This window comes from Octopus bimaculoides, chromosome 5 (genome assembly GCF_046866305.1).
Source record: "Octopus bimaculoides isolate indiv1 chromosome 5, ASM4686630v1, whole genome shotgun sequence".
Classification (NCBI taxonomy): Eukaryota; Metazoa; Mollusca; class Cephalopoda; order Octopoda; family Octopodidae; genus Octopus; species Octopus bimaculoides.
This window is the reverse complement of record NC_142932.1, coordinates 107,292,549-107,364,637: the sequence shown is the minus strand read 5'-3', so window position 1 is coordinate 107,364,637 and position 72,089 is coordinate 107,292,549. Positions and strand designations below refer to the sequence as shown.

The 72,089-nt window shown below is 35.8% G+C and overlaps 3 protein-coding genes across 3 annotated transcripts in view; 1 reads left to right on the top strand and 2 right to left on the bottom strand.

Moving 5' to 3' along the window:
• Positions 1 to 23,392, bottom strand: part of LOC106882902 (poly(ADP-ribose) glycohydrolase) — a 48,621-nt gene extending 25,229 nt beyond the window's left edge. Inside the window, exons 1-11 of the mRNA XM_089353116.1 lie at positions 23,285 to 23,392; positions 20,787 to 20,881; positions 19,222 to 19,333; positions 17,313 to 17,335; positions 16,302 to 16,383; positions 15,661 to 15,790; positions 13,426 to 13,524; positions 10,363 to 10,491; positions 8,989 to 9,057; positions 1,899 to 1,973; positions 1,682 to 1,771 (exon numbers count right to left, since the gene is read on the bottom strand). Of these exons, the coding sequence (XP_089209242.1) occupies positions 1,682 to 1,771; positions 1,899 to 1,973; positions 8,989 to 9,057; positions 10,363 to 10,491; positions 13,426 to 13,524; positions 15,661 to 15,790; positions 16,302 to 16,383; positions 17,313 to 17,335; positions 19,222 to 19,333; positions 20,787 to 20,881; positions 23,285 to 23,310 (930 nt within the window). The 5' untranslated portion in view covers positions 23,311 to 23,392. The remainder of the gene's footprint in view (positions 1 to 1,681; positions 1,772 to 1,898; positions 1,974 to 8,988; positions 9,058 to 10,362; positions 10,492 to 13,425; positions 13,525 to 15,660; positions 15,791 to 16,301; positions 16,384 to 17,312; positions 17,336 to 19,221; positions 19,334 to 20,786; positions 20,882 to 23,284) is intronic.
• Positions 23,393 to 40,710: 17,318 nt separating this feature from the next.
• LOC106882903 (uncharacterized) lies at positions 40,711 to 44,233 on the bottom strand. The gene has a single exon (XM_014933731.3). The coding sequence runs from the start codon at positions 42,936 to 42,938 to the stop codon at positions 41,079 to 41,081; it is 1,860 nt and encodes a 619-aa protein (XP_014789217.2). The 5' UTR covers positions 42,939 to 44,233; the 3' UTR covers positions 40,711 to 41,078.
• A 4,141-nt stretch (positions 44,234 to 48,374) lies between these two features.
• On the top strand, positions 48,375 to 63,151 carry LOC106882904 (G2/mitotic-specific cyclin-B3). Its single transcript, XM_014933732.3, has 10 exons — positions 48,375 to 48,584; positions 49,224 to 49,334; positions 49,432 to 49,634; positions 54,077 to 54,122; positions 56,086 to 56,181; positions 57,731 to 57,964; positions 58,654 to 58,809; positions 58,900 to 59,046; positions 59,134 to 59,264; positions 62,475 to 63,151. The coding sequence occupies exons 1-10, from the start codon at positions 48,501 to 48,503 to the stop codon at positions 62,527 to 62,529; spliced, it is 1,263 nt and encodes a 420-aa protein (XP_014789218.1). The 5' UTR covers positions 48,375 to 48,500; the 3' UTR covers positions 62,530 to 63,151.
• The last annotated feature ends 8,938 nt before the right edge of the window (positions 63,152 to 72,089 follow it).

The window sequence follows — 72,089 nt, the reverse complement described above, 5'->3', positions numbered from 1 at the left end:
ATTCTCCCTACCATCTTAAAAACATATTAGAATAGTTACACTTAGAATACTTTTCATCATAGAACTTCTCCATAAAAGATGACGGAATGGTTACTAAGCAGCAGCAACAAGACAACAGGCAATATGAAGCAGTTGTGGTTTTTAAAATAGTAACATCTGACTAGACATATTGTCATATTATTACTGCTAATACCAAATGCACTTAGGCAAAAAAACAAATAAATGATAAAAAAAAACTTCATAGTGGAAGGTATTAGCAGTAATAATTTGACAATATGTCTAGTCACGTGTTACTATTTTAAAAACCACAACCTCTTCATATTGCCTGTTGTCTTGTTGGTGAAGCATGATCTTCAAACATTGGGCCTCATGAATCAATGACTAGTGACCAAGACCTTTGGTGATATGCCGCGTTTGAGAAGACATGTCAAGCCAAGTGAAATCATAATCGTGACTGCTGCTGATGTCACATAATTGGCACCTGTGCCGGTGGCGCATACAAAGGGTCATTTGAGTGCTGGGCCTCATAGAGGCAATGACAAATGACCAAGACCCTTGGCAAAATTCTGTGCTTGAGAAGAAGACCCATCAACCCAAATGAAATCGTAGTCATGGCAGATACTGGTACCAGTGCTGGTGGCATGTAAAAGCACCCATTACACTCTTGAAGTGGTTGGCGTTAGGAAGGGCATCCAGCCACAGAAACCATGCCAAATCAGACTGGAGTCTGGTGCAACCCCTCACTTAACCAGCCCTGGTCAAACCATCCAACCCATGCAAGCATGGACAACGGATGTTAAATGAAGATGATGGTTTTTATTTGAATGGATTGAAAAATTAAAATTATATTGATTACATGTAATTTAACAATTCGCAGAATTTGACATTTTATAGTTTTGGGAACATTACAAGTTACTTGGTAATTATTCATTTCTAAAAGTCATAAGGCAAGAAATTTTGTGGGTGATAAGTGTTACTTAAATCAACTTAAATATTTGAACGGTTCTTATTTTATCAACCATGGAGGCGCAATGGCCCAGTGGTTAGGGCAGCGGACTCACGGTCATAGGATTGCAGTTTCGATTTCCAGACCGGGCGTTGTGAGTGTTTATTGAGCGAAGACACCTAAAGCTCCACGAGGCTCTGGCAGAGGATGGTGGTGAACCCTGCTGTACTCTTCCATCACAACTTTCTCTCACTCTTACTTCCTGTTTCTGTTGTGCCTGTAATTCAAAGAGTCAGCCTTGTCATACTCTGTGTCACGCTGAATATCCCCGAGAACTACGTTAAAGGTACACATGTCTGTGGAGTGCTCAGCCACTTGCACGTTAATTTCACGAGCAGGCTGTTCCGTTCATCGGATCAACTGGAACCCTCGACGTCGTAAGCGACGGAGTGCCAACATATATTTTATCAACCAGGAAGAATGAAAACTAATTAATGTTCTTCTCTGAACATAAAAGTATGCAACTAAATACTGCAAAGTCAACTAATCTACCAATGCTGTCAATCCACTGTTGTTGTTCAAGTTGTAGACATCAAAACATCTGTACATAGTGCAGCCATATGCTATGGGTTGGATTTCAGTTGCTTGAGATATCTATAAGAACCAAGTATGCTCTACTTGAAGACAATAATAGAAATTTCTTAAAGGACTTGGATATGTCAAAGTATTGCTTACCTGGTTACATAAATAAGGGAGTCGAAGTGCTAGCAATGCTATTTTTGGAAGGAGACTTGTAAAGAAACTTTGGTATTCAACTTCCATCATCTGGAATCAAAACAAACAATAGATGAACTAAAAATGTGAAATATTATAGGTGAGGGTCACCAAAAATATGAGGTGTTCTTAAGAAAAAGTCTATAAATATCTACAAAGTTTGAAGCAACATACTTACATTATCAAAAAATTTTCGCAAACCATCAAAGCGCCACACATTTCTGTAGCGGTAATTGTACCTAAGAATTGCTACCTGTGAGAAAAATAAACAAAGAAAAATAGAATAAATCTTCCATATTTTAAGTATTTTCTTAAATATTCAGTAAACTCTTCAAAATCTGAATATGCAGAAAAAGAGAACAGCAAAGAGGGAGTATTTGAGTCTGGATGTTTGGAAATTTGCAGAAATATATATCTGTAATTTTGCATGTATGAACACATACACACACACATCATACATACAGACGTGTGTGTGTGTGTGATTGTAAGATCCAAGAATCTAGAGGTTAGTAAGGTCAGAGCAGTCCATGGAAGGTATAAAAAACAACTGTCAGGAACAATAATGATTTACTGATGTTGAAAATTGTAGCCTTTTCCCATTTAACAACTAGGGTTGCTATGAGTGTGAATAAGAATCCAAATTGAAGGAGTGGAGCAGGTAAAATCCAGGCTACATGTTTTCTAGCTAGAAGATCCTTGGAAGTAGTAATTACTCAGTAAATCCTCGGAAGCAATACTTACTAGCTACTCATCAGGCCAAAGATACCATAATATATGAAGGTTGTTGTCTTAAATTCATGCTTATTCATTTTCTAAGCTTCCTAAATTCATGCTACGTTATATTCTAATCACCCAGAATTCATTGCTCTTTTAAAAATTACGATTTATGCATTGTTGTCTCTCAAATATTTAAAATCTACAATTAAGAGCCCTATCTACTTAGTTTTGCCCCCTATTATTTATCTTGTTTCTCTCCATGAAATTCAATTGAATTCAGTTGTTGTCTTAAATTCATGCTTATTCATTTTCTAAGCTTCCTAAATTCATGCTACGTTATATTCTAATCACCCAGAATTCATTGCTCTTTTAAAAATTACGATTTATGCATTGTTGTCTCTCAAATATTTAAAATCTACAATTAAGAGCCCTATCTACTTAGTTTTGCCCCCTATTATTTATCTTGTTTCTCTCCATGAAATTCAATTGAATTCAGTTGTTGTCTTAAATTCATGCTTATTCATTTTCTAAGCTTCCTAAATTCATGCTACGTTATATTCTAATCACCCAGAATTCATTGCTCTTTTAAAAATTACGATTTATGCATTGTTGTCTCTCAAATATTTAAAATCTACAATTAAGAGCCCTATCTACTTAGTTTTGCCCCCTATTATTTATCTTGTTTCTCTCCATGAAATTCAATTGAATTCAGTTGTTGTCTTAAATTCATGCTTATTCATTTTCTAAGCTTCCTAAATTCATGCTACGTTATATTCTAATCACCCAGAATTCATTGCTCTTTTAAAAATTACGATTTATGCATTGTTGTCTCTCAAATATTTAAAATCTACAATTAAGAGCCCTATCTACTCGCTGGCGGTACCTACCCACCACTACCCATTTTCCTTTATTCAAAAATTCTTATCGCTCCTTAAAATTATGGCTTTTAAGTGTTGATTTCTCAGCCCAAGAATTACAGCGTGATGTGCTGCTTGACTGGTCCCCCCTCTCTCTCTCTCTCTCTCTCTCTTTATATATATATATGATGATGATGATGATGATCTTTTCTCCCGCCATGCCTCTGTCTACCCCTCCATCCTCTCTCTTCTCCTTCGTAGTTTTTCCTTAAGGTCTTCAGGTTCTGGCTATATATAAATGAGAAACCCATTCTAAATTATCTCGCTGACATACTACGACGAAATACCCAAGATGCAGATAAGATAGAGATTTTTTATTTATTTACGGCCTCAAACATCTCATAATACCTTCGCGCTTTAGTTTTGCCCCCTATTATTTATCTTGTTTCTCTCCATGAAATTCAATTGAATTCAGTTGTTGTCTTAAATTCATGCTTATTCATTTTCTAAGCTTCCTAAATTCATGCTACGTTATATTCTAATCACCCAGAATTCATTGCTCTTTTAAAAATTACGATTTATGCATTGTTGTCTCTCAAATATTTAAAATCTACAATTAAGAGCCCTATCTACTCGCTGGCGGTAACCCGCCCTCCCACCCCCTCCACCGGAAGTTCATTCCTCTGTCATCCCACCCCCTCCACCGGAAGTTCATTCCTCTGTCATCCCACCCCCTCCACCGGAAGTTCATTCCTCTGTCATCCCACCCCCTCCACCGGAAGTTCATTCCTCTGTCATCCCACCCCCTCCACCGGAAGTTCATTCCTCTGTCATCCCACCCCCTCCACCGGAAGTTCATTCCTCTGTCATCCCACCCCCTCCACCGGAAGTTCATTCCTCTGTCATCCCACCCCCTCCACCGGAAGTTCATTCCTCTGTCATCCCACCCCCTCCACCGGAAGTTCATTCCTCTGCGTTCCCACCCCCTCCACCGGAAGTTCATCTCTCTGTCATCCCACCCCCTCCACCGGAAGTTCATTCCTCTGTCATCCCGCCCCCTCCACCGGAAGTTCATTCCTCTGTCATCCTGTCAACCTCGGCTGTCTCCCGGAACCCATCTAGTGGCCTTGGCCATCCTCTCCCCTACCTTTGGGTAGCGCATTAAGGTTGAGAAATGTTTGCAGGTTGTAGGTACTGTTTTGCTTATGAATTCTTCCAATTGCAAGTTTTCTTTTCAGGTACACGACACTGCTTTTCCCCTTCCCAGGCTACAGGCCCACACCCCCAACACCCATACTGTTAGGAATGGCACTCTCAACGTCGGCACGCTGAAAGGTAGATCTGGTGAAATTGTTGAGATGCTTGAACGGAGATGCGTAGATATGTGCTGCATCCAGGAAGTAAGATGGAGAGGAGGTTCTGCAAGGTTCCTCACAGGCAAAGAACACAGGTACAAGATTTTCTGGGCAGGGAACACTGACGGGGTCGGGGGCGTAGGAATACTTCTAGCGGAGAAATGGGTGGATAAGGTAATCGAGGTCGTTAGAGTAAGTGACAGAGTACTTAAGATCAGACTAGTGCTTCATCATAGATTAGCTACTGTCATCTCAGCCTATGCACCTCAACCTGGGCTACCAGATGGTCTGAAAGACCAATTCTATGACACCCTCTTGCAAACTACCTCGTCGACGAGTGACAGGGACCTTCTCTTTGTGGCTGGAGACTTCAACGGTCATGTCGGACGTCGTGCTGGGGGCTTCCATGGCATACATGGAGGCTATGGCTTCGGTTCCCGCAACGAGGAGGGAACCAGACTGCTGGAGTTCTGTGATGCAACCAATCTTATGGTCTGCAATACCAACTTCAGGAAACCTGCCAGTCACCTAGTCACCTACCGCTCCGGCAGACACTCTAGCCAAATCGACTACATCCTCGCCAGAAATAGGGAAAGAGGGCAGCTTATAAATGCCAAAACCTACCCTGGTGAAGAATGTACCCCACAACATAGATTAGTAGTTAGCGACTTTGGGATCAAGGCAAAATGGGTGCCCAGAATTAGACAGGCTTGGAGAAGAAGGGTGTGGAAGCTTAAAGACCCTGCAAACGGACAGAGACTTAGAGACAAGTTACTTGAAGCATTTAACGAAATAGAAGGGGATATAGCATCATACAACGTGGAAGACAATTGGAGATTTCTGCGGGACAACCTGTTGAAAGCCACCGACCAGATTTGTGGGTGGTGTAAGGTCCCCTCCCAACCCAGAGTAACGTGGTGGTGGAACAAGGAGGTAGACAGGGCTATTAGACAAAAGAAACAGGCTTGGAAGGACTGGAAGAACGGTGGTAGCAGGGAATTGTACCAATGTGCCAGAAGGGAGGCTAGGCGACAGGTTTATTTAGCCAGAGGGGAAGCAGATAAGGAAAGATTTGCCAATGTTCTGCGCCGTGAGGACCAAAGACTCGAGGTATTTCGTGTTGCAAGACAGTGTAGGAGAGAGAATAGTGATGTTGTAGGAGAGAAATGTGTTCGCATGGATGATGGTACGCTTGCATTAAATGAGGATGCAAAGAAAGAGGTCTGGAGATGCCACTACGATAGATTGCTTAATAAAGAGAATGAATGGGAGAAAGAGAGCCTGCCTTATGTCGACCCAATAGAGGGACCAGCTATCCGAGTTGATAGTACCAGGGTAGATAAAGCAATTAAGAGTATGAAGACCGGGAAAGCCCCCGGCCCATCAGGAATCACTGCAGAGATGCTCAAAATATCTGGCAGTGTTGGCTATAGCCTAGTCACCCGTATTACGAACCAGGTGATACACGAAGGAGTCATACCCTATGACTGGTGTAGCAGCATCATAGTCAACTGCTACAAAGGTAAAGGGGACGCTTTAGATACAAATAATTACAGAGGCATCAAGCTGTTAGATCAGGTTATGAAAGTTACAGAGAGGGTCATAGCCCAACTAATTAGGGAGCGAATCAATTTAGATGAGATGCAGTTTGGGTTCGTGCCAGGTAAAAGCACTACTGATGCCTTATTTCTAGTGAGACAGTTGCAAGAGAAATACCTAGCTAAGGATAAACCTCTGTACCTGGCTTTCGTTGACATGGAGAAAGCCTTTGACAGGGTCCCCCGATCCCTTATCTGGTGGTCAATGAGGAAACTTGGGATAGAAGAATGGTTAGTGAGAGCTGTGCGAGCCATGTACAGAGATGCTGCCAGTAAGGTGAGGGTTGGAAATGAGTACAGCAATGAATTCCGGGTAGAGGTAGGGGTCCACCAAGGTTCCGTCCTCAGCCCCCTATTATTTACCATAGTCCTCCAGGCAATCACAGAGGAGTTCAAGACAGGTTGCCCCTGGGAGCTCCTCTATGCTGATGACCTTGCCCTAATTGCGGAGTCACTATCAGAACTAGAGGAGAAGTTTCAGGTGTGGAAGCAAGGTCTAGAATTGAAGGGCCTTAGAGTCAACCTAGCTAAAACCAAAATCCTAATAAGTAGGAAGGTAGATAAAACACAAACCCCTTCAGGTAGATGGCCCTGCTCAGTATGTAGAAAAGGAGTAGGTAGTAACTCTATAAGATGTACCCGGTGCAAGCTATGGACACATAAGAGGTGCAGCAACATCAAAGGCAGGTTAACTAGCAAGTTAGTTTTTGTTTGTGGCAGATGTTCAGGTGCAATAAAGACTGCAAACAAACAGGAAACAACTTCTATCTCATTCCAGGGTGAAAAACTAGAGGTAGTCGATAGCTTCCGCTATCTGGGCGACCAAGTTAGTAGTGGGGGTGGGTGCGCTGAAAGTGTAGCTGCTAGAATAAGAATAGCCTGGGCAAAGTTTAGAGAGCTCTTACCCCTGCTGGCGACAAAGGGACTCTCACTCAGAGTAAAAGGCAGACTGTATGACGCATGCGTACGAACAACCATGCTACATGGCAGTGAAACATGGGCTGTAACTGCTGAGGACATACGTAAGCTCGCAAGGAATGAAGCCAGTATGCTCCGTTGGATGTGTAATGTCAATGTGAATACCCGTCAGAGTGTAAGTATCTTGAGAGAAAAGCTGAACATTAGAAGCATCAGTTGTGGCGTGCAAGAGAGACGATTGCGCTGGTATGGACATGTGGTGAGAATGGAGGAGGATAGCTGCGTGAAAAAGTGCCACACCCTAACAGTTGAGGGAACCCGTGGAAGAGGTAGGCCCAGGAAGACCTGGGCTGAGGTGGTGAGGCAAGACCTTCGTACATTGGGCCTCACCGAGGCGATGACTACGGACCGAGACCTTTGGAAATGGGCTGTGCGTGAGAAGACCCGGCAAGCCAAGTAAGATCGTTGCCAGTGCCCCTGGACTGGTTCTTGTGCGGTTGGCACATGAGATGCACCATTTTGAGCGTGGCCGTTGCCAGTACCGCCTGACTGGCTCCTGTAGGATTTTCGAGCGAGATCGTTGCCAGTGCCCCTGGACTGGCTTGTGCGGGTGGCACATAAAAGACACCATTTCGAGCGTGGCCGTTTTCGTGCGGGTGACACGTAAAAGCACCCACTACACTCTCTGAGTGGTTGGCGTTAGGAAGGGCATCCAGCTGTAGAAACTCTGCCAAATCAGACTGGAGCCTGGTGTTGCCATCCGGTTTCACCAGTCCTCAGTCAAATCGTCCAACCCATGCTAGCATGGAAAGCGGACGTTAAACGATGATGATGATGATGATGATGTTACATTGTCATTAAGGAATCTCAAATTAACTCACTGGAGATATAATTTAAAATGAGTGATGAAGCTGGAAGAATGGAGTAAAAAAATAAATAAATAAATGTATGAAGAAATAAAATGGTAGGTAAGAGAATTGAAGGAAGAGGTCAAAAATTTGGGTCCACTCCCTCAATTTGGATATACATGGTGGCACATAATAAGCTCCATTCAAGCGTGGGTCAATGCCAGTGCCACCTGACTGGCTCCCGTTCTGGTGGTATGTAAAAAGTACCCACTACACTCTCAAAGTGGTTGGTGTTAAGAAGGGCATCCAGCTGTAGAAACCTTGCCAGATCAGATTGGAGCCTGGTGCAGCCTACTGGCTTGTCAGTCCCCAGTCAAAGCATCCAACTCATGCCAGCATGGAAAACAGACGATAAATGATTATGATGATGACGATGATATATATATAGGGTAAGGGACCCCTTCGGTCATGAATGACCATGGAATTGCACCTAGAAAGTTCCCCTCTAAAATACAAATCTGTGCAAGGTTGTTTTTGGAAGACCAGTAGTCGCCCATGCATACCAGCCTCCCCACTCCACACCATCGATGTTATCCAAGGGAAAAGCAAAGGCCAATACAGCTTGGTACCAGTGATGTCACAACTCATTTCTACAGCTGAGTGAACGGGAGCAACATGAAAAATCAACAAAGAAAGACACACCACATGGCAGCACAACATTACTCGATGACGCTGGTTGGCAAACTTATGCCTGAGGGTCACATCAAGTGGCTTCTAGCAGCGGAAGCCTGAACTACAACAGGCTTGTCCCTAAGAGAACATTTCCGGTTACTTTTAGGTACTCCTCATATGGATTCTGAACAACATAATGAGATTAAAAAAAAACATCATACCAGCAGAGACAATTTGTTAAATGACAATAACTTGAAGTATTGTACAAAAAGTATGAAACAGAATATTTTCTCAATAACATACCTCAAGTTCCTGGGGTGATTTTATATTTGATATTAATGCATTCTGGATAACTTCCCAGCGTTCCTTTAGCTAAATATACATACATAGAAAAAAGAATATAGTCAAATTCAGATTTGAATTTACAAAGTTTTACTTTCTTCCTACCTCACAGACACAAACAATTATATTTCTTAATATTTCCAGTTTGATTGTTTCATTGTTGCAAGTTTATTTATTTGCTAAGAGCAAACATACATTATCAATATAGTCACACTATAGAAGTGACTTACAAATGAGAACTATTTTTCTATCAGTTTACATCTATTTTCAGTTTAACTTAAACAACTACAGTAAAAATATAAAATATATACCAAAAGAACCTGAAAGAAGAGCTTTAGTAGACAATAAACTCCTCACTGTCAATTTTGTTCTTAGTCCCATCATACATATTTTGAAAACTCTTCAGAAACCATTTAAATACAGCTAGATTTCTCAAAATCTATCAGATTACAGAATGAAGTCTTCTCCAAGTCAAAATATGTCAATGACCATATTTGTAACAACCCAGACAATATTCTCAACATCTATATTTATAACAGGAGCTTATGTAGGGCTGGAAAATTAATGCAGTTTGCTGCCACTATTCAGTTTATTATTATTTATCCTGAATAAAAAGGGCTGTGCCCTTGTCTCTCAAAGCCTTCCCAAACTTGTGAAGTTGATGAGACTAATGCTCTACTTGAATTTCTGTTTGGACAAAAAGAAAGTTCCAGAACATTGCAATTTTCTGAAAGAAGACTTGTGAAGTGAATAGTAACATAAAATTGTTGCAGTTGTTGCTTTTCTTTACTACTGCAACTAATCAGCAAATATACCATCCATGGTAAGCTGAGTCTGCAAAACTTCTTTTACTCAACAATATGCAAATCTCTAAATTGCAAAACGATCACATTTAAAAACATGAAAAGATGAATCGAGTCTATTTCACAGAAGTATGTATTGCAAACAACATGAGGCCACCTAGTGGTGGATACGTGACAAGTTAAACGGAATCATAAGCTGGATAGTTGCATATGGGCCATCACAAACTGAATCAAAACTCCAGCCCAAGTACAAATGCAAGATTCAAGACAATTGAAATCTTTAACCTGAAAGCTTAGTATTAGATAGGCTTTGCATTATTTTCTCTAACAGGAACTGAATTGAGTATTTCCAGCTAACAAAACACTAAATTCAAGATTACTCTAGAATTAAATTAAAGTTTTACTTTAAAAAACAAACGGGATTGAAACTCATGATTTCTGTGAGAACATTACAACAGTTTCTTCATAACTAAGTGAAAAGGGTTTAAACTAAAATGGTTTAGTTGAAGTTTGAGATAAAACAAATACAAACTTGTTTTTCAACAACACATTCACTTTGTATGGAACACGGCATCTTAACATGGTTCTCATCCCAGCAGTCTATGAGGTTTCCTGAACTAGGTTTAGGAAGGATATCATCTTTTCCAGAGTCATAGCCATCCTAAATGAAATAAAAAAGTAATAATAATAAATATTTATTAACATTTTTTATTAATCTATATATTCTGCTTGTTCCTTTGCCCGTTATACATTAGTTAGTTAGAGAGGTGGTGGTGGAATGAGTGAGAGGTGGAGTAAGTGAGAGAGAGGGAGGAGTGAAGAAAGAAGAGAAGAAAAAGTAGAGAAAGGTGATTACTTTTAATACACTTAGTCCAAATGGTCACATGGTCAGCTGAAGGTAGAGGCGAAGACAGAAAAAGACAAGAAAAAAGAGGGAGAGAGAAGTGTTAACTATGTGCAGTGGGGTGAGGAAGGAATATTTATTACATGGTTAAAAAATTAGTTGAAGGTAGATAGACAGATGGACAGGGGAGGCAGTTATATTGAGAGAGAAGGAAGCAGATAGCAGTGGTGGTGGAGGCGGTGGTGGTGGTGGTGGTGTGGTGATATTGAAAAGTATTTTTTTTATTGAACAAATTTTTTTTTATAGCGACCATCGCATACACATAAGTGCAATTATTTATTAAGAATAAAAGTTTAGAATGGTACAACAATGCACTATAGAACAAAAAATGGACTATATACCTGTTGTAATTTGGTTATATTTCTATAGTGCATTGTTGTACCATTCTAAACTTTTATTCTTTACAAACAATACACAATGCTTCAAGCAAACTACAATACTCTCCTAATTATTTATTGTCAGCTTGCTTAAAAAATTGATATTTGTTTATAAGGGTTAATCTAGCCGCAACTCTGGATTCACAAGAAACACCATTGCAAAGCTGCCCACGGAAGGATAGACAGATATAGAGCACAGATCAGAGAGGAACAGCAAGAAGATATGATAAAAAGAGGAAAAAGACAACACCGACATAGACATGAGGAAATGAATGTAGACGAACATCAAGAATATTTTAAGAATGCTAAATTATGAATACTATAAAAATGCAAATCATCCTTTCTTTCTTAAATAGATCCTCTTAATTTTTTCCATTCAGTGGAATTTACATGAGTCTTACTAGTAATAATGAATCGCTCAATAGCAAAATGGATACAGTTGGTTTAACATCAACATTTATCCACCACATTCACAGAGGTTTTAGCAATTAATGAAATACAATTGTGGTGCTGAATTGAGAGTGTATAAACCTGGCACTCCATTGGTTACAACAATGTGGGTTCCAGTTGATCCAATCAATGGAAACAGCCTGCTTGTGAAATTAACGTGTAAATGGCTGAGCATTCCACAGACACACATACCCTTAAGACAGTTCTCAGGGAGTTCAGCGTGGCACAAAATGTGACAAGACTGGCCCTTTGAAATACAGGTACTACTCATTTTTGCCAGATGAGTGAACTGGAGCAACATGAAATAAAGTATCTTGCTCATGAACACAACATGCCACCAGTAATTGAACTCACGACCTTATGATCATGAGCCAAATATTTTAACCACTAAACCATTGGTATATTTAAATATTATCCCAAACAGTTGCTGGATATTCATGGGGGTCTGTGGTCAAGTACAAACAACATAATTTATTCAGATAATGAAACAGCACTTCTCTAGTTAAACCTGAATTATATTAATTACTTACAAAAGAACAAAACCCTGGAATTTTGTTGCTGCTAGCTGCAAAACAGCAAATCTAAATATGTCTGACTTCTGTTGTTAAGATAAAAGGGAATGACTTGAGGGAGCTTTAGCAGCTAACTGTAGCAGGGCAAATGATCATGTAGAAGTTCACTTATTGGTTAGCAAAGTTCTGGGTTTATAAGAGAAGAGAAATGAAATACGATGCAGTTCAAGAAAGCATGAGCAATGTAAATAAAATGAAAAAGTTACAATCAGGAATTGTACAGATGCTACAACACTTACCACAAACATTTATCATATTGATTCTTTAAGACTAGGCACAAGGGTAACATTTACAGGTCAGTGGTAATCTCAGTTGAACTGACCCCAGTGAACAATTAGGTATTGATCAAGAAAGAATTAAAGATAAAGCAGATACCAGCTAATTTGGAAACTAAACACTGTAGTGTATTTAACCTGACACTATAATGTTTTCAGGTTATTACATTTTCAGTTATTAAATTCATTTTCAGGTTATCAACTTCATTTTGCTGGTGGCACGTAAAAACACCCACTACACTCTCGGAGTGGTTGGCGTTAGGAAGGGCATCCAGCTGTAGAAACTCTGCCAAATCAGATTGGAGCCTGGTGTCGCCTCCTGGTCCACCAGTCCTCAGTCAATCGTCCAACCCATGCTAGCATGGAAAGTGGACGTTAAACGATGATGATGTTGATTATGTTTTTATTGGAAATCAAAGTGAGCAAAATGCAATGTATGGGTCCTATGGAATTCATTGAGACAGGTTTTCTATAGGTGGATGTCCTTCCTGTCAACTAATCCTCACTTATCTCCAAGCAAAATAATACTTCCCCAAGGCCAGACATGTTTTTGCAGAAGATTGGAAATGACTGACACTGCTTGTATGACAGTGACACTCATTTACAACCATCATGTGACGTCAAGACAAGGAGATACAAACATATATTCACTTACAATTATATAACAGGCTTCTTTCAGTTTCCATCTACCAAATCCACTCACAGGGCTTTGGTCAGCCCGAGGCTATAGTAGAAGCCCAAGGTGTCACAGTGGAACTGAACTCAAGACCACATGGTTAGGAAGCAAGCTTCTCAACCCGAACCATGCCTGCACTTGTATGTCTGAGAAAAAGTTGGAATGAACATGGTTGAAACATGTTTTATCGTAGGACTACTTGAACAAAGCCAATGTTGGGCCAAGCAACAAACAATAACTAATTTACAGGAGCAATCAACTGAAAGTTCATTACCTTATTACTACACTGATATCAGTTTACTAGATCTAATGACTAAAAAAGAAACATAAAAAATACTTACAGGTAATGTAAACATAATATAATGTTCCTTATTTGTATTGGGGAAAAGTTCTGACCAAGGGGTTGGAGCACAATGCATTTTCTCAATTGGATAGGAATTCTGAAACACAAGGGTTAAAGAAAGTTTTTTTCCCAATCATAGATTTATATTAAGAAATCGCAAAACAGAATATAAACAAAAAGGATCATAATGATTAATTTAACCATTGGCTACTCATCAAATGTGGAGGCACAATGGCCCAGTGGTTAGGGCAGCGGACTCGCAGTCATAGGATCGCGGTTTCGATTCCCAGACCGGGCGTTGTGAGTGTTTTTTGAGCAAAAACACCTAAAGCTCCACGAGGCTCTGGCAGGGGATGGTGGCGAACCCTGCTGTACTCGTCCACCACAACTTTCTCTCACTCTTACTTCCTGTTTCTGTTGTGCCTGTAATTCAAAGGGTCAGCCTTGTCACACTGTGTCACGCTGAATATCCCCGAGAACTACGTTAAGGGTACACGTGTCTGTGGAGTGCTCTGCCACTTGCACGTTAATTTCACGAGCAAGCTGTTCTGTTGATCGAATCAACTGGAACCCTCGACGTCGTAAGCGACGAAGTGCCAACAGAAACTCATCAAATATATTTCCACAAGTTTTTTTTTCGTAAGGAATGTGGACTTTCTTATAAAATCAAAAATAGTTCAGCAGCCATCACTTTCATAAACATTTTTTTCATTCTCAGAACTGTCAAAGCAGGGAATAAACTCACCTAAGTCAGGAAACTGCATCCTTCAAAAATTCCATGCTCCCTGAAATTTACTGACACTATTCTTGACATGCCTATTCACCCTCTCCTCTTTATGGCTCTTATTGTCCACTTTACTTTCTTTTTGTGTCTTATTCTGTGTACTGTGCGTGAACTTATGACTATTATTGAATCTTCTAGTTGCCTTGTTGGTGTTTTCTCTCCCTTCATTTACTTTTTTCTGACAAATTATAGCATGTCTGAGTGCTGTATACAATGAGTTCATTATTATTAGACTCGAATTAAGATTGGTCTTATTCCTGACAGAATTTAAGCAGGTAGTAAGTTACTACATGTAACCCTAGATACCCCCATGATCTCAATATGCCGTCGAGTACTCAAAACCCTTCTCATGATCTTTCCTATTCTTCAGAGACAAACTTTTTGTAGAAGCTCAACAAAACATTCCATTCTGATCTTTAATCATTTGTCTATGTCATCATTCAGTCTCTAATGCAGCAATTATCACAGGTATAACCTTTATAAATTTCATGTTCCAAATCCTCACAATCATACATTTTAAAGAGGTTGTTTTTTTTCAACTTTTCATCTTCTTTCTTCCCAATCCTGGAATCAAATGGACATGATGGATCAATCAGTAAACAAATTTGATTTTCCTTGTCTATTATTGTAATATCTGGCTTGCTATGTTGTATCTTCTTATCCTTTTGAATTAGAAAATCCAACAAAATTTTGCATATTTCTGACTCAAGTACTCTTTCTATCCAGTGACTGTCCCATGTACTTCTTCCTTCAAACACCCATTTCTGACAAAGCTTCCAGTATAAAACTTCCACAGCTTGATCATATTATTTATATAAGTACATTGGCTTTACATTCGTATGTCGGTCAGTGTTTATCAGAATAGCACCTTAAGAAATAAAATAGGTTTTATTATTTATTTTTTTGTTGATCCAAGTCACTTCTCTCTCTTTGGCCTTCTGTGCTTCTTAAAAGCTAATACTTAGCTTCAGTTCTATGGTGTAAAGAAAATGGTAGATTAATCTGACTCATGATAAAACACCAGATGATCTGGTACTTGTTCCAATCAGATCTTCTAGTGAATTCATAATGTCTACAGTCATAAACCAGTTTCCTAATCACTTTACATTTTTGGTAATGTGATGTACCATTTTCCCTATGTTGATGGCTTTGAATTTGATAAATCTGAACAGGTAAAGACCATGGTGATAAACCAACGAAATTTTAAGAAAACCATACCAAAGTATTTCTTCATTGCCAAAGGTAATGCTTGATAAAGATTATCTAATTAAAACTGACGGTGAAACTAACATAGAAATGTTTTCAGAATGAATCATTAGAAACATAAAGCAATTGTACAACTTTATGAAGTTTTCTTGTTTAATGTGTTCATTAGTGAATTTCATTGCACTAAATATATTTGCTCTGTTATGCTAAAGAAAGTTAGAAATTAAGCAGACTATCTCTTACATTATGCTGAGGTTCATCATCATTCTCTTCCTGCACATCAAAATAACCTTGGACTGCATTGATTAATTTTGAGTCACTGGAGCTTGGTTGAGGGTTGGATGTAGAAGGATGTTCTATCATTTGTTGCTCTCTTCAAATAACAAAAGAATATAAGTATGACACTTACCAACCTAGAATGGGTGTGATAATATCAGACAATATAAAGATGATGTACTTTGATAAAAGTTATTCATATTTGTGTAAGCATATTTAAATAATATATATCTTAATCAAACAAATTTATTTTGACAAGCTACAAGGCCAATTTTCTATAAGAAGAGGTACAGTGGGTTTAATTAATTATTAATATATTAATAGAACTTGTCTTAACAGCCTTAAAGAGATGAACGGTAAAGCCAATTTTAGCTCTGAACAGAATGGCAATGAACTACTATTTCAGCCAAATGCACCATCTTAACTAAAATATTTCTAAGCATATAAGAAATATTACATTTAGAAGAGGGAAAATTATTTATCAAACACTAAGTAAACTCTTTAACATTTCAATAATGATGTAACAGTCAAATAAGGATTTTGAGATGATGCAAATAAGGTTTTGTACAATATCAAAATACAACTAAAATGAAAAATATTTTGCATACTCAAGGATGTCTTCAATTACATTAGTATTATCTATACAAAATGCTGTGTCATGCAGAGATTTCAAGGAAGACTGACTGTCAGCTAGAAATAAGAAAGAGATAAAACATTTAACAGTATCTAGCAATATAAACAACAATTTCCTTTAACCTTTTAGCATTTAGATTATTTTGTCAAATGAAATATTTATTTGTTCACATTGTTTTGAATTAATCATGTATTATCTTGTAGCATTGAGATTTTGATGATGTGATTGATTCCTTTTAAAATGGCTAGGTGTGAGAGGTTGGATTTGTCCAGTTTGAACATAAAACAGGTAGAATATTTGAGCAAAATGTGGCTAATTTAAATACTGAAAGTTTTTAAAATTCCATAAGCTGTTTTGTTTTACTTTTGTAGATCAGCAACAGAAGTTTTATTAATAGCAAAGTATAAACCAAAAATTATCTCAAAGATACAGTACTCAAGAACTGTTATTGGTGCTAAGCATAACTTGAGGTTAATGGTTAAAATTTTAAATCCTCTGATTATGAATTTTATCAGTAACAACATTATTCCTATGGTAGACCATGATCAAGATGGCTGAATAATGTCCATAGTATCAGATGCTCGTGCTTAGGAATTCAGCGAGAAAAAGTTTAATGACAGTTGTTTCTGACAGGACCCTACAGATGAGGTGCCTGAGGATTCTACCCTCAGAATAGTGAACATAGAAGATAGATGGGCAACATTATTTCATGACCCTTACAACCTCCTACAAAACACAGCAATAAAGACAGCATGCCACTAACAACCACTTCGTCCAGAAGTTTTAAGATGCAAAATATTCTAGCTTACTAATAATTGTCAATTTTCAACATTCTAATTTTACAAGAAAAATTAAATATTTTATTCTAAAAAAAGCTGTCTTATTACTCTGTAAGTAATTGTCTCTGATGACATTTAAAACTGTTATAACTGCTAAACATCATTCAAACGTTTTTAAGAAATAAAGTATTAGTAAATATACTCACTCAAGTCTTCATCCATTTGAATTCTTAAAAAGAAAAAAAAATTTTTTTTAAATATCCTGTTTAATCCTTTTGCATTCAGATTACTGTCAAATGTAATGAATACCATAAATCCTCGAGTATAATACGCAGGGGATTTTTAGGGGGCTGCACCTCTGAAAAACCTAAACCTTGTGTATAATACGCACCCCTTCTCTAACTTGAGTCAAGGAGGTCTATATAACGTCCTTGGTTTGTAAACGTATATACGGTAACGTCCTTTATTATTATTGTATATATAACATAATGCAGACATGTAGCTTTTCTGTGCACTTTGCAGAAGATAAAGAAATAACAGTAATAACGTCCGTGAAAAATAAATATTAAATAAACTGCCTTTACATATTTATCACTTAGAAAATATTTTACATTTTTAACCTCGTATATAGTACGCACTAGAAATTTTGACCTTTAAATTTTGGGAAAAAAGTGCGGATTATACTCGAGGATTTATGGTATTTATTCATTGTTTTTAATAATCTCATAGCTTTGAGAGCTCAATGATATGACTGATTATTTTTAGAATGACATTGAAGGGTCAGTGAAGAGATTTTAGCTGAACAAATCAACCCCAGCACCTATTTCTTAAAACCTGTTACTTATGCTACTGGTCTCTTTTGGTGAACCACTAAGTTTGGGGACAAAAACAGACTGACACAAGTAGTGGCAGAAAGAAAACACAAAGACATACACATGCACACACAAATATCATCATCTTCATCATCATCGTTTAACGTCCATTTTCCATGTTGGCATGGATTGGACAGTTTGACTGAGGTCTGGAGAGCCAGCAGCTGCACCAGGCTCTAATCTGATCTGGATGCCCTTCCTAATGCCAACCAACAAAATCAACAAGCCACAATCTCCGCTGGTTTGCTTGCTCGTCACCGCTCAACTCATGGACACAAGCAACGATTTCTTTACTGAATCGTTACTGGTGACGAAAAATGGTGCCTGTACATCAATATGAAGCAGCGTAAGGAATGGCTTAGCCCCGGTAAACAAACGACACTGCGTGTGAAACAAGATCTTCATCTATGTAAAACAATGTTGTGTGTATGGTGGGACTGGGAAGGGATTATCCATTACAAATCGCTTGAACGGAACCAAATGGTCAACATGGAATCTGTGTTCAACAGATGGAACAATTCAAGAGAAAAGACCTAATCGACAGCATGGAGTTCTTCTACTGCACGACAACGCCAGCCCTCATATTGCCAATATGGCCAAGGAAGCCATTCAAACGCATGGCTGGGAAGTGCTGCCACACTCGCTGTACTCTCCTGATTTGGCACCAATGGATTTTCACCTCTTTCGATCTCTTTCAAATGCTATGCACGGAGTTTCATTCAATACTGATACAGATTTGAGAGCTTGGTTGAATCAATTTTTCGAGTCAAAATCGGGGGATTTCTACCAACTTGTTGAACGTTGAGAAGAAGTTGTAAACAACAAGGGTGAATACATTATTGATTAATTAGTTGTTATTTTTTATTAAACCTTTTAAAAAATTTAAATTTAAAAAAACGGCAGGAACTTAGTTGCCAACCTAATAGTTTGCCAAGACAGAGCTAACATTCCTTAACACTGGAGCAGAAGTCATTGTCCAAAACAACAATTGTGCCACTTGGATTGAGATCAGCCAAATAGCAGAGATAAGTAGGGAATATATCCTTAAATGATTCTTACTGTAAAAGAGACTCTTAATTCTCATGGAAGCTAACTACTAAAGAAACAGTTGTAATCAGTTCCTAGACATTTTTCCATAAACTCAAACCAACATACAAGAATAAACGCATAGAAGTTATATAAATTTTTAAATAAAAGAAGAAAAAAAGAATGAGAAAAATAAATGGAATAGTAAAGGAATTACCTCTTTTCTCCCAACAAGTCATCACTTTCTGATAATTTATTATCCAGAATTGGTTGAGAATCAGTAACTTTTAGATCTTTATCATCACGTTTGAAGGAATCTTGCATTGTAGCTATGAAGTCAAAAATATATGAATATATATATTTCAAAATGTATGAGAGATATTCAATACAATATCCATTAGAAACATCTCAATGAATGTTTGTACATAACTATCAAATTGAAAATTACAGATTATCCTAGTAATGCTATTATTTTTATTTATTTTTATTAGCTAAACTGAAAATATTTTTCACTTCACTTCTGATATATTTTGAGATTAAAAACTACTGTATTTTCTCAATTTTAAGTAGCACTTAAAATTTGGTGTCAAATCTTGATGCAATATTATTTCCCTTCATATTCAAATTTGATACCAGTTTTGCCTCATGTATAAATTACACCCTAGTCTCTTCAGTTAAAATTAAGTATAAAATAGTGTTACATATACACTAGAAATTGCAATATACTTCCTTTTTTATAAATCTTATTTATTGATATAATTCTCCCTAAACTTTATTTTTTCCATAAGGAAGTAATAAATAACATCATCAGTCTCATCTGTTTCTCTCTCACCACACAGTTACAATAAATATGCAAATATTAGTAACTAATGTGACCCATGGAAATTCCATGGAACAAAACAAAATTAAGAGGAGTTATTGAAAAGGGAGAGATTTTCAAGGTGATGGAGAAGGTGGTTGTTAATGACTGTCTCACTTCTAACATCTCAAAGCTGATTGAAAGTGATTGGGCAGTAGCTGGAAGGGTCAAAGGAGTTGCTCTTTTGGGAACGGCATGCACTGAAGTGGATTTACAAAGACTATGGTAGGTTTTTGGAGGGAGAGAGAGAGAGAGAGACAGACAGACAGAAAGTTTGAAGAATTTGGCAAGTTCTAGGGTAGATTATTTGAGAGTGAAAGAGGGGACATTGTCAGGGCTCACTTCCTTGTCGGTTTGAAGCAACTAGACGTGCTTTCACAGAGGTGAATATGGCGAACCTGGTGGAATGAAGAGGGATAGTTCTGAAGGAGATTTAAGATTTACCAAGTGTGTGCAGGAGGCAAAGCAGGCAGCAAATGTAGGAGCTTTCTCAACAGCAATACTTCTTACAGAATTATCATGGCTGAGAAGTAGAAGGAATGAAGCTTCTTAGTAACCTTCACATCTCTGACATCCATGAAATCTGAAGAGTGGGGAACATTTAAACAAGGAAAAGCAAAAATATTACAACTTTATGAATTCAGCTTCATACAAATGTTAGTACTGACTCCAGTCACCACAAATATTAAAGAAACCAACATTATGGAGGTAATCAAGGGATAAACATAATTTTTTACAGAATACAAAGTCTGTTTTGTAACGGATATCAACTCAAGTATGATGATCGAGCAAAATTCATAGTGTTTAATTTTAAACCAAAATCACTGAACTGGATACATCAATGATCCTAGTTCAATGCTTCAATATCCTTGCCAAAATAAGGAAATAACTAGGAAATTTAAATGATTGACAATTACACATACCTTTGTGTCCAGGTGTTGATCTTTTATTGAATAGATCATCAAGCGTACATTGTTTTAGCTTTTTAGGGGAGGTCCCATGACTCATCATATGTAAACTAAAACACCAAAACAATAAAGAAAATAATATTAGAAATATACATCAGAATACATAACAACGAATGACTTCTATTATTTTGTAAGTGGGTGGTATTTAAGAGGGTTATAAAAATAATGTGATGGAATTGTATTGCATCAGTCTACAATGATTGACAAGCACCAGGGCTACATCATGGAAAGACTGGTTAGCTACAGGAAGAGTACCGGCTACAGAAATATTCATTCAAATACTGGATTTATTACAGAATACCTGAATATTCATTAATGAGTGCCTTAGGGTTGTACTCTTTTACTTTTTCACAAGGTTTTGAATGTAAATGATAATCATAAATATATGTAGAAAATTAAAGCCACAGAATTTCAAATTCTATAGAAACATTCTTTTTGAATTTTGTATCATTTCTCTAAGAATGTTTTCTCAATATTTTTAATTCAAATGATTACCTCGTAAATGTATTTCGTTTACATCTTAAGTGTAGAAATATTTTTGTTAGTATTTCCAATTACATTTTTATTGTTAAACAAATTGGAACAGCATTTCAATTTTTAAGAAAATGAAACAACAGAACACTAATACTTTCACAATATTGAATAAACATTACTTCCATTATTTTGCTTGGTTACTTGCAACAGTATTCATACGTTTTACAAATGTTCAAATTTATATTATTATTGTACCTTACAACCATAAACATACTGTCTTTTTACAGACATAATGTTATCATATATATGTGTGCGTGTGTATATATATATATATATATATATATATATATATATATATATATATAGAGTGTTCTTTCTTTCTTTTTAAGACGGTAGAGTGAGGCTTGGGGGAGATTTCCTTTTTTTCCCCTAGCAGGTATTGCGACCAGGTGGAGGTTCTCTCGTTGGGAAATGTTGGATTTGGTCTTTTAATCGAAAGCACTTTCGTTAGCTTAAGCACTGTCTTTCATAAAATGAAAAATAACGGGATAGTTATAACTGGAACATACTTGATTATTAGTCAGCTGGAACAGGGCTAACCTAGGCTCCAGCACTGTTGGATTTTCTTAAGATCATACGAAAGATATTCTACATAACACCCTCCTCAGAAACTAGGGTTAACATACATAGATGTCGAAATCGTAACAACTTTGAGGTTCAGTCGTTGGCTCTTATATATTGTTTTTAGTCAATATTTATTAAAGCTGGTAGTGTGTCTTCCGCTAGAAGAAGGGAGTGTCTTCAAATTTCAGGATTTAAAGAACGCAACTTTAATCGAAAGGAAACCCAAGTTATTCAGTAATGCCGAGGAAATGACGTATTGATTGGGAGATGATAGATAAGTTGGTATCTGTAAGGAACCATATCTATATTGCATAAACCGACATATAATAAAACAATAAGGTTTAAAATGTTTGTCAACACACATAGAAACTCAATGTAACATATTACAAATTAAAAGAGAACAATAAGCACGGGTAAGATAAACTTTGATATAAGGCTAATTTCTATTTGTATAAACATATGCAGATAGATAATGGATATATTCAATAAACTCTCTTAGATTTTATTAAATACAATTGCTTTGTTTGTGTGATTAGAGATAAATAAATGATGAGATACCGATAGTCGAGAAAAAAAGTATCAGGTTAAAGCATATACATTCTCTGAGAAATCGAAACCTATAAACATCCTCAGGTGCATTCGAAGAGGAAAACCACATTTTAAAGAAATTACATCGAAGAAATACGACCTGCTATTTCTTTATCATGGGATGGACATAAATTAATTAAACAATATGTAAAAGATCATATATTCTCTGTGATAGCTTCGTTTAACGAAAGATTCTATTGTATATCTTTCAAAAGCTCACACAAAGATTGTTTTTAACATAATACCTTGTGACAAGGAAACCACTGATGAATACCTCCAAACTTTGGTAAACATTCACTTACCGACTAATTTACTCCCAAATAGCTATCGATAATACAAAATTATTAGTAATACTTTTGAAGTATAATTATAAAAGAGCATTAATTTTTTATACTATAAAAAAATAATAATTTACTAAATTTATCTTTTATAAAAATAAAAATCTTGATAATATAATCTTGAATTTACTGCGGGTTTTCGACCTGCACGTCCTCTTCCGGTATCTGTACTGATCCATTCACCATGGTAAGTTAGATTGTCTCTTTAAATCGTTTACAATCGTCGTTTTTTAAAATATTTTTATAGGCTCAATTATGTTAGTTTTAATTGCTTAAGAATTTAACTTATTTAAAATTGAGATTTTCCGTTAAAATAATGGTAATAAGCTATATTTTTTAGTTTTATTTCTCATGTTGATGGCACTTGTCGCCATTTTAATGATGTGCATGTGTTGTATATATTTAATATTGATTCAAATTTGTACTCACTTCTTGGCAAATGCGACGTAATTCATTTTATATCTGAGCTAGTAGAGGTGCATTTCATATATCGTTGGTATTGAAAACAGCGGTATTAAATTCAGTATTCCTAAAAAACTATCAGTAAAATATTCTTTAATCAAGGAACGAAGTAAAAATAATTTCATTTCAAGAACACGTGGAATGTAACTTTGAATATTACCAAATTAACACTAATATGATTTTATACATGTTACAACATGGGTTGCTATACAGTATATAAATTGGAAAAAAATTATAATCATATGACTTGAAGTAGTTCAAGTTTTAATTCGGTATAATTGTTTACACCTACATTACATTTGCTTTGAAGTAAATGTTTAATTACACGGCATTCTTAGTGAAATATCTTTTGAAATAGTTTTCGGTTCCTGCCGACTTCTCAACATGTTGCACTTTATAACTTGCTTGTTTATGAACGGTATTTAAATAGAAGCACTACGCCTTTATTCATTAACTTTCAAATGCTTCTGAAGCGAAAACGTCATGTCCATTCCTTCGAGTTCGATATAAAACTTCTTAGTTTGTGAATATTAATTTCAAAAGCAGGCTGATTGAAAAGAACTTAGCACTTATTTTCAAACATCCATCTGGTGAATTCATTGTTGTGAATTTTATTTCAGGCTGAAAGCGCAGCTACAATACGTACCAGGAAATTCTTAACGAACCGTCTATTATGCAGAAAGCAGATGGTGAGTATATCATTTAAGATTACAGACCAACTAAACTTCTGAAACTGACCGATGAAAAATATTTCATTGTTTACAAGAAAGGTAATGTGGACAGTGTTCTAATAAGGGTACTGAGATGGGTTCAACATGGTTCTTTGATATAGACTTTCAGTACTGATGTAGCAGCTATGGTGATCTTTAATGTCAGGACTTAACCTATAGCTCTACACAATGGTTTTTTAACTTAGAACTTAATATATTTTCCCGAGACATCGAAAGGGCATCGGAAATGCCTGGCTTTAGCTGTAATTAGTGAGAATTGTTTCTTTTCATTTGTTCAGTTATGACTATTGAAGTTTTGCCCGTAGTGTATGGATCGGCTTCGAAACCACACTGCCTCGAATCTGGTTGCTATTTTATTCGTTTTTAGTGCGTTATATTACAAAGGGAGAAGCTTTGCCTTCCACCTCTCAGCATTTGTGTGTAAATTTTCTGGTCCATGCAATTGTGTATAGTGGTTGAATATCTTCGTTGAAACAGGACTCTATAATAGTGAGAAAACCTGCATACAGGTTAAAGGTAAATTGATTAAACAGAAAGAGCTGAAAGGCAATTCAGGATAGATGATAAAAGCTGTAGGGTAACTGTGCTTAATTTTAATATTCGACTTGTAGAAAAAGCCGGGATTTTTTTTTCCTTCCTCAATTCACTACCTTTGATGAAGTACTATCTTAGCTTTGTGTGCATAATTTTTGTGCTAGTTATGCGTAATATCGCCTTCTTGCTTTGTTCATATAACTTTATGCAGATATATTCACTTATAAGTATGAAGTTTTTTTTTTTTTATAAGGTTCCGTAATAAAAGTTGGCATTAAAAAACCACAAAATCATAAACGTATGTATTGTATACAAGTGAGTGGGGAGTTTTCCACTAGAACTTCACATTTCTCTTCAGCTATTTCCAATTAGGTTTAGTTTTGGGCGCAGACCAACTGTGTGGCACTTCTGGTTAATGTCTTCTGCTGTAGATATTTGGTAAGTAACATTTGAAAGAAGTTGTCGTGTTATGAGAGTTGTAGATGAGACTTGCCATCACACACGCTGTAGCCTTTGTTTTCATTCTTTTGAAAATATGCCAACCATGAAGAAATATTACTTTGCTTGGAAACAGGTGAGGGTTGGTGATAGGAAAAGCATCTGACCATAGACAATCTACCTGTGCAAGTATGAAATAGTAGGCATTAAATGATGATAAGGAATATAATAGTATAAATGCTATTTCGCCCCACATAGTCCTTTTTTTTAGGATATTATGTGGACCTTGTTTATAATAGCTACATTAATTACTTCATAAAATCGAGCTGCTATCGACAAATTCTTTAGTGGTTCCGAGAGTGTTGTGACAATGTTTTTATTTATTCACTTTTCATCTTTAATCTCCTTCCTTTGTTGATTATTACAAGATACCTATCTTAGTGTACTTTTGTAAGTCAATGAGGAAAATCAACTTGGGAGAAGTCCATCTCTTGAAATAGGTATTTCATCTTTTTGCCATATGCATACTATGCAATATTACCTGACTGGATGGGGCTCCGCTAGTTCTGTGCTAATTTTTTTCTGGTAGTGCATGTTCTTCATCTCTGGGCTATCATACAGGAGTGCAATAGTAAACGCATCCTTTTAGCCAAGTACTCCCACCCCCTATACATAACCACTACATTCCCAAATTAGTACACTTGGGCAAAGAATAATGCTTTGAACAAAATCTCCCACCTCCGTAAATCAGACCCAGCACTGCAACCCCTACAAGACCATCAGCTGATGAAGGATTCTTCCATGCATTACATGGCCTGATAGTTCTCTTGCTGCTCACACTTTAGCATTGAAACTGGCCATAACCAGCCTCACACTCCTACCTTACAATGTCATTCTCAAAGAATACAATTACATCATTGAAGATATGAGGTAGTGAATGATTAAGTCAAAATAATGTGAATGAATAAGCAATATATTTGACAATCCTTTTCATCGATCCCTTTGCCAGAGGAATTCCTACAAGCTTGGAGAGTCCTCTTCTTGTGATCGACGTTTCTGTATGCAGTTACTCGCATGGAAATGGCCTTTTTGCTGCCAACTTAATTGTCCAGCTGAAAAGAAGCTAAATTTCAAACAAATACCCTCCACACCATCATGATCACTATTCTGTATGTGTAATATTTAAGTAAGCAAGCATCGTTATAAATTTGTGTATGATCATTTCAGTAGTCATATATTGGGAAAATTCTATTCCTTGGTTTACCTTTTTAAAACCAGCTGGTCTTGTTGAGAAAAATGAAGGTGCATGTTGTCTGTCTAGTTGTTTTGTTAAATGTGGATCCTTTCTTGACTCTGTAAACTGCTATTTTTACTCCACAGTGTGTCTTAATCTTATGGCATATTGTGGCATTGGTGATACAATAGCTACATAAAATTACTTCATCTAATCGAACCTCTTGGAATGTTTATCCTAGTGGTTTCGCAACTGTTGTTACATGACTTTTACTTATATTTTCTTGTGATAATACTGAGTTCCCCGGGTGTGTTACCTCATAGACATGCAGCACACTGGACTCTAATCCTTTTGGGACCGCCTCCAGTTCTATGACATAAATTTGTTTTAATAAAATTCTTCATTATCTTAAAATTAACTAAACAAAAGCAGCTTATTTTATCAAAAATATGGCAACAAAAGGGTAAGACACCCATGTGCCAAGTGGTAGTGTAATAATAGGCAATTTTATTCCTTGGTATATCTTTTTAAAACCAGCTGGTCTTTAAGAAAAATGAAGGAGCATGTTCTCTGTTGAGTTATTTTGTTAAATGTCTATTTTGTAAAGCTGGAGCAGTCTGCTGCAAACATCTACAAGTCAAAATTCAAGCGTCCACACTCGAGACCATCACATACCAGGTGGTCTCTAGGCACTGTCATGGTATTAGCTGTCAGAATTGAAAGTAGAACTGACAAGGAACGTTACTGCTGGTTTGAGTTGATTCTTTGGCTACTGACTAGCCAGAGCTATCTATCTGTCTGTCTGTCTGTCTATCTCACTATCTCTCTCTCTATATCTATCTATCTATCTATCACTCGTTCACCTGTTTGTGTCCGTAGAATTTATCAAATTAGAAAACGCAAATTTAATATAAAAATATATTTTCTGAAATTGCAAATTATTTAAAATATAAAAATATAATTTTCAACAGAGAGAATTTATCTAAATAGAAAACAAATGAAGTTTGAAGTTAAAAAATAATAGGATCGACCACTCACGACTAGCTAGCGCGGACGCGCGACTGCGCGTTCGGGACCACTCTGCTTTAGTAGTACCCTTATACTCTGTGTGTTTTCAAACGCATGGATATAGGTGTCAAATTTGTTCCAATAACTTTCGAGTGATAGATAGAGAGAGAGACAGACAGACAGATAGCTCGCTCCGGCCAGTCATGGTATTAGCTGTCAGTAGCCAAAGAATCAACTCAAACCAGCAGTAACGTTCCTTGTCAGATTTTTCTACTTTCACTTCTGACAGCTAATACCATGACAGTGCCGGTCTCTAGTATGGACACATACATTTCTTAAGTATCTATAACTTTGGGGGTACTTTTTGGTTATCTCACCCCCATTAAAAAATTGGGTTATTTCCCTCCGTTTTACGAGAAATATCGGTACTTTGGTTATCTCCTTCAACTAAAAAAGTTGTTTAACCCTCAATAAAACAAAGAAAAATTAAACATTTTACTGAATCTGATAATTAATCATACTATGCCTATTGAGGAGGCCAAAGGATCTCTCTTAATCCAATCTATTGTCGCCACATTAACTAGGTTTTTATTAGTGGGGAGATAACCCAGTTTTTTAATGGGGATGAGATAACCAAAAAGTAGCAACTTAGGTTGGTGGCTTCTTCTTTAACTGATTTTCCTAAACTTAGATAAAACTATATGAATGTATACCTTAAAACTAGCACGTCTTTGTAGAGTGACAGTACTCGTCTACTTTTTCATGAAATTTTGTGTGTGTATATATATATTATAAACTGCTATTTTCATTCCACTCTATGTCTTAATCTTATGGCTGAGTGTGGCATCGGTGTATACAATAGCAACATAAAATTACTTCATCTAATCGAACCTCTTGGAATGTTTATCCTAGTGGTTTCGCAACTGTTGTTACATGATTTTACTTTTTCTTTAATCAGATTGGGTTGGTGTTGGGTTTTTTAAACAACTACAATAAATTACTGTTGCTTTGTCATTGTTCCTGATTGTGTTTATTTTTTCTCTCTCTGGGGAAAATGAGTTATGTTGCTTGTGAATTATATCCAGTGTGCCTTTTACAATACTAACATAAATGTATACCTTAAAACTAGCATGTCTTTGTAAAGTGATGGTACACATGTCTGGTTGCTCATGAAATCTCCTAAATCCCTACATTATAAATTGCTATTTTTACTCCACGGTATGTTTTATGTCATATTGTGGCATTGATATATACAATAGCAACATAAAATTACTTCATCTAATCGAACCTCTTGGAATGTTTATCCTAGTGGTTTCGCAACTGTTGTTACATGATTTTACTTTTTCTTTAATCAGATTGGGTTGGTGTTAGGTTTTTTAAACAACTACAATAAATTACTGTTGCTTTGTCATTGTTCCTGATTGTGTTTTTTTTTTTTTTCTCTCTCTCTGGGGAAAATGAGTTATGTTGCTTGTGAATTATATCCAGTGTGCCTTTTACAATACTAACATAAATGTATACCTTAAAACTAGCATGTCTTTGTAAAGTGATGGTACACATGTCTGGTTGCTCATGAAATCTCCTAAATCCCTACATTATAAATTGCTATTTTTACTCCACGGTATGTTTTATTTCATATTGTGGCATTGATATATATATACAATAGCTACATAAAATTACTTCATCTAATCGAACCATTTGGTATGTTTGTCCTTGTGGTTTCGCAACTGTTGTTACATGACTTTGTTTTCTTTAATCAGACTCGGTTGGTGTTGGGTTTTTAAAACAATTACATAAATTACAGTTGCTTTGTTCACACAATGTTGTACAAGCATATCTGCATACAGATATGGGGTGTTTTGTCATTGTTCCTGATTGTGTTATTGAAAATTTTTTTCTTGTTTTTATTTCTGTATTTAGTAAATTGTTTTTCTTCAAATGATACTTTGCTGGGCTTTCTGGGAAAATGAGTTATGTTGCTTTTGCCCTTATATCCAGTGTGCCATTTACAGCACTAACATATGGCTGCAAACATCATTTCTCTAATAAACTTAATTCCTGCTGAGCTGATTTTACTCTCTTTCATGTGTCTCTAATTGGATGAAGGTACTCAGAAGCTATACTTGTAGGAAAAACATGCTTATGGATTATATACAAGTGGGTGATGAAAGTCTTCCAACTGTTTTCAATTATATTGACAGCAAAATTGTTTGAGTTATTCTTACGGCTCTATCAAATGCTATTTCACCCCACATGGTCTTTTTTAAGATATTATGTGGATCTTGTTCATAATAGCTACATTAATTACTTCATATAAATCGAGCTGCTTTTGATTTTATTCTTCAGTGGTTCCGAGAATGTCGTGACAAATAACATTGTTTTTTTACTTGATTTTTGTTTTTTGTAACTGGGCTGATAGATATGTGCTCTGTTTCGTCAATATTAACAGTTCTTTATGTGCTTCACTCTGGCAGAGAGCAATGCTTTAAGCAAATCATACATCCCCATAAGCTGGATGGGTGGTTGCTACCCAACATTACAACCATGTGGGACCATCATCCCAAAAACTAGCTCTGTGCCTCTTTTGCCTCACAAAATTGCAACTGATCCTTTTGGTACCTTGCCAGAAGGATCTCTTCTACTTTTCAATCATGATGGTTCTGTAAACAGCACTTGGTTTTTCATTTCACCATTCTGTTGACTGGGTATTGTTCTCAGACCAGGGAAACCAGCTAGGATGCTTGCATCAGACTGGCTTCTGTTTAAGGCATCCATGCACTCTCAGAATGAGGAACAGTCTTCACAATGAGCTTCAACATAGTTCCTGTCTCTTAAGTTTCACTTACAAGGCTTTGGTTGGATTGAACCTATAGTAGGAGGCTCTTATGCATGGAACTGTGTAACTAGTTTCACTTCATAATATTTCTTAATCTTATGGCATTGATGTAGAGAATAGTGACATAAAACTGCTTCATCTACTCAGTTCACAAATGTTGTGATATGGTTATTTCTTATGAGTTGGTTTTGGATTAGCCAGTTCAATATATTTCATCATTTTACATCTGTGTTGCCATGCTGATCCCTGGCAAATAGAGGCGAGCAGTGGAAGAGAATATAATGATGGAACAATGTTCGGTAAATATTTTAAGGAGATTGGATAGTGGCATGTAGTAGGGGAAGCAGTGAGTAGTGGCTAACAATAAAGAATTGGGATTTGATATAGGCAGATCAAAATTATACTTTCCTTCTTTACATGGATGGTTTGATGGGAATAAATATGGTGATAGTTGTGAGGTAGCTACAAAGTCAGTAGAATATTAAGAAGACTAAGACTGAATATTAAGGAAAGATACAAATGTGGATATTCTGCATCCCATAGCTCATTGTCATCAATGTTTGCCGTTCCTGCACAGATATGTTGGGCGAATCTTTTCCAGCACATCACTTCCTCACAAATTTCAGTTCTGTGTAATCTTTAAGGTGTTCTACACCTTTTTACATGACTGGCATCCTCCATACTGTGCAGGCATAGTCTTCTCTTACACTACTTCTGATTCTTCATATCTAATTTTTCCCTCAGTTCATTTTTTACACATAACTTATCCAGCAAGGAATGGTCACATCATTTCCTTCCAACTCTTGCACACTTCCTGTGAAAACATCTCCCTGGTATTTTCTATCTCAAATTTCCAGGCATTGTTGTCTGAAAATTAGGTGTGTCATGCTGTGCTAGTCTGTTGATGCTCTCTTGAAATGATAAAGAATTACATTTTTTATTTTTCTTCAAATAGGTGGTAGATGTCATACATCCTGGACGGGCTACTGTACCTAAGACAGAGATCCGTGAAAAATTAGCATCTAAATACAAAACTACACCAGATCTGATTTTCTGCTTTGGTTTCCGGACACAATTTGGCGGTGGAAGAAGTACGGGGTTTGCTATGATATATGACACATTAGATTTTGCAAAGAAATTTGAGCCTAAACACAGATTAGCAAGGGTATGTATTTTTCTTTCCCTGAATTTTAAATGTGTATTTTGAATCAACATTTAGCTAAAGCTTTGTAAATTGAAAAAAAAATAAATGTTGTTTAATATTGAATTGGATAATGTAAAAATTGATAAAATAGATTTAAGATGTAGAAGAAAACGAAAACATGAGAATGATTTTTGTTTTTCTTTTAGCATGGTCTCTATGAGAAAGGAAAGATAAGCCGCAAACAGAGAAAAGAAAGAAAGAATAGGCAAAAGAAAGTACGGGGTGTGGCTAAAACCAAAATTGGTGCTGGCAAAAAGGTAAGGTTTTTTGTGTTTTTGCTGTAAATGCGGCAAAGTCTGCTTTCAGTATTCTTTGTGAGCGGTGCTTCTTCCAAGACGGCTGTTGTTGTTCATTCTGTAATTTTCTATTTATCAATACTCTGCTTTCCCATTTAAAGTAGTGATGTAGATAATGCTGTATTTCCTGTATTTTGGTATGTTTTACATCATGAAATATTTTGTTTCATTTTTAGAAAAAATAAGATTCTACTATTTCTATATCTGGTAAGATGGTTGATATATCTTCGTTTTAATGTTGATGCCACCAGTGTTTCCTGAATGTTGTGCTCCACTTTTGAACTGATGTTTTCCTTGTTCATCTAAATTATTCTTAATTACCTCCTAGCACCAGTCTACCTTTTTAGAATAGTTTATTTTACGCATTAACTTTTTCATGTCTGTAAATATTCGTTTAAATTTTTAACTGTTGTACTTCCGTTTATCCATGCTAACTTAGGCATGATGGTCTGGGAATTTCAGGCATAATGCTGGAGCATATTTTTTTGCAGTTCTGTTAGCAATTTTCTTACCTTTAACCCCTCAACCTAAAAGTATGGGTTGGTTAATTTACACAGCTGCATGTGTTGAGACATAAACATACATTGCCTAAAGGAACAGTACAATGGCAGTTGTATGTATTCATAATTACTACTCCAGCACTTTGGTCGTTGTAATTCACCATAAAATATTAATGCCGTTTCATTCATTTTGGATTATATAGGCCAATTTTCAAGTCTTTTCAGAAATTTGTATAGATTATTTTTGTACAGACATGAAAAGGTTTGTATTGTTGTGTGTTCCCTTTTTTTGCATGTTACATACAAAATATGACTGACAGTACACTTTTTGCCATGTACCATTATGTTGTTTGTAAATATAGTTCCTCTTGCTTTGAAAATTTGGGGGTTTAACTTTACTAAAGTAGTTAACCCAAAATTATCTTCAGAGCAAAGTTTTAAAAAACTTATTAATACACACATCATAATTTGTACTCTGAAATGAAAGGTGAAATTAGTGTTAGTCACTGTTTGTCAATTTGCCATATTCTGTATGTAACTTAACATTTAATTCAGAGAGTGCGTGACGGTTATTGTAGGCATTGAAAATCACAAATAGTCTGCTTTCTGATCACCTGCTCTCATACACCTTGTTTTTGTTTTGAATTAAAACTAATCTCCTGAGTATATTTTTTTGCCATAAAATATACTCAGTAACGTTGGTTTTGTGGTAAAAGTGCTACTGCACATATTGAAAGTAGTTTAGAGATTTTATAACTATAAAAGTCAGTTTATAATGAGTTCATTAAAAGGAGGGTTGCTGGTATCCATACTGCAACAAGTATGAACCTCGACTTCGAGTGGGTGTGAGAATGCCGTCGGCTTAAATCATCCCACTTTATGTAACATTGAGATTTTGTGTTTAACAGTTAGGTAAATTGATGTGAAATTGAGTGTTCTGTTAAAGTTCCTGTAACAAATTTTCTGTGTTGTTAATTTGTTTTTAGAATTACAATATTAGTTATATCAGTAAAATAGATTTAAAAGACTTAAATTGTTATATGATTACTATAGCATGCAAACCATTTCCTGTTTGAAGTGTTGACTTTTTTTTTTTTTTTTGATAACTTTGTATTACCACTGGGTTCTTTTTACTAACATCGTTTGCTGATGTGTGTGTACATATACACTTCATTTTGAAATTCATTGTGAATTTAAACTGTAGTTCGTGCTTAAATGATTTTCTAATTTTTCTTTTTCTTTTTTCTTTCTAGTGAGGAGAATGATCCCGGGCATCTGTTTGATATCTGTTTTTACTGTGGAATAAAGTTGTTCCTGGTATCTGTATTTTTCTGAAGTTATTCCGACTATATTTTATGTTGTGCTCAATTTCTGAAGCACCAAATTTCATTCGTGAATTATTTGGTGTATTCATTGTTATTTCAACAACCACATGCAAATGATTATGTTAGGACTTCCTAAATGTAGTTCATACCTTTTGTTACTTATGTCATTTAATCATCAATGGAAATAGATGTTTCAATAGTAACCAGAGAGGCTTATACCTTTCTGGTAAGGATTCATTCTGAAGAGCAGAAGTATTGTTTCTCAAATACAAAGATTCATCTGTTATAATATAGCTTTAGAGTGAGACATTGTGAAGTGAATTTTGTATGTTGGGAGTCGGAAATAATTTGGTAAAAGTTTCTTAATAGATGTATATGCTTTGCCAAAGTAAAGCATGGATTTACTATCATGACTAGATGAGTACTGCAATTTAAGAATAAATTTCATTTAATAATCACGATTTGTTTATTAGAACAAAAAGTTTTTCTGACCAGTAGAATAGTCTCTTGAACGTTTGTACATTTAGTATACGACTTGGGTTTGTTCAATTTCCTTGCAAGTACACTATTTTGTATGCTTATTTAATTATTCCTACTGTTTCCAACAAGAGCTTGATACTGTCTCTACATCACAAATGAATATCTAAGGTGCTTGCAAGACTATTGTAGAGGTGATTTGCAGGAAACTCTATGGATGTCTAGAGCTGGAGTAGGCCCCGGGGTTTTTTTTTTTTTTTTTTTTTTTTTTCAAACAAATATGTAAGATTTCCCAGAAAGATATAATTGGGTATAGCATTCTTGGAGGGAGCATGTATCTGCATGCTTAAAACATGAGTGAAACATGACTGTTTCCTCTTCAATGACCATATTTGCTGGTTAGAAATGACATCTGCAAGAGAGTAGCAAGTACCTCTGTTGCACACCAATTGCAGTTTATGGGACAGTTCATTGAATCAATTGGAGACAGAAAACTGTTAAAGACTTAAGAACATCAATAGAATAGTTAAGTACAGGGGAGAGAACGTCAATTGTTAAGATCTGATGGGAATGCAGGAGGGAGGGACACGTATTATGAGAAAAAAGTACCAAGAAGTTCTGGTGTTTTTCTTTACCAAGAATTATGAACAGAAATTGTTATATTGCACATTGCTGTTTATTACATTCCAACCAGATTTTCATATATGTTACATGGATTACAGCTAAGAAGTTCTGAAGTTCATTATGCTTTGAAAGAAAAGATATTTCTGGAAGATACAGCACAAAAGTGTGCCAGTCTACAAAAGGTATATGTGAGACAGTTTTAAATCTGAGCAGATAGCAGTGCTGTGGCTTTAGATTTTATGATTGCTTGAGTTTGAGGCCATTTATGGTTCACAATCAAATCTGACTGAGAAGAGAATAGCATTCGGATGTGTTACCAGAGATGAGAACAAAGCACTTAACCAGATGAAAATGACAGGGGAGGTAAAATAGTTTAGTTACATGCTTCTATTATTATAGGCAGGTATCTTGAGAGAAGGAGTAATTATGTACAAAATCTAATTAGACAATAATTTGATTCTTAACCTATACATCACAGCTGGAAATAACTTAGATCATAGGGCTGATTAGCAGTTAAACAACCTAGTAAAGATTTTTTTATGGCTGAAATTGAATCTCTTGCAAAGTTTTTGATCATGTAGTCCAAGGAATGAGGTAGTAGTCGTCATTATAGGCCAGAAATTTGTTGGTCTGGGTGCAATTCTACAGAAAGTCAGACAACTCAGTTAATTAGGAGCAAATTCCGAATATAGAAGCAAAGCCTACGGAATAAAGTTGGTTTATTACGACTGGCTGGTAGAAAGATTTTGTATACACAGATTTAATTAGCAATGAGTACCTTCAAATGCCTAGAAGTTGACAGCCAAAGTATAACAGGGTGACTAAATTGAGGTAGGTATTACTTTAGAGAGCCTCTTTTTCAGTGAAAGGCACATTATGTAATGCATGGTTGCAAAACAGATAATGAATGTGGAGGATGTACAAAGATAGACAAATTGTATGTACATTAAATGGGCTGATTGAAAAGCATACTTATGGAATCAACTATAGCATCTAAGAAAATTTTGTAGACACACGTACCCTTAACGTAGTTCTCTGGAAGATTCAACATCGCTCTGAATTACAAGTACAACTCCTTTTTGCCAGCTGAGTGGTCTGGAGCAATGTGAAATAAAAGTATCATGCTCTGGGACAATCCACGGATCGTTTCCCTTTGGACACTGGTAGAACGTCATATAAAATATCTTTTATTCTTAGTGTTTTTGAGAAAAGTTTATATTTTTTCAAAGTTATTTCTTGCTAAAAGTTGTATTTCAGTAATTTCAACCAATCAATGATGTGTATTCAGCTGAATAAAATTACTGCTGGTGTTTGTCACTGGTATTTATGACATCGTTTGTGTTTGTACTGGTTTTAGGGTTTTGGAAAAAATGAAGAAATTGGAGGGGGGGGGGGGCAAAATGTCTTTCCAAAAATAGCTGAAAAACCGGGGAAAAAGACTAAAAGCAGTAGAAATGCACGAACAATTGTGGTGGTGCCATGAAGTAAACCTGCTTCAGATACACTCGTTTATTCATACAAACGTAAATGAGATGAAATGTTATAAATAACAATGACAAACAACAGCAGTAATTGTTTTCACCTCAATAGACGTCATTGATTGGTTGAAAAAACACAATTTTCTCAAAAACGCCAAGAGTAAATGATGTTTTATGTGACACATTCTACCAGTATACGAATTTTGAAAGTGTTTAGTTACAAAAATTTATTTTTTAAATGTGCCTGCCAAAGGGAAAAAGATCCCAATCCACTGCAAAGTATCAAACTCACATCCCTAAAATTGTGAGCCAAATCCCCTAATCACTAAGCCATGTGTCTTCACTGTTACACTGAGTATAACAAAATGACCTATGCTGCATTAATAAACTTGTTTCACACAAACAACCCTTTAAATGATGTCAAAATCCAAGTAAAATGCAATTACTGGCTCTGGAATTATTTTCCTTCCATATTCTTCATACAGTCAAAATTCTATACAATTTCAAACTGAACAAAAGTTGCTAGAACACTACTCAGACTTTAAAAATATATATATATTTATATGGGTGTTAAAATGTTTTACAGTACACTGGCCAACAAATGTTTTAGGGAAATTGCAGGAGCCTATTGTGTGTATATGCGTTGCTGCTTGATAGTTTTGTTTACATCCCCTATAACTTGAGGGTTCAATAAAAATTGACCAGTAGAATAGGTACCAAACTTTAAATAAATATAACATAGTCTAGTGACTAAATAAACAAGAAAATGAAATTCAATTTTTTTTTTATCAAAATTTATTATAAAATTCCTTTGAAATACAAAATTCTTTAAAACCATAAAAAATATATATATTTTAAAAATACATAAATATATAGTTAAAACAAAGCAGTAATTAGATTTCAGAAAACAAACAGCTGAATAATTTAAAATAATATTAAATACATAGTGCATTGAGCTTTGAGATCAACAAATGTTTCAGATAAAGGCAAATTGACTTCATTTCAACAGTGTGGTTGTTTAACCTCTATAGATCATCAGAGAACTAAAGTCTGAACTTTGGTAAGTATTGTGTGAGAGAAGCAGAAAGATGGCAAAAGGCAGAGAGTGAGGGATGAAACAAAAGAAAGGAAAGCCTGAACAGAGCAACCAAGTGGAAAACCTATATGTTGAGGGTAGAGTTGGGTGGGCACAAACTGAAGAAATGCATACTATACTAGCGTTACCACTCATGACAACTTTGGAAGTATCTTTTACTGCTGTGGGTAATATTGAGAAGTATAATTTAACCCACTCATACAAAATGAAATTAATACAAATTTTCAAAAAAAAAAAAAAATACCTTAAAATTGTTGATTTTTATCTAATGGGAAATTCTCCGGGACTCGAATGTTACTTTCGTCATAAACATGACTGGCAAAGTGTAGGTTATCAAATCCTTAAATGTTGAAACCAACAAGAGCAAGTTCATTATATGCATTCTCTTTCCTTCATTATGAGTATTTTTTTTTACCTGCCAGGAATATTTAGGCATAACTATTGAACACCTGATGAAGTTTTCATCTATTGCACCAAGGCTGAGTCTAAACCACCAAAATTGAAAATGTAAAAACAAAAAGAGGGATGTTTATTGGTGGAGGCATTCTTCAAAATATTTTTATATATTATATAGTTTATCCAAGTAGAATTGTACAGCAGGTTCCAACATGACCCAAACGTTGAAGTCGAAGTGTGCACCCCTTATGTTGTTTCTCATTCCTTCCTATATATATATAATGTAAAGCATGTCTAGAGAAATCAACCAACATCTATACCAGTTATTTTCTTCATTGCCCACAAGGGGACAAAGGAATTAAGTCAATTACATCGACCCCAGTGCGTAATTGGTACTTAATTTATCGACCCCGAAAGGATGAAAGGCAAAGTCGACCTCGGCGGAATTTGAACTCAGACGAAATACCGTGAAGCACTTCGCCCAGCGTGCTAACATTTCTGCCAGCTCGCCGCCTTTTGTTACCATATTTCTGTTGAGATGCTCTTTCAATTAATTTTAAATATAACAAAGATTATAGTAAAATAATTATCATTAAGCTAGTGTTAGGAACATAAATTGTGACTAAGGTTTGGTGGAAGATTTTAATTCAGAATTTTGAAAACAAGACATTTGTACTACAAAGTTGGAGGTAGTTTCAGCAGGGTTGGTATCAAAAGGATTAAGAAAAACCATGTATAAAAAAATTTTTTAACCTATAAAGGGATATCAAAAAATACGATTATTATGCATTTGGGTGTGAAAACGAAATTTAATTTGGATATGTAAAAAAAAAAAAAAAAAAAAAGGAAAGTTCTGCATATCAGTCACAGTTTATCTGTTAAATTGGAAAAGGTGGACGGTACTTGTAGCCTTTTGTATAGGCCTTCTTAAAGGTTACTTTTAAAGTTTTAGTCTGAGGTGGAGAGGCAGAACCCATGGCATTTACAAAAACTGTAGATTTATTGATTCATGTTGGGAGGAGATAGGAGTACAAAAATTATGGGAGAATCAGTTTAAGAATCTGATGTATTTAATATGGGATCTAAGCTCTTGTCAAGAAATATAAACTAAAATTGTTGACATTATCAACACCCAATCCACTCTGTAAAGTGGTTGGCATTAGAAAGGGCATCCAGCTGTATAAACTGCCAAAACAGTGAAACCTGATGTAGTCCTCTGGCTTACCACCTCCTGTCAAACCAGCCAACACATTCCAGCATGGACGGTAAATGTTGAATGATGGTATGAGGAATATTTAGGCATAACTATTGAACACCTGATGAAGTTTTCATCTATTGCACCAAGAATGGCTAAGGTGCTTTAAGATTATTACTGGTTGCTGAGTCTAAACCACCAAAATAGAAGATGTAAAAAAAGAGGGATGTATATTTTTATATAGTTTATCCAAGTAAAATTGTACAGCAGGTTCCAACATGACCTAAACGTTGAAGTTCAAGTGTTTTACAGCAGGATTACCATTCCTAACATAAACCAGGAACCTTTTTCTAAATTAGGTGAGTTTAAACAAGTAGAATAATAAAAGCATAATACAATGCCTGGAACAGGATTTCGTCTGACAACTTATTTAATCTACCTCAGAATTTCAACAATGGCACTGGTTGTTGGTTGAGAAATCTCTGCTTACATTTAAATAAATTAGAAAATAATTCCTTAGCAGCCAGATGACAGTGACTATGTAGATATTTTTAGGATCATAATTGAAGAATTTAATCAATTCAATCAAATAGTTAAGTCTTTTGGTGAAAGCAACTGCCAACCAAAGTAACAAAAAAAGGGGAGGGGATTGTCATACCGCTGCGCACCCGCAAACAAACGCACATTAAATATATATATATACAAACATTTTGAAATATAAATATTTAGCAGGTTAGACATGTAATTCTTTTCTTTAATAAGTTTTTGTTTCATTTATTTATTTTCAGGTTAGAAACATTGCATGTTATATTAATAGTATTTCCAAATATTCATCACAAAAATAACTTCACACTTGATCATTGCCGATGTTTATCAATTTCCGTGAGCACCTCACATCTCGAGGTGTCAACACGAAAAAGCCGTTCTGATTATATACTTAGTAAATGATAAACGAAGACCATATAAAGTAAATTTAAACTAATTACACACATCATTAGAGATTGTTTTGCTGGTTCAATAATTGTAAAAATTTCTGTGTGATGCAAGTTTTACAATAATAGTGCCCGATAGCTTAAACATTGAGAGAAAATTTGAAACCATGCAAGGTAATGAACATGTTGAACGAGTTGGATATATTATAAAGTGCTGCGCAATTTTGAGGCACCAAATTATAAATACACTGTTCGTCTATCTTTAAAAGCAAATTTTAGTCATTTTAACAACTGGAAAAAAAAAATTATTACTAATCTTGACATCAACTACTATTTCGAAGTAGAATTCGGCAACAACTGTTCAGTAATAATTATAAAATACAAGAAATGTTTCGCATATAAGAAAAACAAATAATGAAAGACGTAACTTTACGTATGCCCAAAAATAATCAGTTTTATGCTAGAATGTTCTTAAGAAATGAGTTGTGCTTAATTAGCAACAAAAGTTAACTTTGGTTTCATTAGAAGCAATATTTAGCTTTCAGATGGTGTCGGCGATAACACTAGATTGATAATGCAAGTACACCTTAGAAATTAATAACACTGGATAAGTAAATTATGAAGATCTTGGGGAAAGCGGTGGGTGTTAAATGTTCAAGCTAATAATTAATAAAATAAAGATTTTCTTTATAGAAAATGTCAGTGAATATAACAGATTAACAACTATTACTACTGCCTATAAAATTAAATGATGCTTTTAACAAGAATATACCATGACGAAACAGTAAATTTAAAAAATATAGAGATTTAAATTTTAATTGAATGTAGCTATAAGGTAGTACAACTATATATATATATATATATATATATATATATATATATATATATGTGTGTGTGTGTGTGTGTGTGTGTGTGTGTGTGTGTGTGTATTGAAGTACTATCTACAAAAAAATTTTAAAAAATCTAAGCGTATTAAAAAGAAAGTGCAATAAGATCACATTTATATAGTCATTCATTATCTTTCCAGAGACAGACTGCCAAAGTGTTTAAGACTGCCAAAGTGTTTAAAAGATGACAATTTACAAAACATTTCGAAGTTGTTTTATGTCAAGTTCTTTTGGTTTTATTTTATTACCTAATGACAGTAAAATAGATTTTCCTTAAAATTTAATTTTAAATTTAAAAAAAAAAAGAGGGAGAGGGGCCAGGGATTTTATTTATAAATAACAAAAAAGCATTAATCAAGGCACTTCCTAAATTTTGTAATCATGTAATTCGATCACAATTTGTTAACAACTCATAATTTTATATATTTACACCAAACTAAAAACTTTAAGAAAAGAAACTGCAAAACAAAACCATGTGCAAAAATGACAAATGACAGATGATTTTTCAAAGTCCTGAAATAATATCTTATGATCTTAATATTTATACTTTCTATTGCAACTATAAACATTTTACATAATGTTGCAATTCGGTGTCTTTTTTAATTTTTTAGTAAGAGGAGAACTTCCTTCATTACCTGAAATTTGAATATTTGTTTCATGTGGATCTGGATTTGGAAGCGATTCACTCGGTGAAGAGGCACGAGGTAAAGATGAACCCTTATTAACATACTCTATTGCCTCTTCGGCTAGTTCCAAACCTTCTTCAATAACATCAACGAAACTTTTACAAGGACTGCGAGGTTCACTCACAGATATAGGACTGATTTCTGCAACAACCAGTGGTTCTATAACAGTTACTATTTCTGCAGGACATGTTGATTCTGTATCTAATTGTGACTGAGATCCTATAACAGAATGGGACGAATCGGGCTTCAGAGTTGAAGTTGATGACGAGTTCATTTCATCCGCATGGTTTACTGCTTCATCGGAAGTTGAATTAGTTTTCTCTGATATATCAGTAGCTTTTTCACATTCATTGTCAGGTGAAGGTTTTGAGGTTGAACCCAACTTCATTTGATTTTCACTAACCGATTCTGGAGCAGCGTTGCTATTTTTAGTTCCATTTTTAGAACTAGTACCAAAATATATTTCATGCTCTATATGGTAATAACCAGAGATGCCTTTTTGTTTTAACATTGAGCAGAGTTGTATACTACCTACAGGCTGGCAGCCAAAATAACTGTCGATAAATTCATCATAAACGTCAGGATAAATCTTTTTCAATCCTGTCTTTTTAGTTAATTTTTTTCCAACCCTCGATAACTTCATCACCGTAACATGAGGCGTGAAATTTGATTGTTTTCCAACTAACCCTTCTGCAAAGAATTGCGCTTGAATTTCTTCAGCAATTTCTTCCAACTTTGCAACATGGTCTCCTGGCTGGACTTTAGCAAAAACTACTGAATTTCTAAAGTTTCCCAGACCTTGTAAAGGAAGCTTTAACATCTCCTTTTCATATTTTGGTGTCAGTTTAACTCCAGACCGATCTAATGCTGCTCTGGCCCGGTCTATATCGTCGTTTCCCCCTAAATGCATCACAGCAAGCGTCATGTGAAGACTATGAAGCGGTACAACTGCCAAGGAATAATTTCCATTTTTTTTCATAACAGATTTCTGTACATCTTTTAAATTTGTATTAATTTCTGTATCAGAAAACTGGATTGAAATAAAATAATTTGGAATTTGTTTGAACGAATTTTTATTTTGCTTTTTCGTTCGTGTTTCTTCATCACTAAACACGGTTAAAATCGAATTCTCATCACTTAAATTATTAAAAGTTAATGTTCCACTTTCTTCATCGATAACTGTCTGTTTCGTAACACTGTCATTGCACTCCGAAGATGTCAAGACTTCACCCTCAGGAACAACCGTTATGTTTTCTGCCTCTTGTTTATCAATAAAAGTTTTAGGGCAAAAAGTTAGAGAAACAGTTTCGTCTTCCAGAAAACAAGTTGTATTAGTTAATTGATGTTCCTCTCCAATACAAAAGTTATCGTTGAAATTACAAGGACTCTTTACAATGTCAGCCTGAGGAACAATTCCATCGCGAATTTTTTCTGTCACTGAGTCTAATAAAGATTTAGGAAGAATGCGCGACTTAAGTTTCGACTTTGTTTCTTGTATTGATTCGGGAGGAGAAATATCAGTTTTCGGAGGAGGGTCAGAATCACTTGCTGACATTTCTGAAGACAGTGACGGAGACATAGTAAGGCATTCATCACGGGAAGAAGGATTGTTCGTTGAAGAAGTATCTGTATCACTATAACCCCAGTCCATGTTTATTGTAAGCTGCGACAACTTCAACGTTAGCTGTAGAGAGCGTATGATACCATGAAAGTTAATAAACAACTTCGACACAGAGCGAGGCATTCGAAATCAGATAAGTGCGCATGCGTGAAAATATGGCATGCTCATTAGAATGTACGGTGTATGCTCGGTGCTTGTCACTATTATTAAGTTTCAAACTAAATTAATTTTTTAACGTTTCATTTAACGTTTTATCTCATTTTCTTTTTGTCAGATCAACAATGAGCGAAGGCTGGAATTACGTACTCGTCACGCGGATCAAACTAGGCGATGATTTTACTTTAAAAAAATAAGCAATAATTTACTTATTTTCACTAAAACGAAACTAGGCAAAACAGATCGGTGTCTCTCTTCCATTACCGAAATTCTTTCAGCATAACTTCATGAAAATTTTAAATTTTCCATGTTATTTTCCAGAGAAACATTTCGAGGATGTCGATTACGATTGTAATAATTAAGGAGTTTGGAATAATTTTCCACCCACTCTCGATTCTGTTTCCTCATAACTCTCTTTAAAATGCATATTTTTTATTTTGCCGATGATTTTTTGAGTGAATTTCGAATCGTTCTTCCTCCTCCCATCTTGATTTTGATATCACTAATTCCCGTAACTTGTGCATTGTTCACTCTTGTTTTTTTTTTTTTGTTTGTTTGTTTTTTTAGTTATATCTTTTGTCTTGTTTCTGTCATTGGAATGTGGTATCAAGCGCTGTTGGACACAGACGACGACTTGCACAATGATCTGTTTATAATGATCAAATGTTCGTGCCGCACATTAGCTCACTCTCTCCATCAAATCGGCGTTGTCTGAACAGGTGCGCTGTGTGCCACGCGTCACGTTTCGAAGTGATCGCAGAGCAACGTGAGATAAAGTGTTTTGCTCAAGAACACAAAGCACCACCCGGTTTAGAAATTGAAATCGCGATCTAGTGATCCTGAGTGCAACATTCTAACCACTAAGCCATGCGCTCCTTTCCCGGTATACACACGTGCGCGGCGTACTTCCGCGTAGATTCCATCTTAATTCACTCACAAGACATTGGTTGGCTCGGGATTGCTGAAGGTGCCATGCAGTGGGACTACCTAAACTCGAAATCATGTGGTGTTTGAAACATCAATGCTACGTAATCTGCGTTCTCTCCAAAACGTTTTTTGCTACACAATATCAAAGAGAGTTATTTTTATACATATAATGGTAATTTATCCTCTCCGCAATGTATCTACAATACATCATAAAAATGTATGCATTTCTAAGAAAGTTATAAGGAAACAAAATGGAGCACTGATGTGTAGTTATACACATGCACAAAGTATCTGAAATATTGTCGACAATTACCAATATGATTAAAGAAAGTATACAATTTAAACGAGTTTTACGATTTTATCATTTATCTTTCGCCAAGCTTTGATCATTCCACTTATTGTGTTGATTATTTTAACAGGAATTATAATTATTAAACTAAATACAATTTATGTTTTGAAACGGATTAACAACTGTTCGAGATTGCAAATGAAACTCAATCTTTCAGATGAATTTTTCTGCGAGAGCTTGTCGGAAATTGTTTTATAAGTTATCATTGTCATTGTTTAGTTCAAGGTTAGTCCTAATCCAGCAAAACTACGATCAAAGACATTCTAACCGTGGTCATCTTATTGTACTCAGATACACTGTCCTTAAAACTACGTTACCTATTTTCAATAAGATTTGGTGTGAGGAGGTTACTCGATTACATCGACTCCAGTATTCAACTGGTATTTATTTCATTGAATCCGAAAGGATGAAAGGCAAAGTCAACCACAGCGGAATTTGAACTCAGAACATAACGATAGACAAAATACATAGAAACATTTTGTCCTGCGTGCTAACGATTCTGCCAGCTCGCGGCATTTAAATTGTAGTTTAATGATAGTTTTGTTTCCTCGATATGTATTATGAATCTGTTTTAGCGTTGTTGAAAGAGATTAAGTTTTCGAAATCGCTATTGCAGAATGTTTTAATGATATCCTAGTCAGTGAAAATAAGTAAGCCTTCCACAGTGATGCCGTTAGGCCTCGGATTAAACCTGACTAACAGTGTCTTCAGGCATGAGTACACCGGGCAGTTGCTCAGGGGCCCTACAGGTTTAGGAACTCAATACTTTGCTGTGGTTTGTAGTTTGCTGCTTATAAATAAATGTAGAGTCCACAATGTATTGTTTTGCTCAGAGACCCATAGGGTTGTTAAGAATGCCCTTGGTAGACCTATGGCCAAAAGTGTTAAACCTACGACTACCTGCCTTTTATTCAAACGTTATTTAACTAATACTATATTACCTAACGCAGTCTTTTAAGACAGAGAAATTTGCTGCTATTTCTAGGATCATGCAATGACTACCTTGCTAGTTCGACATAAAACAGTTTGTTATGGAGGTAGCAAAAATAGAATGAAAGCTGACTTAGTAATATCACTGTTTCTTAAAATTGAGTGATTTGTAGGAATACGTTCCAATGAAAGCCTGTAAGGGAGCACTTTTAATTCGAAATTATTCATGCTATACACGACTGACAAGCATTGATGATGCTTAAAACAAAAGTTGTTTGCATCAAACTTCTCCGAGCATAGGAACATTCAAGTTGATGGGTGTCGTAAACCACCTGAGTAGTGGTCAATTCGAATTCTTGCAATAGTGTTTGTTCATTAAGATCTAAACGACTCAGTTCACCGGTATAATAAAGTTGTATAATGTACGACCACCTTCCACTCTCAAGCAGATAGATATATGTACCATGCTTTCGCTATTTGTTTTAAGTACCTTGGTCATCCCGAGCAGACATCGACATCCTCTCAGCTTCTTCACCCTTGACCCAAAGGATATGACAACTGGAAGGAGAAAGGTGCATCAACACTCGGATAATACTCACGGGTGAGCAGGCTAGGGCAACTTGAAATTAAGTACCTTTCTCAAAGACACAATCTGTCAACCGGTCCAGCGATTGAATCCATGACATTATCGTATTTAACTAAACACCTTAACCACTACGCCATTCACCTTCGCTACAAAGTTGTAACGAAGGTGAGTGCCGTAGTACAAAGTTGTAACGGCGTCAGCACAGTAAAATTAACGAGTAATATGTTAGCTTCATATATATATATATATATATATATGAAACGGAGAGGTAGTACCCATTACTCTGTTACAGGGTCTCCATAACTGAAGGGAGGGAAGGGGAAAGGTATAATGAAACCAGAGGTCTCGCTCGAATGCTTTCAACATAGTAGACTCCGCTAAATGCACTTAGAGTGCCAAATGGTAGTGATAAACCAGACGACCAAGTATGCCGTGGCAGGATTTGAACTCGGAATGAAAAGGTCAGAACAAATACCGCAAGGTTAACTGTTCTTTCATTTTCACAAAATCACCGTCCTAGATTGAAGTGTCTTTTTGTTTTTTTTTACTGATCCCGAAAGAATAAAAGGCCAAGTTGACATCGACAGAGTTTGAATTTATAATACTGAATTCATTACAGAACGAGGAACTTCGTGTACTTAAATACCCCTTTCGGTCACAAATGACAATGAGATCGGAACTAGAAAGTTCCCCTCTGAGGCACAAGTCCAGGTAAGGTTGTTTGTGGAAGTTGCCCATGCATACTAGTCTCCCCTCTCCACATCGGAAAGGCAAAAGCACCAGTAAAGTCGCAACTCATTTCTGTAACCGAGTGAATCGGAGCAACGTGAAATAAAGCGTCTTGCTCAAGAACACAACAAACAGCTCGGCAGGGAATCGAACTTATAATCTTATGATTGTAAGCCCAACGCTCTGACCACCGGTCCAGGGGATGCTTACGTACTTATCGTCATTGAAATCGGAGGTGAACATCGACCACCTAGGAAAGTTTTGTTAAATACACTATTAAGTTTCAAATGAATCTGAATTTGTTTCTCGCAGTAAACAGTATATTTACAATAGCCAGAGAAACCTGGTGGTGCATGTAATATGTTAGTAATTAGCAGGTTCGGAGATAATTACATTAACTTTATGTCAGCCCTGATTAAGTGTATATATGATTAAAAGCAATCTGGCCGCGACCGTTCCTTTTTTTTTTTTTTTTTTTTGCAAGATAGCTTAACAAGAAGTACATAATCCAATGCATTCATCTTTCTTTTTTCTCTCAGTACATTAAGATGTGATTTAAGGGAATGTTAAGCAGACTTACGATCAAAGACAATCTAACCAACTTATCCAGTATCCTTCCTTTTTATGACTGTTGGTTGTGATATGAAGGAGATTTGGCTACTATCTTTAGCAGATTCTTTAGTTGGTTCGTGACCCTCCCCAAAATCCTTTAGTTGTTTTATGCATTAGAATGTCAAACGTAAAAATTGCAAAAGAAATTCTTTATATACATGTATGAAATATTTGAGATTTGTAAGGTAAGAGAAATTTAGTGTTCTGCTGCGTGTGTTTCCTAAGATCATTAGCAGCAATGTGAAATAGGCTTTTATTTTTGACGTTTTATTTTTAATTGCTCAGTCTTGAGGAAGGGGCGGTATCCATGACTTTTCCAGGCTCTCCGAGGCCAGCGAGCACGATGCTGTTAATCTTCCGTTTTAACCTGTTTTAAGTGAACAACGGATCTTTTCGGTTTCACAAACCAGACACAGTGATTGAAATCATTAGTTTTAGGCACAAGTATGGGTGTGCGCAACCACATAGTTTCGGATCAGTTCTACTGCGCGGCATCTTTGGCAAATGTCTTCTACTATAGCCCCGAGCCAACCAATGCCTTGTGGGTGAACTTGGTAGACGGAAAATGTGTGGAAGCCTGTTGTATATCTGTATATATATATGTGTGCGCATGCGAGTATCTTTGTGTTTGTCCGTGCCCACCACCGCTTGACAGCAGGTGTTGGTTTGTTTACATCCCCGTGACCTAGCGGTTTAGCAAAAGACACCGATACAATAAGTATTACACTAAAAAAATAGTACTATTGTCGATTTGTGCGACTAAACCCTTTGAAGCGGTGCCCCAGCATGGCCGTAGTGAAATGACTGAAACGTAAAAAATAGAAGACATAAGAAAGATTCCAGTGGCTCGTCGTTCTGGGAAGTGCGGTGCCTATGTGATTGAACAGGATAAGGATGATAAGCGGAGGTAGCTAGCTGGGAGTGATAAAAAGGGAGAGAGGAGGAGGAGAGAGAGCATACTGGTAGGCCAAGGCAGGGATATGTTTGCGAGTGATTTAATACCAATCAATGGGGTAAAGAGAAGGGACAAGCACGATTGTGGGCAAGAGTGAGTCTGTGAGTGATTTAAGAAACCTGCGAAAATTAGCATGATTTTTTTAAAAATAGGATTTAAAATAAAAGAGTGTGTAACGTTCGTGCATTTTTAAAAAAAGAAATAAGTGACATAAAAACAGTGGTTTCAAAGAATCGAAACTACGTTAGGAATAGGAAGACTGAGTTATGTCCCTTAACATATTTAAGTGATGGTGGGGGGAACTGAACCAATCAGCAAGCAGGAAATAAACGTACGAAATTCAAACGGTCCAGTTTCCTCAGTTTATAAACAGTTTACTTGCTGTTCGTGTGTATCGTTGTATTTACATTTGATATATTTTATTCCGTTCATACCTGAGATATGGCCACTCGCAAATTCAAAAGAGATATAGTTCCTCTAACCAAAGGGCCTTCTCTTCGATCTAAAAACGAAGCTCCTGTAAAGGTAAATATTATTTATATACCCGAAAGCATTCACATATACTCTATGTCGAATTTGCAACTGCTTATCTAAAGCTTTATTATATTTTCTTTTTATTCATTTCAGTTGAAATTATTTTTGGTTTATATGATGTTAATATTCATTGGTTAATATTTAATTTCAAGCCGCTATTACAAATATAGTTTTTTCTTTTTTTTTGTTTTCCTTTTTTTCTTTTTTTCTTGACCGTTGCAAGTTCATTATCTTCCTTTGAATGAAAACGTTTTAAAAAATATTCTTTTCTGAATTGCTAAATTAGTCTCTCATTGGTTGCATAATTTCCTGTTTATTCAATAGCTTATACATTTTATCTTTAATTTTTGTCTCAGCTGAAATTCGGATGTTTTAAATGCCATCTCGCGAATGTATTCCTGTAACTAAATGTTAATTTTAATATTTGGCCCCGACTCAAATCATTCGACTTCGAACAGCAATCCGTCCTTTTAAGCCTAGCCTCTTTATTGTCATGAGGTAACGTGTGGGTGAAAGATGTCGTCTACGAATACCGAAGGATTGCCCTTCGAACATCTTTATGCTGTAGTTAAAACTTTGTTCGTCTGCATTTTGAAAATTTCTTCTAAGTTTTCTTTATTTTAATTTTAGATTCATTGCGTTGCTGATAATTTAGGTCCCCTGAAACGCACCCGTTCTAAGACTGAAGTCACCCAAGGACCAGACCAGAAACGAAGAGCTGTATTTGGCGATATTACCAATGTAAGAGAGAATGCACCGACAATTTATTTAATAATTAATGAATACACATGAATTGTTATAATGGACAATTACATTTTCACTTTTTCTACCCCTGCAGAAAAAGAAGAATACGAAAATAATAGAAAAGGAAAGCAAACTGCCAGTTAAAAAACAAGGTGTAACTAAAATAACAAGATCTACAATCGTTTTGAAGCCAAAATGCAACCCAAAGCAAGAAGAACCCCAAATTGAAGAACTTACCAAGGCATTACAACCAATTGACTTGGCTCGAGATAACCCAGAATCTTCTCCAGTTATAATGTAAGTTCTTCTTATTAACATTTATTGAATCCAGCTTTTTATTGGCCAAATAAAAATGAGCTGGTTGGCCAGAAGTATGTTCAAAGGTCATTCTAGTCATCACAAATCTTGCCTTTTTATACATCTAGATAATGTGTAAAGCTGCTATGTCCAACAAGTTGAGAACTCCCTTGTTGGTTTAACGACCCCTGCAGTGATCTGGAGAGATGTTTCTGTCTGCATACCAGCATGGCAAATGGACATTAAATGGGTTTTTTTCCTACTCTTTTTCTTTTTTTTTTCTTCTTTTTTTTTGTCAACCCAAATCCTTATGTTTTTTCTTTTCAAACTGTCATGGTTTGGATGAGACTTGAGGTTGTATTTGATCAGTTACCCTTCTTGATGTCAGCATTTGTCTTTGCATATCAAACTATTGAGCTGTGGGAAAGAACTGTCACTGTTGCCCATGTCTGTGCAAAGGCTCATGAGGATACACATCCACACCCTCACTAATCGCTATTCTTCCCTGATAGCACTTTCTTACTACCTAGAACCAATTCACTTGCTTCCCATCCTTCATCCATTAGTATTCGCTCCTTCCTCGCCTTCATGCACTATGCCTACCTCTTCCCTGCTTACACCTGCAACCTACCTAACATCCTGTCATCCTTCTCCTATCTGCTGTATCATCATAATTCTGCTGTTCTGTACTGTCAGTCATCTCCTCCTCCCCTTCTAATTCTTACATTGCTAGTGATTGCCTACTTCCCCTTCTTCATCCATTCACCATCTCAGATTCTCTTACTATTCAGCTGTAACATTCATCCACCTGCTACTGATCCCTCTCACTTCTACCCACTTACCTTGAAGGTCCACTCTGTCATCTCAATACTTGTTTTTATCACTACTCTCTCCCATCCTCTGTTCTAAAATATGAGTAGTCATGTAGCTCCTCTACAGCAGGAAACCTGTTCTTATTTAGGCCCTTTCTCATATTTTTACCTCTCGTCTCTTAGCATAAAGCCACCCTCTCAGACTTCAGTCTTGCAAGCTGCATAGCAACCTCACTAGGACTGATGGCATGTAAAAAAGCACCCAGTACTCTGGAATGGTTGGCATTTGGAAGGGTATCCAGTTGTAGAAACTGTACCAAGGCAAATACTGGAGCATGATGCAATTTTTGAACCTATAGAATCCTGTCAAACCATCCAACCCATTAAATTATGACACAAACACACTTGTGCATGTGTATAGCAGCCTTTCATACAGTTTCCTTTTGCTAAAATTTCACTTGCATGTCACATGGATTGATCCTGAAACCTTGTAACGAAATGAACATATTAACTATGACTGCACTGATTGAATTAAAAGTTTCGTTCTCTGTGAGGCTATATCAAACTAATGCAAGTGAAAAGAATTTGACTTAAAGTTGTAAATGCTTCGAGAATGTATTTCATATTTAGCTGAACTTGGATCGCTGCCAGTTCAAATGAATGCCTTGTGCATATTTGAGCATTAGATGCAAGCATAGCTGTATGGTTAAATTCAGTATTTACTCGTGTAGTGTTGGGTTTAGTCTGGCACCATTGACAAGTGTCTTCTATATTCCTGGGCTGACTTGTGAGTAGATTTGGTAGATGGCAACTGAAAGAAGCCCATCATGATTGTGTGTTGACTCGCTGGTTGTAAACGATGGCTTTACTGAGTGTTGTCTGCTGCAGAAGTATGGCCAATTTTCTTGATATATTTTGTGTGATCTGTGTAAGCAAAAGGTTTATTCATACAGTGTTGTTTCCAGTTCTTCTCATAAACATCTCTGGGCTGCTTGTCTGGGAGATAATTATCTCACTTGGTAATAAGTGGGGCTTGGCAACAAGGAGGGAATTTAGCTGCAGAAAATTCAACCCCAATATACTTTTGTCTGACTTATGCAAACATGGAAAAGTAGACATTAAAATGACTTTGTTACTTACATTCCAATTAAAATGTGAATCAGATAATATATTTTGCACCCTTGCAATTACATGTAGAATTATTTTTTTTAGATATTGTCTTACAGTGATTGATGTGCTATCATTTTTCTTTTTCTCCACTCAAATTAAATTTAGAAAGATATTTAGAATTATAACTTTTCAATAGCTAATTCTTTCTGATGCTTAGTTCTATGGTAGATCTATGTATTATCTAATTTCACAAGGTTGCTGCTGTTTAGTGAATTTTACCATACTTCATAACTTGCATCTATCCAAGCGAAGGACTTGGTTTTTTTGATTCAGGTATGTTGCCCATCAATACCATGTAAAATGTCAGTCTCTCAGCTGGTTCTGAATTTTGACTGAGCCATCTGTAGTTTGCCCAATCTTAAATGGGATAAAATAATTTTAGTTGTATACTTCAATAACTAATCAACATTTTTGTGAAATCTTTTTCAAGTTCCCCTCCCCTCTCACTCTCCCCCTACGTATGTATCTACATACACAGATACACACAAGTATATTCCTTAACAAGATTGTTAAAGATACCATTTTTTGAAAATTTCATGAAAGTTATAACTTTATTATGAAATGAAAAGAAAATTATGAATCTGTTTTTTAAATTTCTCTTAAACTTAAAAATATTTTTTTCTGTCAAAGTTTAATGAGTGACTTTTTTCTCAATAAGAAATACCATCTATCTAACATTATTTTTTCCATGATCTCTTGCTCAGTACACAAGTAATCTAGACAACTCTCAGATGCTGTCCATCTCAGCTGCCACTATTCAGCCATTTCAATAAATAGTTGAATGGTTATTTTATTACAGCTATTTTAAAATTCATCTTATCATTGAGTAAATTGTCATAAGTGAAGTATGCTGAGAAAACAGTGCAGTGGCAACATTCTATCACTGTTTTTACCATTTCTCTCACTGAGTATACTTCCCACTTTTTGCTTTTTCGCTCTGTGTCTTTTAAAAGAAGTAACAAGATGGAGGCAATTCAAAGAACTGTTACCACTGTTGGTCATGAAAGTTTTCTTTTTCCAAATGAAAGGAAGATTGTATGAAACATCTTGTTGTTGGCGGCGCTCCGTCGCTTACGATGTCAAGGGTTCCAGTTGATCCTATCAACAGAACAGCCTGCTTGTGAAATTAACATGCAAGTGGCTGAGCACTCCAGACACGTGTACCCTTAACTTAGTTCTCGGGGATATTCAGTGTGACAAGGCTGACCCTTTGAATTACAGGCACAACAGAAACATGAAGTAAGAGTGAGAGAAAGTTGTAGTGGAAGAGTACAGCAGGGTTCGCCACCATCCCCTGCCAGAGCCTCGTGGAGCTTTAGGTGTCTTCGCTCAATAAACACTCAAAACGACCGGGCTGGAAATCGAAACTGCGATCCTATGACCGTGAGTCCGCTGCCCTAACCACTGGGCCATTGTGCCTCCGCATGAAGCATGTATAAAGACAGCAATTCTAAATGGTAGTAAGACATGGTTCCTGAATGCAGAGGACCTGCAAAGTTTAGAGAGGAATGAGGCTAGTATGCTCCACTGGATGTATAATGTAAGTGCTAGTGTTTTGAGAGAGAAGTTGGGCATAAGAGGAATTAATTCCTGTGTGTAAAAGATGACTGTGCTGGTTTGTTCATGTGATGCAGATGGATGCTGACAGCTCCATAAAGAAATGCAGGTCTCTCAAAGTAGATGAAACACATGGAAGACATAGGTTGAAGTACTGAAGAACAACCTCAGTATGCTGAACCCTTCCGGTGAGATGACAAAGGACTGAAATGCCTCATGCCTTGCTGTACTGCAGAAGACCCATACTGTGCAGCAGAAGTGTTAAGACCAGTCTCTGGTGGTGTAAAGTACTCGTGGCATGCCACATAAAAGCACTGAGGACGCTCTGTAAAGTGATTGGCATTAGGAAGGGCATCTAGCCATAGAAATAATTTCAAAGAGTCTGGTGCAGCTCCCCTTCTTGCCACTTTTGGTCAAACTGTCCAACTCATGCCAGCATGGACACTGGATGTTAAATGATGATGGTGATATTTTCAATGGAAAGAAAATTATGAATCTCTATTTAAATTTCTCTTAAAACTTATATTCTTTTTTCTATTGAATTTTATTAAGTTTCTTTACTAATGTGTTCACTCAGTCACTTGTATGCTCTCAGATGGGATCTATCCAAGATTTTTGCTGATCAATTCACTATACCAAGAGGATCTATATGGAAAGCGGACGTTAAACGATGATGATGATGATGATTGTTGTATCTTCTATTGCTCAATTTTTTCCGTATTGCAGTGAATTAAAATATTTTAGGAATAAAACAAATGAATCCCTAATAAATTATTAAGCAAATTTTTAATGCTCAGATATCTAAAATGGCTTTTTTTTCATATACTTTGTTTTGTAGAAATGGTAACTTATAATTAGATATTTTATTTATTTATTTATTTTTTCAATTATATTTTATTCTAGAATTGATCTGGAGCCACCTAAAGTTGAAGAACCAGAAGTACCAAAGGTAAAATTAAGATCATTTAAAACTTTTTTTTTATCTCTGTCCAGATACAGCTTTGTGAGGCTTACAATTTCTCAAAACCCATTATAGTCTTGTTTTAAAACACAATTGCTATTCGTATGGAAACATTATTGCATTTTTATACATAAGTATCATGCAACAATCACTCCAGATGAATACATGTCCTTAACATATCTAGAACCACATCTTGTAGAGTGTCCCTTCCCTTTAGAACTAGAAAACCTTTCAGCCTTAATTACTAACCCACTATAATTCTTGGCTGGGATCAACAAAGGAGTATAAGCTCTTACATCTGGGACAGCACGACTGCTACTCAGACATTCTAGACTTCCACCAGAGAAAAGCCACTTAACTACAAACATTCTCCAACTTCTGGTCCACTGATGTTGTCTTCTCTCTACCATTTCTACTTTTGTTACAGTATCCTCTTCTCTTTGGAGCTGGTTACTCTCATGCTCCCTCCACTCAGGCACTCTTGTTCATCTTTTCTCATTACCCATTTTTATGTTCAAGTCCCAGACTACTATTTTCAGTCCTTTCAGAATGTCAGCCTTTTGGAACTCCTTCTCTGGTCATATCCCTTCTGCAATTGCCAATTTTCAACAGTCTAAGCAGAACATGAGCTGCATCAATTTCATCAGCTCTCCAGGTCTGTGAATACTAAGAGCACTCTAACTTTACAACTTCTGTTGTGTTTTTCTCTGCCATCAGTACAGGTTTTCTTTTTCATTGAAAGTGCATGACAATTTTAACTAAGCACCCATTGACTTATCTGGGGCCCCCATGGCTGTATTAGTACAGTTAAATTTTTCACATGCACCAGTTTAATGTGAAAATGCTCTCTCAACTCATACATTTACTTTCATGCAAGTCAACAGATCCAGTGGATCATTTTCTTCAGCTTCTGTAGATCTATAGTCAAGACTTTCTATCATGGATTGTATTTCCTACACCTGCTTTTGTATGAAAAGAAACATTTTGTTGTCTACAGAAGTAACAGTTTTAATTTCTTCTGTTTTCACTTTGCTTTTGCAACATCTACTCTACACTAAAGTAACAAACTTTCAACTACTTCTAGTGAGCTGTCTGTGTAGTTTATGGGACTTACTCATTTAACATGTTTTCCATGCTGGTAAGAGTTGCGCAGTTTGACAGGGTCTGGCAAGCCACAAGGCTGCAGCAAGTTCTATTGTCAGCTTTGGTATGGTTTCTACAGCCAGATGCCCTTCCTAATGCCAACCACTTTATGGTGTGTATTGGGCATTTTTGTGCCACCAGTAGTAACCCCCTTGACTAAATGGAGGGGAGGTGGCATAAAATTGGGCACTGAGAGGCTAGTCATCACCACCATTTAATGTCCATCTTCCATGCTAGCATGGGTTAGATGGTTTGGCTGACTAGAAGGCTGCACCAGGCTTTTTATGTGGTGCTAGTGCTGGTGCTTTAAAGTATAAAAGGAATAAGCACAGGATCTTGCTGTAGTGGAGATATATGGCTAACATGCATTATATAAGGGTGTGTAGCTCAGGAGACAATGAAGATGATAATGTTGGGGTGCCAGGTACAAGGGGGAGTGCATAAGAGAGGAAACAAATAGTGGATTGAGGTGGGATTGGTATTCTTTCTGTGAATTATTTGTGTGTTTTAGCATATCTAAATGTTTCCTTTTTGTCAGTCTGCTGGAACTCTGGTCTGTGCCTGTGTGTGTGTGTGTATATTCGTTCTATCAACCATAATGGTATGCAAAAATACATGTTATTAAATTCTTTCATACTTTTTTCTCAGTGCTCTGAGTTTGGCACTTTCATTTGAGACTTTTAGACCTTTTTAATTAGGTTTTTTTTTTTTAATTACAGTTCACTGACATTCTGCTATTTAGGTTTAAAAAGAATTAGTATATACTAACAGTAGTAGTAGTATTAGACATTTACTTTTATTTTAATAGGTTGATTATGATGCTTTTGATAAAGAACATATGAAAGATCCTTTCTGGGAAGCTATATATGCTAGAGATATTTTTGATTACTATAAAGAACAAGAGGTAAGACTAACTTTTCTTTTTTATTTCCTTTTTATAAACCAATTTCCACAAAGATTTAGATGTCTTCATACACTGTAAATTATTGAAGTGATTAACAGATTTGCTGTTCTGAACTATTACTTCCAGTCCAGGTTCACTATACTATATTTTAGTTGAAGGCTGGCACCAGCCTTGTACTTCAAATACTGAATAAAACAACTCTTAGCAGCTAATTCTTGTCACAACAATTTAATTAGTTAAAATGTGAAAACTTACCTCACGAGCTCAACCAGGAAATGCACTAGGGCTTGGCTTTCTCCAGTGAAGTACAATGGCACTTCATTTGATGTGAGCACAAAATGAACACAAGGGAAAATTATATTCATAATTTTCTTGCTGAATTTTCAGACTCTCTCACTTATTTTACCTGAAGTTCCATAAACTGTTTAAAATCGATGTTTCTGTGACTTCAACAAGTATCCTTTTATAATGTAATGAGCATGCTACTTCTTTCTGCAGAACTCTTGTTTGCTCCAATCAAAAATCTCTCAATCTAAAATATTTTGGCTGTTGTATGTGGCTATAATGCTCTGATCAATAAGTATCCAGACCGTTGCCATAGAAACTTAGCTAAAGCATGCAAAGTGAAGACATTTGGCACAGATTGACTTTGAACTATGTTGTGCTACCAGAAAAAAGTGATGTGACATTTAGAGGTGATTCACTCCATGTGATTAGATCTCTCCTTACAAAAAGTCTCATAACTATACGCATTGCTCGCCTATGTGCCATTCTTTATCTGGATGACTCTCTGAACATTGTTTGTCAATGTGTCATTCTTTACCTGGATGGCTGTTTGAACATGGAGAAACTTTGGCTTGTATTTATAGGTTGGATAAAAATAAGCAATGGTTAATCTTCTTGACCTGACATTACACGTCGTTATGCTTTTATCAAATATCCGGATTGTTAAATTATGTTTCAATCAAGGTATACTTCGATGTAGGCACCCAAGTTCCACAAGAAATTCATTACTCTGGTTCTATAAAAGCCTTCAGTTGGTGGTTGCATTATCAACTTTTTGATGAATCTGATCTGTTGAAGGATATGTTCTGTTAGGGATTACCATATTGAGAAGTCAGGCTTAACAAGTATATAAGAGGGAGCAGTCCAATGCTGATCTGATTATTAAAGAGAAAATCATGGCTCCACTACTTATGATGCCTCATCACTGAACAAAGATCAGGAAACTGCTGGAAGGGCTAAATTTTTTAAAATGCCATTGAATGCTATGAATTTGGTAGTTCCAAGCCAGGTGCATTCACTGAAGACTGGCAGCCAGCTGCTTGCAATAAATAGGGACGCTTACACTTCTACACGGAGTACTAAAGTTGAATGTTTTTAGCTGACTAAAGCAATTCTCTTCAATAGTTGCATTGTATATTTTTGTAATAGAGGATTTTGATAACAATACAAAAATAACTGTCAATGTTTACCTGTTCCAAAATTTTACCTGTTTACAACAATTTTAATGCCTAATTTATGTACTTATGATTTCAAATTTTTATAGTGCAAATATGTTGTACCGGATTACATGTCCAGTAAACAAAATGATATTACAAGTGAAATGAGAACCATTCTTATGGACTGGTTGGTTGAAGTTCAGACCAACTTTGAATTACATCATGAAACACTCTACCTTGCTGTCAAGCTTGTTGATACGTATCTCTCTAAAGTCACTATCAAACGTGCACATCTTCAACTTGTCGGGACTGCTGCAATGTTTATTGCCTGTAAATATGATGTAAGTGTATGTTTTAAATATGTCTAATATGTGCAGCATGTTGGGAGCTATTTGACTTGAATTTTCTTATCCCTTCCTTTTCAAAACCTGCTCCCATATCTTGTTTTTAGCTTACTATTTTAGTCCACTTGTCACTCTTGTTTAGCACATTGAATCTCCATTCAGGCATATTTTTTCTTTTACCTCGCTGTCTTAAAAGGAATGCATTGGATGATTTAGTTCTAGATACATTATGCTCTGACTGGATACTCATGGATAGAATATCTTGGAATATCTGACCAATCAGAGCTGACCTGGGACTAAGCTCTTTTAATTCTTTTTGAGTACCTTCTATAAAATCAGTCACAGGTACAACACCAATTTTCTATACACTGATGGCCTGAGACTTATAATTTCATTTAATTATTCAAGTACATTTTAGTGTGTTAACAAGGTGACTGTCCCTATTTTGGTAAAATCAATAATCTGGAAAGAAAGGTTTTGGAAAATTGATGTTGTACATGTATATGGAAGCAGCCCTAAAACAGTTCACCTTTTCCTGTCCAGTGGTTTAACGCATGTAGTTGTCATGAGGACTGCATTAAGCAAATAGACTGTGTGTATGTATGGGGCTGATGAAACATTACCTGTCACGTGTTAACTGTAGAATATATTTTGAATTTAATTCAAGTCTTTTTTTTTCTCAACAGGAACGCATTCTTCCACAATGTGATGATTTCTTGTATATGTGTGACAATGCTTATTCAATGGAGAAACTATTTGATATGGAGAAGAAAATTTTTGTTGCTGTGGACTTTCGATTGGGTATCCCTCTCTCTTATCGATTTCTTCGGCGCTATTGTAAGGTAAGTTATTGCTAGATGTTTTCTTTTATAATTTACTTTTTTTTTTTTTTCTCTCCTGTCTTCTCATATGTGATCTATTAAACATTGTAGGTTGCTAATTTTGAAACCAAAACGCTGACACTAGCCCGTTACATACTTGAATTATCACTTCTGGACTACAGTTTTGTTTATGAAAAAGAGTCTTTGAAGGCAGCTGGCTGTTTGTGGTTGGCATTAAAGATGGAGGCTCTTGAATGGGTTAGTTACCATATATCTTTTGCAAGATTTATTTTTGTTTGTTTATTTTTTGCACTACATAATTTTTAAATTCCATCTAAATTGCAGAATGCTATACTAACTCATCACTCTGGTTATTCTGAAGAAGAAGCAAAGAAAATGGCTAAGAAACTTAATTATATGTTGTTACATCCTGTATTCAATGCAGTCAATGAAGTTTATAATAAATATTCAAATGAGTAAGTTTTTTTTTTTTCTTTTTGTGTGTAACTGAGTGGAAGAGATATTTACTTTGTACACAATTTTGTTTAAAGAGAGTGTCTATTTAAAACTGATTTTCTTCATTTAACTTAATAATTTTATGTCCACTTTTCCATGCTGACAAAGATTAGTTGTATCTTAACCCTTTCGTTACCAAACCACCCAAAGCCACCCGAACAAAAATTTTGGTTCATGTGACCAAGCCGCCCAAAACCGCCCCTAATCACCTATTCATATTTAAATGAGAATATCCGAGCAAATCTCGTTAGTACATTCGTGAAAACACGTGATTATTTGTGTAAACAGTTCAGCTATAGTTTTGTACGACGATCAACGTGTTATTTTAATTTTGTGAATTTTGGGAGATTTTTTTCCAAATTTGTTCCTGTTGTGTTTTCAAAATTTGTAATCCTGACAAAAAAATGGATACGAATTTTATTCTGTCAAGCATCGAGTCAGAATTCGAAGGATTTTCCGTTGAAGACCTTGATAAATCTAACTCTGTAACCGAAAAAAAAAAAAAAAAGCACGTGGTATTTGATAATGAATCTGAGTTTTCATTTTCCGAAAATGAAAGCAGTGAATCCGAGAGCTCCGATGATAGCGATAAAGAGAATGAATTAGTACCTGAATGGAGTGAAAATTTAAAAACTCCTTTTTTCAGTGATTTTTCTGAAGAAACTGGACCAAGTCACAGTCTTACCCAGGAGAGTAAAGCTTTAGACTATTTCTTTTTGCTTTTTCCGAAGTACCTATTTGAATTGATTACGGCATAAACAAAGCGTAAAAAAGGATAGTTTGTGGTTTCCCATAAACTTGAATGAAATTAAAGCATATTTTGCCGTAAATATTATTATGGGCATTAGAAAGTTACCTCGAATAACAAATTACTGGAGTAGTGATGAACCCTTTGGAGACTAATATGTCTCAAGTATAATGACGAGGATACGGTTTTTAAAATTGACTCAATATCTACATGTAAGAGACACAAGCAGTACACCAGTACGTAGAAAACCAGACTTTGATCCCTTATTTAAAATAAGACCCCTCATTGACTGTGTTCAAAGCACATATAAAACAGTTTATAGATGAGGATATGGTGGGCTATAAAGGCCGAGTGCGTTTTCGACAGTATATGCCAGGAAAGCCCACAAAACGGGGGATCAAAGTTTGGAAAAGATTTGTGAATCAAATACTGGGTACTGCTCTGGATTTTAATTTTATACTGGCAAAAGAGACAGTAATGAATCCAGTAATGTGCACAACTCTTCTATAACAATATTTTGTTGTATACCCAATTGAATATTAGCTAATAACCCATTTTCTATAGCGATGTTTGAACAAAAATTTTAATAATTTTATATTTTGTTGAATTTACCTGTAATTAAAGTCACTTTGTGACAAAAATTTTGGTATAGAATTGGTTGAGAACCTTTTGTTAAATTATCTTCCAAAAATCACATTTATATGTTGATAAATAAAAAAGTTAAAGTTGTTTAATGAAACCACCCTAGATTTATGATTGTTAAAAATTAATTGAAACACATAAGGGGTGTAATTTGGTTAGAAATGTGGTAACGAAAGGGTTAACATAATCTGTCATTTGACTCACAGCAACGACAACACAGAAAACCAGCCAACTTAGTGCAGGTCTTACTATAGACTGGGGGCATTTTACCATGCTACTGGCACACGAGAATGTTTGTGGTTAGATCATTCTTTCTACTCAATCTTTTCTTATTCAGTGTACTGTCTTCCTGGACAGGTAGCTTGCAATGCAGTTTTCCAAGTCCATATCCTGTTTGTACAGTTTGTTTTTGGCATAGTTTCTATTGCTGCATGCCTTTCCCTAATTTCTGACAAATCATGACCACCATTTCAGTTTTTCCAGTGACTCAACACCTACTCTTTTATGATGTAACTCATCTAGCAAAACACCTGTGTTTGTTCCTCTATCATACTTTATCCTTGCAACATGTGCATTCCTCTATCAAATATACTCTCTCATACAGTCCCACAGTCGAGGGGCCTTTTCCTTCTCTTGTCTTTCAAATTACTTGATTTCACTAGTGCCAGTGACACTAAAAAACACCTAATACATACTGTAAGGTGGCTGGCATTAGGAAAGGCATCCACCTGCAGAAACCAAGCCAAAGCTAGAGCTTGATGCAGTCCTGCTAAACCATCCAGTGCATGCCAGCATGGAATACACACACCAAATTATGATGACAACAGGGTACATTTTATTGTGACTCTAACATATATTTTTTAACTGGTAGTTGGCTTGGCTGTGTGGCTCAGTATTTTGGATTCAAATACACTGCATGGCACTTTGGATAAGTAACTTTTAGCATAGCATCATGTTGATCATTACTGAGTTTCCATCTACTTAAATTCCATTATTACCATTACTTGCCTTCTGTCCGCCAGTTTCCATCTTCATATATTCACTCAGATTTTTAGTGAATTTCCACAAACTGAAACTTGCTGAAGCCTATTGTATATCTTTTTGATGTAAGGCCATAATTACTGACAAAAAAACTGGAACTGCTTGGGACTCTGAAATACAGTTACAAATGCTACTTTGTCACTCACACAACCTAATAAATGAAGTAATGACTCTTGTTCCTATTGGAATGTAAATGAGGATAGTTTTGAGCATGTAATAATGTAATCTCTCTGACTGTTTTTATCTTTTACTTGTTTCTGTCATTTGATTGTGGCCATGCTGGGGCACTGCCTTGAAGGGTTTTAGTTGAACAAATCGACTCCAGGAGTTATTTTAAGCCTAGTACTTATTCTATTGCTCTTTGCTGAACCGCTAAGTTGCAGGGACACAAACACACCATCAGTTGTCAAGCAGTGGAGTCACACGCACGCATGCACGCGCACAGAGAGGGAGAGAGAGATATTTCAGTATCTATCTACCAAATCCGCTCACAAGGTTTTGGTCAGCCTGAGGCTTTAGTAGAAGACAGCTGCACAATGTGCCATGCATGGAGCTGAACTTGGAACCATGTGGTTGGGAGCAAGCTTCTTACCACACAAGCGTGCCTGTGCCTATGAAAGATACTTTTTGATTAGAAAATTTTAAAGATTTTGTGTGCAATATTTTTAGGATTTGTGTGTTTGTAGTAATTTATATATATATATTGTTTTATTATATATATTATATTTTTATTTTCCAGAGTTTTCATGGAAGTAGCAGAAATTCCTAAATTGTCAATGGCACAACTAGATTAATCATGTTGCCTCATCTGAAAAGTGTAAATATAGAATATGCACAGAAACCACCTAAACATCACAGAAAATAGTGATACATTTCTGATTATGAATGATTAATTGCCTGAAAATGCTGAGTGTTTGTGGTTGGTGACAGGTTCTGACAGAAGCTGTATTTTTATTTTACTGTACAAAATTTCATAAAGACCGATATTTTTGGCATTTTGACTTTTTAAAATTTCCGAACTATATCTTACCTGAAAGGTGACGAATTCTTATTTAATTTTGGCTGTGTTTTTAAATTTTTCTTTTGTAGTACATGTATGAGTATTATCTGAAATCAGCAAAATACTGGAGAAATTCAGCTAAATTAAAGGGGGATTCTAATATAAACAAACAAAAAAAAATTGTTTCGGCTTTTTTATTTTTTTTTAACATCTGGAAAAATTTTTTTATAGAAATATAGTGACTTTGAAAGTTTCGAAATTATTTTTTTTAATAAACCAGTTTACTCAAAGTTCATTTTTTTTCCCCAGTTAAATATAACTATTACGAAAGCATATTAGTGTTTAGAATAAGGAATTTGAGATAACTTCTTTTTAGAATTTAGTATATAGTTTCTATGAATAAAATATAATTCACATTTATGGTGTCGAACTATTTTTTCACAATTGTCATTCAGTAGTTAGCCAGATTCTGACGGTCCTAGATTTTTTAATTAGTTCAACACAGAAAAATAGTATCTGTTTTTAAGTTTTGGTGTTTATCCTATTGACAATTCATATAGAGTTGTCTCTTTTGATTAAAGAATGCAAGTCGAAGTGGATCAGTGAATTGGAAATTTTGGAAACCTTGTTAATTTTTAGCAAAATGATTTGTAAATCATTAAGATTGTTGTTTTTTCATAGTATTAAGCTATCAAAATGCATAATTTCTTAAATTCTGCCAATTTTTTTCCCCACTTTTTTAAGACTTTAAAAGAAAAATACTTATTAGAAATTTTAAATTGCAAATCAGATTTTTTTTTAAACAAGTGCTAAACTGTTTTCATTTACACATTTAAATAATACCTGCTGCTAAATGTAAATATTTTTGCACATATTGTGTTGGCTATTGCATTTTAGTATTCATGTGTCATTTTGATTATGCTATTTTCAACAAGAAACAATTTGGGACTTGGAAAAAAAAAATAGTTGTTTCCCCTTTGTAATTCATAAGCAATTTAGATTAATGTTGGTAATTAAATTTATCAATCTGAGTCTTTTGCAATTGACTGTTTCTATTCAACCCAGTACAGTAGATTTTTTTTCATACTTAAGTGTAGTTGTATCCATGAGCATTATAGCCCTTCCTAGGCTGTTAAGATTGTTGTTGATATTCAATTTGAATATTTGCAAGTGAATAGGATCAGAGAGGGAGTTTCAAGAAGTTGGGCAATATGCTAGTTAAGACAGGAAACAGAATGAAAGGCACACCTGAACCAGTAGATTTACCTGTTGCTTTATTTGACACCACAGCCTGGCTCATGAGTGTCTTTTAGTGGAGTACTTTGTTGCAAACATTTGGCCAGATTTGATAATTCCCTAACAAGTCTTAAAAACCTTAAAAATTGTCCTGAGCATTAGCCTTCCACTTCTGAATAATTTTCTGAAATTAGTTGTGAGTTTCTGTGCTACTCAACAGAAATGTCTACTTTGTGTGGTAGAAGTATCACCATCCTTTCAATGTTTGTTTTTTTAATGACCACTAGTATGGTTTTCATAAAGCTTGATCTGTCAAAGACCTATATTCTTGTTAATCTACAATTGTCTTGACTATTCATCAAACCAGGAAAATTCTTCATCTCCTGTCGGCTGCTACCTCCATAAGGCAGACACCTGGGATTTTTACTTTTTTTATTCTATTAGTTTTGTCTAGAGCAAGTTTTTATCTAAAAGAGATTATAGTGACAAAAATCTCTGAGCAATAAGCTTTCAGTTGTAAATTTGTTATTTGCTCTAAACATCAGCAAAATTTTAGGAAAATTATCAATGACCTTAACTGTCCCTTGGATTGATGGCTTCCTGTTGGATTGCTCTTTCACAGCATGAGCTGACAAGTGTGTGGGGCTTTCTGTGACCCTGACTGTCAATTCTAGTGTGCCCCTAGGTTCAATTTTCTTTCCTCATTGACTGACTTGCTGTCACCAATGCTCACTACTATGCAGATGATACAACCTTTAATTCCCCCCTTAACCTTCTGCACCCAAGTGTCACCATATGCAGTGTAGTCACCTTGTGACAATTCTGGACTGATTCCATGAACAGACCACAAAAACATCCTCCTGCAGAGTCAACTCGATCTTGTTTTCATCACCATCATCACAAAGACGCAATAACTACACATATCAAGAAAACATCTCATCCCATTCTTCCTAAATGTGAACATTCCTCAACTAGAACCCTAGAGGTCACTGCAAATGCTAGACTTCATAAATTCTTGATCTTATGTACACACATACTCAGTGTAGCTATGACTGCCCTTCATCAGTCAAAAATTATTTCAGCATCGACTCCCAATCTAATTCCTTATAGAGAAGGAAAGATTAGGTTGGTAGGGCTAGAAACTAATTTTGGAGTGCATTTTTTAGGGTTAATATCAATGAAAATTTCAGAGCCAATTTCCTGAATTGTTCCCAAGTTTGTATCTGCATACTAGCATTTTTCATCTAGAAACCATAAAAAAACATTTGCATAGTGCATTTCAGACTTCATACTATAAAAAAAATTGGAATTTTTTTGAAAGGATTAACCTTTTTATTACAATATTTCTGTTGAAATATATTCTGTTGCAATTGATTTTAAAATAATGAAGAATTTAGCAAAATAACTCATTGATTTGGTGTTAGGAATATATATTAACATGAAATATTGACAGGTTTTAATTTAGATCTCTTTAAAACTGTTGTCAAGCAGTCTTTCACCACTGTTGTATCTGTCTTTTGATGACTGTTGTTGCTCTGACAGATATTATCTTTCAAAGTTGTCGATAGAAAGTTTCTATCTGGCACTGTAACCCCCCCCCTCCCCCAGTCATACAGTACTGTTGTCATCAAAAGATTGAATCGTTATAATATCCACTTAGTATCACAGTATAATTACTATATCAGTACAGGCACAACTATCGTCTACATGCACTCTGTCTACATGTACTGTCAACCGGCTACTGGTCCATTTATAGTGGCTGGCTACTACCACTTTTTGCTGGGAGAGATGTACAGTTTCACTATACATTTTCTCTTTTAGTTTCTTATTTAACAATCAATCTCTTTTAATCACCCCACATCTTTTTATAGATATATATATATATATATATATATATATATATATAGGAAGTAGTGCCACTCCCAAACAGTGGAAGGAATCCAGGGTAGAGGGAGACCCAGGAAGACGTGGGGTGAGGTGGTGAAGCATGACCTTCGAACATTTGGCCTCAACAGAGGCAATGACAAAAGATCGAGACCTCTGAAGGTATGCTGTGACTGAGAAGACCCGGCAAATAAAACAAGTCCACAGCTGTAACCTTCACCATTATTGCATAGCCAGCCCACTCAAAAGTACGTTGGATAGTAGGGCGACATGCCGTGCTTGAGGAGACTTACTGAGTCAAGTGCATCAACAGCAAAATCTAATCAAATGGAAATTGTAGTTGTGAGCCCCGTGCTGGTAGCACATAAAAAGCACCATCTGGACGTGGCCGATGCCAGTGCTGCTTTGACTGGCTTCTGTGTCGGTGGCATGTAGAAACCACCATCTGATTGTGGTCGATGCCAGCTCCCCTGGCCCCTGTGCCAGTGGCACAGAAAAGCACCCACTACGCTTTTTTTTGGCAATATGAAATTACTATACTTCTCATGCTTTACTGTTGCTAGTTTTCTTAAATCTAGATGCATTTTCATTTCATGCATCCTATCCTGACATTGTTTTTCAAAAATTAGTTGAAATCTTCAAAGGTAAGCCTCGAAGGTTACTCCTCCTTCAGGAACATATCTGAATTCACTTATGGAACTTGCTTCATGGTCAGGTGAAAATGTATTCTCCAGTTGCGTTAATAACCTCATTAGTTGCAACATTTGCTGCTGCAATCCTTGCTGTTTTTGCAACTCAACTATTCCAGCTAACAAGTCTACCATCATCGTTGTTTAACGCTGTTTTCCATGCTGACATGGGTTGGACGGTTTGACTAAGGTCTGGAAAGCCAGCAGCTGCACCAGGCTCTAATCTGATCTGGCAATGTTTCTACAGCTGGATGCCCTTCCTAATGCCAACCACTCTGAGGGTGTAGTGTGTGCTTTTATGTGCCACTGGCATTGGCGACGTTGCGATTGTGCTCTTCCATATTTTATGATTTTCAATAGTTTGCACAACAAGAATTTTATTTATTTATTTTCGTCTAGGTATTTTTCTGTGTGAATTTATTTAAACTCTGAATTTTTTTCTTTTTTCAATCCGTGTAAATTTGTTTTTCCTCATTGCCACTGTATGTCTTTTGACGATGGTTGTCGCTCTGATTGATATTGTTATAGTCCGAAGTTGTTGATAGAATGTTTCTATCTGGCACTGTATGACTCCCAGTCATACAATGTTGTTATCCTCAGAAGGCTGGATTGTTATAACATCCACTCAGTATCGCAGTATAATTACAATATCAGCACAGACATGGCCATCTATTTATAATGGCTGGCTACTACCACTTTTCACCGGGAGGTTAGTTTTACTATACAACAAAAACACAAAATTTGTATCGTAGAACCATGGAGGTTACTGCTAAGTCTGTCTCAAAACAGCTAACATTGATGTAAGTAATAATTTACTAACATTGATGTAAATAATAAATGCTAGAAAGTGGAAGTTACTGTTTTTTTTATCTACTCCATGCTTGCATGGGTTAGAGTAAGTTGAGTCTTCAATGGCTGATTGCCCTTCCTGTTGCCATCTTCTCTGCCCCATCAACCTTTCACCCCCCCTCACACATTTCATTCTCTGACACCCATCACTTCTTTATCACTTAAAAGCAAAATAGGCACATACAATATCTGGTAGCTTCCTCAGTTCCCCCACCCCAAAACACTTCCATTTCCCATTATCTCCCCACCAATCATCTCCTTTCTGTGCTGTTCTCCATCATTAACACCTCACTTACCAGCTTATCACCTTCAGTGCCCTCACATATCTGCTCCTAGTCTCTTGTATTTCTCTCCATTTGCTACAACCACTTCAATCCTGCCAGCTCACCCAGTCCACTTCCATTCTCAGGCACCCCCAGTGTCTCTTGAGAGCATGTCCTGACATCATCTCTCTCACTGTAGCTCTCCTTATCTTACCCTCTGACTCATCCTCCTTTGTTTTCCAACTGGGTATCCATGTATCTAATCTACAGCAAGACACCTATCCCTGTCCTGGCACAAAGCCACACCCACTCAATAGTACTCCCTGTTCCCAGTTGAGGGATGTTTGTCTTACAAAGTATTTGGTGACCCTGTCAGTGCTCGTGCCATGTAAAAAGCATCCACTATATTTTGTAAAGTGGTTGGTATTAGGAAGGGCATCTAGCTGTGGAAATCATGCCAAAACAGACAATGAAGCCTTGAATGGCTCCTGGCCTTGCCAGCTCCTGTCAAATCATCCAGCCTATGCTAGCATTGAAAACAGACTTTCAATGATGATGATGATGATGATATATGTATGTCTGTATGTACACACACAAACTTCTTTCAGTTTCCATCTACTAAATCCACTTACAATTGAGGTAATCTCCCAGTTTATTGACCAACAAATAGTTACCATGGAGAACTGGAAACAAATGACACCACATTAATAGACTTTTCTTTTTCTTTGTTTCTTTCAAGAAGCCCAAACATTTTTTTTCTTCAGTGGACTGCAAGCAAATAGTGACATTATTTACAACCAACCAACACATGAAGACAAAAAGAAATATGCACGTGTGTGTATATATATATATATATATATATATATATATATATATACACTCATACACACAAATATTTGATGGGCTTCTTTCAGCTCCCTGCCAGAATCCCCTCATGGCTTTGGTCAGTTAAGGGCTATATAGTAGGAGGTTCTTGCCCTAGATGCAATGCAAGGGAGCAACCCTGAAATCACATGGTTGGGAAGTGAACTTTGAATCCCTCAACCACTTTATAATATGAAATCCTACCTTAGTCAAGCTTAAGTTTAAATCCTTTTCCCCTCATTATTTCAGTGAACAAACTTAAGATCCCCTCAATTAGCAGGAGACCTAAATTTTCTATAGGTTCACCTCCCATAGAAATAATTTGATCTATTTCAATCAAAGATGCATTGTATATAGCATCAGTGAAACAAGTATCTTGCTCAGGATTACTCAACTGAACTTGGTGCTTGAAATCTTCAAGTTCATTTCTAAACTTATTCCACAGTTCAACAATAATAGCAGAAAAACCTCTGGTGTTTTTGTTATTGAAGCTTCTTCCAGTGTTACTTCCCCTGAATTAGGGTGAGACTACTCTTACAGATTTGCTGTCTTTACTTTCATTTTGTCAGAGAAAAAAAGCAGACAGAATTTCAATTTTATATACAGGCAAACCCCATGTTTATGAATTAATTTATTCCTGACTAGATTCGTAGAGTGAAAATTTCATATAGTGGGTTATCGTCCATTGAAAACAATATACCTTTAATTCGTTCTCACTAAAGAAATTGATTCTTAACTTTTTTTTTTTAAATAGCAATATTAAAGAGAATAATTTTTTTATTAAATCACTAACTACTGAATGAAGAAAAAGAAAAACATAAAACAAAATTTAACTGAAATTTAATTCGTATCCATTGGGTCTGCTGTCACTGCGGCCTCTTGAGCGCATGTCATTTCCATTTGTTGAGTTTCTTGTTTTGATATTTGGTTTGCATTGGTTTTCTTTGTTAAAAAATTATCTAAAGTTGTTGAAAAACTTTCTTCATTTCATGGTAGATTTCATGATAACAAGCATTAAATTTGATCTATAAGCTGCAATATAGATGTTGCACTGGGAGGTAAAAAAGCAACATTAATATTTTGATGATGATGCTTTAAAAATGCAGCATGACTGGGGGCATTATCCATTATCAAAAGAATCTTGAAAGGAATTTTTTTTATCCTTACAATATTATTCTACTTCAGGAACAAGCTGATTAGAAAACCAATCTTCAAAGAGAGTTTTTGTCACCCAAGTGTTTTTGTTACACTTCCAGATTACAGGAAGTTTTGTCTTATCAATTCCTTTTAAAGCATGGGGGTTTTCAGATTGATAAGTAAGCATGGGCTTGAGTTTGCAGTTCCCTTCAGAATTTCCTCTCAGAAGCAATGTTATCCTATCTTTTACAGCTTTGAGTCCTGACATTGAAGATTCTTCTCTCAGTAAAAGTCCTTGAAGGCATTTGTTTCCAAAATAGGCCCGTCACATCCACATTAAAGATTTGATACAGTACAAAGCTTTCTTCTTCAATCAAATCTTCTAATTGGCAAGGAAAGGTTCCTGCAGCTTTTTGATTTGCACTAGGTAATTCTCCTTGGATCCCTTTTTGAAGTGATCAAACCAACTATTGCTCATTACAAATGATTTATCCTTAAACAAGTTAAAAAGGGAAGTTACTTTACTGTAAATTATATCTTAAGTGGGATATGAAATCTATGAATTTGATTGCTAATCCAAGCTGTCAAAAGTTTTTCTATGCGTGCAATTAAACTTTCATCTTTTCTTCGTAACCAAGTTGAATTTTAGAAAGTGACTTCCTTTAAATTTATTTAAATAATCTTCCTTTTGCTTCAAGATGGTACAAACTGATGGAGCCATATCAAAAGCGTGAAAACTACTCATAAACTTGTGTTTTGCTTATGGCAGTGGCCTTGTAAGCTGTTTGAGGCAGCTGTTTTGGTCACCATTCTCCCCAACAGAATTTCATGGAAGCATGCTGTTCAGTTTTTTTAGCCATCTCAAAAATTGACAGAGAGAAGAAACATTGCAAAACAAAGAAGCACCACATGGCAGTATGACCTCAGTTGACAATGCCAGTTGTGAGACTGATGCTGAGGGTCACATCAAGTGAGTTCTAGTGGCGGAAGCCTGAACTACATGGGCTTGTCCCACAGAGAATGTTTGTTTCCAGTTACTTTTGGTACCCCTCGTGTGTGTGTGTATATATATATATATATATATATATATATATATACACTACCTTAAAAGCTTTTAAGCTAACTCTTGCAGTGGGCTCTTCATTAAACTTTGGGCCCAACAATGACACTTCATGCATTCCGTACATATTAAATTCTATTAAACTTCAACTATATTTTTCAAGCAATGAACAATTTTCATCAAAACAATGATATAATTTGTCAACTTGGAACTTATTGCAAAGTTGCGTGATAAACAACAGTACCACCACCACATCTACCATACACACACCATTCAGACTAGCCCTAGTTTGACAAATTTAAACTCGTACAATTGGTTCTACCACTAGGACTTTTTATATATGTCAGAAATGGATCTTTCAGGTAGGATTGAGATGATAAAATGGAACTCGTCTTTGAAGGATATACTTATTCCTACCAGGAAAGAATATATACAGGATTGCCATGGTTCTATGATACAAACTTACTGTTTAACCCTTTAGCATTTTAACTGACTATATCGGACCCAAATTTTCTGACCTCTTACACTTACCCTTCAATGTCATTCTAAAAATAAACAATCACATCATTGAAAACTGGAAGCTACAAGATAATACATGATTCAAAACAATGTGAATGAATAAGTATCACATTTGACATTGTAATCTGAATGTTAAAGGGTTAAAGTTATCTCAAATAAAATCTTATGCTTAAAGCATCAGCTTAATAAAGTTATGTTACTAGATTATTCATAATTTTTCAAATAGTAAAAAGATTAAATTCTGTCTCTAAAGATTTATATTTTTCTGAGATTTGTTTTTTAAATGTGGTTCTGATCAAATAGATCTGTGATCATCAGTATTACAGTACAAAAAACATCCCATATTTTTGCATGTAAGGGACTACAATGTTTAATATTGTTTTTATATAGTGTATGAGTTTGATTTGATTGCTGTTACTAGCAGGTCAAGCTTGTTAATGAATTGGTTATTTCATTTTTATTTTGCCTGGGGATTTTACTTGGATGCCAACCAATGAGAATAACTTAGTAAATATCACAATAGTTTTCTTTAAACATACTGTTAAGGATTAACTTCTTAATCTGACAACTTCTTGACAAAAGTGGATAGAATTAAAAATATTTTTCTACTTGCAATTACTTTTCATGTTTGACTTTCAACTGACTGTTGACTCTTGTTTTGGAATGTCTTCCTCATGTAACAAGTTTTTCAACTATGTAATGTTTGTAGTCTAAGTCAGTATTAAAGATTGTGTGATTCAAGTTCCTGAAGTTTTATACTGTTCAAACCCAGTTTTTAATATAGATTTCAAATATTGGCTCAAGGTCAGCAAGTTGACTGAATAAAATCATAATTAACTGATCCTTTTACCCA

Bases quoted from the DNA above. Each gene is read 5' to 3' on its own strand.
- LOC106882903 (XM_014933731.3), bottom strand. From the start codon at position 42,938: ATGCCTCGCTCTGTGTCGAAGTTGTTTATTAACTTTCATGGTATCATA.
- LOC106882904 (XM_014933732.3), top strand. From the start codon at position 48,501: ATGGCCACTCGCAAATTCAAAAGAGATATAGTTCCTCTAACCAAAGGG. The intron at 54,123-56,085 runs GTAAAATTAAGA...TTATTTTAATAG, and splicing joins AAGAACCAGAAGTACCAAAG to GTTGATTATGATGCTTTTGA. The intron at 57,965-58,653 runs GTAAGTGTATGT...TTTTCTCAACAG, and splicing joins TTATTGCCTGTAAATATGAT to GAACGCATTCTTCCACAATG.